General features: G+C 46.1%; 1 protein-coding gene across 1 annotated transcript; it reads right to left on the reverse strand.

The window, feature by feature from the left end:
* Positions 1–351: 351 nt before the first annotated feature.
* PXDC1 (PX domain containing 1) lies at positions 352–27,425 on the reverse strand. Its single transcript, XM_037045333.1, has 5 exons — positions 26,711–27,425; positions 15,423–15,514; positions 14,541–14,658; positions 5,750–5,861; positions 352–1,582 (listed from the first exon to the last, which is right to left on the reverse strand). Exons 1-5 carry the CDS (start codon positions 26,964–26,966, stop codon positions 1,465–1,467), a joined length of 696 nt encoding a protein of 231 aa, XP_036901228.1. The 5' UTR covers positions 26,967–27,425; the 3' UTR covers positions 352–1,464.
* Positions 27,426–72,089: the final 44,664 nt, after the last annotated feature.

The following is a 72,089-nucleotide window of genomic DNA, read 5'->3' on the forward strand; positions in this document are numbered from 1 at the left end:
TCACCCCTATCAGCCACCCAATAGCTGACTGGAAAGCAGGACACATTAAACTGAACACAGCTGGAAGGTAGACGGGAAACGCAAAATACATGGATATCCTGTACGTGCAGCTGGGTCACAGAAGGGTTGCCAAAGAGCAACGTGGAGAAGGGGGAAACTCTTAAAAAACACCGTTCATTCACTTTTCATTTTGGGTGGATTATTCCCTATGCTAAGAATAAAACATACTCCTCAATAATAATGAGAGGAGCATGCTCAGGGCCAGCCTGAGGGGTAGGGTTTGGTTTCTGCCCCCTCCTGGCAGGGAATAAAAAGAGGCACACCTTTATACACAAACACCTTACATCTATAAAAGGAGAGTAATAAATTTTATTTAATTAAAATAGATTAAAAACAGCCTGTGTAAAAGAATTAGGATTCTCAATAATTTATATTATTTACATTAGCAAATGTTGGTCCTTAGTAGATACGGTGAGGACTTAAAGGAGAGAAGCCCACAGAGCCCAGCCCCTCCCTGAGGGCAAAGGGTGACAGGTAAACTGAGTGAGTGGCTTTCCTCTCACCACCATCCTTTCACGTTAATATGGCAATTCCATCACTGAGAGCTGGGGAACCGGCGGGAGAGGGGAACCTCTGAAGCCCAGAGCAGCTAAAGCACTGCTACCCTGAAGAGATGCTGGCAGGCCGGGTGGGGGTTCTTTTCCTCCATGGGGGAACTGTGACTCTGCGTCGGCTTACAGAAGCACCTGACGGTCAGCGATTTCTCCTGTCCCTGTTCCCATTCACAATTCATACCCCCTCTGGCTGACACAAAACCATCACCAGATAAAAGATGAAAAATAGAAACAAAAGTCACACATTCTAGTTCCCAGGAAAACGCTGATTACTTAACATTCCCTGTGTATGTCATCAAGAACTTGGTGACTCAACAAAATCTCACATGGGTTGTTTTGTGCACTTGTAAAGTCCCATATGGTGGGGAGTGAGGGGGGTCCGGCTGGCCCTGAGCCACTGTACCTAGAAGAAGGCTCCTTTCCAGGAAGCCGTCAGAGGAGAGTAATAACCCAGCAAGACCCTGTGTGTTCTGCCTTTGCACTGTGACATCCTGCAGGCACTTGTGGCTCCTCAAAACACTGTGGGGAGTGAGTCCCAGGAAGGCAGAAACAGGCCAGCAGTGTGCAGTGGAAAGAGAAGACCTGTCCACAGCAGCTGGCTTCGTGGACTCCTGAGAACTGACACCTGTTGTGGGAAACTTGAGGTTGGCCCTAGCCCCAGAAAAATCCCACTGATCCACTCTCAGAACACCAGGCCCCACGGAGGCAGGCTGCTGAGTGGAGCATGGCAGCAGAGCCACGCTCAGTCAACACTGGCACCACAGAGACCAGGCCGGGAGCCGGAGCCGGAGCAGTGAACAGCAGCAGAACCAGCAGTTGAGGGCTGGAGATGAAGGGACCCCCTGGAGGCTCAGTCCAAAATGTCCGTCTCAAAGGGAACCAGGTGGTAATAGGACAGATTGGTGTCATACGCTGCTGGGTCATCACCATCCTCCACCTCTGAGGTAAACTCACTGCCGTTCTCAAACCTGAAATGGGAAGGACATAGGTGAGGGCTGAGGCTGGCATACTCACCCCAACCTCCACTGAAATGTAGAAAGAACAGAGGGTCGTTGGAATGAGGGCACTTAGGGATTGACTCAAACAGTACGGAGGGCTTTCCATGATGCTCTATGACTGGTGGGGGTGGCCTTTTCAATGTTTGCTGAGCAAGTGTGGAAAGAACCACGGTTACTAATGAGGTGAAATGGACCCTAATGTAAAGACTGTCACAGCTTTAGTTCATACTGCCTTAGAGACTGCTGTCTACATTCTTTACCCAGTAGTTATTAAGCCATTCATTCATTCATTCATTCATTCATGGAGTGATGGTTTTTCTCTGTCTAGGGACTGCTCTGTGTCAAGCTCTGAGGACACAGCAGTGAACAGGGCAGGCAGGGCCTGTCTTTGGGAATAGGAGCTTGCCGTGGGTTGAGCCATGTGGACCACAGCAAATTTGAGAAATGCCACCGTGGTCACAGACTCACCACCTAACAATATCCTTGGGTCAGGTCACACGGGAGGCAAGAGGAACCCAGGGAGGTGCTGGGTGAGGGCACGGAGGTCAGTGGGTGGGTGGGGTTCCCGTGTCTGGGTTAGCTGCCCATCTCACCCAGATGTGGCCCCCAAACTAGAAAGAAAACAGACTCCAAATTTTAAAGGATGAGTAACAGAGAAAGAAGGGCATGAAGCACATGCTCCCCAGGAAGGGGGATGAGATGCTCCTTATGCTTTTCCATCTTCCTCAGCTAAGGATCCAGGGCCCAGTGGACGTGTACAGGCAGCTCCTTCCGCTTGGCTCTCACTGAAAGCAGGAAGAGGCCTTTGGGTGCAGCGCACAGCGTGTTGTGTGTCATTTCCCGCTGCTTGACGGCCTCACTACTAGCAGACTCTTATATGAGCTCAGCTACACCTGAAGAGACCAGGAAGGGCATGAACCGACCAAATGGCACTGTGAGGAGTTTCTGACTTGGCGACACTGGCTGGGGCACTTGCATGGGGGTGCAGAGATGTGGGCTTGCCTCGCATCAAGAGGACACAGTGCAGAATCCCACTAGCTTCAAACACAGGCCCCGAAAGAGGCATGCTTCCTCCAAGTCCAAGCTGATAAAAGTAGGGTACAGAAGTGGCTGCGGGTCTGGGTTTTCCTTTAACTGCACAGTGAGGGGTGTGGAGAGATTCCAGGACAGACTGGAGCCCATCTGGGTCTCCCCGAGTCTTGCCCTGGGAGCACAGGCTGCGGAAAAGGAGGTGGAGCTGTGACAGGAAACACCATGCAGCCCATGGGGCAGCGTGTCTCAGGGTGACAAGGCTGTCTCTCCAGCTTTATTATAGGATGGTACATTTCTTCCCTCAAAACAGCACTGGACTGAAACCAAAAGGAGACTCTTGGATGCAGGAAAAGGCTCAAGCCAGGAAACTGAGAGGGCCACAGTGATGGCCAAGATTCAGCCCTGCCCAGACAGCTTCCTATCCCATGGTTACACCTCCTGCTCTCAGGTCAGATGGACCTGAGGATCGAGAATGAAAGGGGAAGCTGGGATGCTCAGGAAAATGAGGGACCTTGGTCCTCACCAGGCCTGGCAAATGCCTCTGCTCCTAACCTGTGCTAACAGAGTGAGGGTCTCCTCAGCGGTGAATTTCCTGGGAGCCTGGAAACCCCTCCAGCCAACCAGGATGGTCACCAGGTAGAGGATGACTCACATCCCCATGAGACACACCCACTCATCCTCTGACTGCAGGGGGTCTCCGGTCCTGGATGCTAGTACCTGCGCTCTCCAGGGACACGGGGGGAAGACTACTTGGCTCCAGGGCACACTCCTAGCAAGCAGGTCAGACACCACTGAATTCACAGCCTCGGGGCAAAACAGCCACCCCACCCCCCAAGTCCCACCTCACATACTACTGAGGACAGTGGCAGCAGCCAGGTGGAAAAGCCTCTAGTCACTGAAATGTCACCTCTGTGTCCTCCTGACCTTGCAGAATCACCACACATCACCTGCCTGACAGCCCCGTGAAGTGTGAAAACAGACTGCTCCCAAGAGAGAGACAGCAGCAGATCATGAGCTCGACTAGACTGCCCTAGGTCAGGCACCTAGAGAAACACCTGGCAAGCCTGAGGCAGGAAGCCCTTCTAACTGGAGGCAGACATTTTCTCATTAGGCTGTAAGCTTTCCTGGGATCACAAAGGATTTCCTTTGCTTTCTCTCCCTGCCAGCCAGATGTCCTGAGCAGGTGGCCACATATGATGGCCGAGTCAACACCATCCATGCAAAGCTCTGGGCTAGCTGGGAGAATCATGAACTATCCCTGCTTTCTGTGTATTTCTCCTTTGCGAAACTCTTTACAGTTGGACCTAACTTCTGACATTTGGCCTCATGCCAGGGGGCAGGACTCCCAAGGCCTCTTGAGATGGAAAAGGTTACCCAAGGAATGTTGTGGAGCCAGAGCAAGGACCCTGCAGCAACTAGTGATGAGAGAGGGCCACCCCCACCACAAGCCCTCGCCAGACACTCCTCCCATGAAGTTAGAGGACCTCTCCTTTCCAACACTCATTTAGTACACATCAGTCTTGTACCCCAGGGTGCCAGCCCTGCATTATGACCCACAGGCCATGAACTAATATGCTATCCATATACACACACAGCAGGTGCAATGCCCTGTGTGTGCCATGGCAGAGCATGCAAAGGGACAATGGTATTTCAGAGGAAGGCCAACGCCTTGGCCTCGCCAGCCAACCCTCTTACACTAGCGCTTCANCAAGCCCTCGCCAGACACTCCTCCCATGAAGTTAGAGGACCTCTCCTTTCCAACACTCATTTAGTACACATCAGTCTTGTACCCCAGGGTGCCAGCCCTGCATTATGACCCACAGGCCATGAACTAATATGCTATCCATATACACACACAGCAGGTGCAATGCCCTGTGTGTGCCACGGCAGAGCATGCAAAGGGACAATGGTATTTCAGAGGAAGGCCAACCCTCTTACACTAGCGCTTCATGACATCACTGTGAATGGTTCTTGTGCCATCTACCCAAGAGATATGTGAGTAACTAAGAAAGTCGGAGCTGCTGGCTAGACTGCGTTCCATGGGGCTCGGTCACAGAGCCGGGGGCCTGCAGAGGTGACACATGCTGGGGTCACACTTTGTCCTGCAGTCCACTGGCCCAGATGTGTGTCTCGACATGTGGGCCTGCCCTGGCCCATATTTATTTTCAGTTGAGGGGATGAGCGGGGACCTGGGATGCTGAGACATCCCTCCACCCCGGGATGTGCTTCTCATGTGCCTTAGGGAGTCTGCACACCCAGAGTCACTAAGTCTGGCATCCGTGGGCTCCGAAGCCAGGCATCTCATACTCATTACTTGAGGTCTTCTCAACGGACACTGTGAGACCATAATTCAATGGTCCAAATTCAAAGATTAACAGAAGCCAGGAGAGGATAAGTGACTTCCTGACATTCGCACACCAGAAGAGCCCTGGGGTTGGCCTTGACAGCCAACAGAAGCCGAAGTAGGATGTGCCCTCAAGCCCCTGCCCAGTAATTCCCAAAAAGATGGCCGGCATCACAGCAAAGATGAAGGCAGCTGTGCTTTGAGGGGACCCCAGGTGTGGGGCTTCCTACAGCACGAGTGGTCAACATTCTGTTAGAAGAGAACGGAAGGATGGAGAAGTGGTGTTTCTGGCTGTCCCACCTTCACTCAGATATCAGACACATCCTCTCCCCCTTCAGAGCAGGCCTCCTGGGAGTCTAGAGAATTTCTAACCCTGCAATGTGAGGCCCACATGGAGGTGACACTTCTCCCCACCCTAGGAGACCAGGCCTTATGATCAAGGAGGCTTGTGGCCCCTGGACCTACTGAGGGCCCGGCACAGTCCATCCCTGAAGCCTGGCCACTTCTCCTTGACGGCCTATTACAGCCAGCCACCAGGGCAAAGGAATTTGTTCCCACAAGCCTTATGAACCAAGGTCTCACTGCCCTCTAGAAAAGGCAAACTCTTTAAATAAATGTCTAACTACAAGAAGAAGGGCTGCTATTTCTGGCCACACAGAGTTACGGCCCACAGAGCTCTGGATGGCAATGAGCCCCGCCCCTGGTTCGGGCCAGCAGCCCCAGGATCCCACGTGCAAACTACACTCAGTCGGCATACTCACAGATGCTCTGCGGGGTCCACACCCAGGTGCTGCTCTTTTCCGTTTGGTACACTGTGGTCAATAACGATAGTTTCCGTATTGGCTAAACAAAACCCATTTGACCTCATGATTTCTGAAAATGAAAACAGTAAAAGAAACATTCAGGAGGGGTAAGGTTTTGAAGTTCTGGAGTCTGGGGCTTACACCAATCTCTAGACCTCTCCCTCCACCCACTGCCCCATCTCCTCCACACTACAAGAAGGTGCGTTCTAGAGTCCATTCTAGAGTTCTGCCACACAGATTTGGGGGCTGACACCAGGCTTCACAGGAGCCACACTGGCTGAGTTGATCTATGCAAGCCGAGAGGCCCCCTCTCCCCAGGAAGAGGCTCTGGTTGTCTGAGCTCTCTCCCCACACACCCTTCCCCAACCATTGAAAGCTGGAGAGGAAAGAGCACTGGGCTCCCATCTGTCAGTCTGGGTCTGAGTCCAGGCCCATGGCACGCCACCACGGGTGCAGGTTTCTAAGCTCTCACCTGTGTCTGAGGCAGGATAACACCATCACTGACTGCCCTGGGCTGCCCTGACCATTGAAGGAGACAGGCATGCATTATAAACCAAATGGGCAACTTCACTTTTTACTTTACCTAATTCTGTATAAAAATTGACTTTTTTCTTATCAACAAGCACGAAAGTGCGATAATTTAAAGAGGCCACCAAAAAGAAACATCTTCATGTCTATGCTGGCAATGGTGTTAGCACTTTGAGGACATGATTCTGGCTGTCCAGTGCTGGAAGGTGTGGGAATGGGATGTCTGAGGGTGCAGCACCTAAACGGGCACAAGCTAGGAGCTTGGACCCTGCAGCTCAGCCCAGCAACAAGCTCTGTGGTCTTTTTAAAAATATATATGCTATTGATGATGCTATTAATAGTTGTCCCATTCCCCTCCCCTCACTCCCCTCCACCCTGCACAACCCCTCCCACCCACATTCCCCCCACTTTAGTTCATGTACATGTGTCATACTTATAAGTTCTTGGCTTCTACATTTCCCGTACTATTCTTGCCCTCCCTCTGTTTTCTACCTACCATCTATGCTACTTATTCTCTGTACCTTTTCCCCACTTCTCTTCCTCCCACTCCGATTCATAACCTTCCATGTGATCTCCATTTCTGTGGTTCTGTTCCTGTCCTAGTGGTTGGCTTAGTTTGCTTTTGTTTTTCTTTTAGGTGTACTTGTTAATGATTGTGTTTGCTGTCCTTTCACTGTTCATATTTTTCATCTTTTTTATATAAGTCCCTTTAGCATTTCATATAATAAGAGCTTGATGATGATGAACTCCTTGAACTTGACCTTATCTGAGAAGCACTTGATCTGTCCTTCCATTCTAAATGAAAGCTTTGCTGGGTAAAACAATCTTGGATGTAGGTCTTTGGATTTCATGACTTGGAATACTTCTTTCCAGCCCCTTCTTGCCTGTAAGGTCTCTTTTGAGAAATCAGCTGACAGTCTGATGGGGACTCCTTTGTAGGTGACTGTGCCCTTATCTCTTGCTGCTTCTAGGATTCTCTCCTTATCTTTAATCTTGAGTAATGTAATTATGATGTGCCTTGGTGTGTTCCTTCTTCGGTCCAACTTCTTTGGGACTCTCTGAGCTTCCTGGACTTCCTGGAAGTCTATTTCCTTTGCCAGATTGGGGAAGTTCTCCTTTATTATTTGTTCAAATAAGTTTTCCACTTGCTGCTCTTCCTCTTCTCCTTCTAGTACCCCTATAATTTGGAATGTTTAAAGATGTCCTGGATGTTCCTAATCCTCTCTTTCATTTTTTTGAATTGTTTCTTCATTCTTTTCTGGTTGGATGTTTCTTCCTTCTGGTCCAAACCATTGATTTGAGATCCAGTTTCCTTCCTATCACTATTGGTTCCCTGTACATTTTCCTTCATTTCACTTAGCGTAGCCTTCATTTGTTCATCTAATTTGTAAGCAAATTCAACCAATTCTGTGAGCATCCTGATTAGCAGTGTTTTGAACTGTGCATCTGATAGGTTGGCTATCTCTTCATCACTTGGTTGTATTTTTCCTGGAGCTTTGATCTGTTCCTTTGTTTGGGCAATTTTTTTGTTTTGACATGCCTGTTATGTAGTGACGGGGGGAGCCTCAGGTATTCACCTAGGCGGGGTAACCCACGTTGCTGTATGTAGGGAAGGGGTCTGAGAGGGAAGAATGCTGCTTGCTCTGCTCTCTGCTAGATTTCAGTCACTTCCCCCACTTCTTACAAGCAAAATGGGCCCTTCTGGTGCTGATTCCTACATGGGTGGGTTTGTGTACATTCTAGGACCCTGTTGGTCTCTCCAATGAACTCTCCTGTGAGGCTGGGGGTTTCTCCCGCTGCCTCAGCCCCTACAGGTGTTTTCAATCAGTGGTTTGAGGCTTTATTTATCCATGCTGGAGCCCTGGGTTGCGCAGTCCATCCTGCTCCCCAGTTGTTTCTCCCGGTTTATCTGTGTGTGAATATGGGACCACCCAGTCTGCAATCCGCTGCCTTGCTGGGTCTGCCTGCTGCTGCCTTGCCAGCCAGCTACAGCCTTGTGCGCCCCACTCCACAATCTGCTGCCTCACTGGGTCCAACAGCCGCCACCTTGCCAGCCTCGGCCCTCCAGCCACCTCCTTGCCATGAGTCCTCTCTGCCTGGATGCCCATCTCCGCCCCTCCTACCGGTCTGGATGACTGTGTCTTCTTTAACTCCTTGGTTGTCAGACTTCCATACAGTTTGATTTTCTGTCAATTCTGGTTGTTTTTTGTTTATAAGTTGCTGTTGTCCTTCTTTTGGTTGTGCAAGAAGGCACAGTGTGTCTACCTAGGCCTCCATCTTGGCCAGGAGTCCCTGAGCTCTATGATCTTAAATGACTATTTATCAATAAGATTTTCAAAGTAATTCACTGCTAAAATTTCCACTGGGCTTTCTGGAGAAGTGGCAGATCAAGTTTCACTGATTTTCTGCAGCACCAACGTAGTCAGTCCTGCCCTCAGTGACATCCACACAGCATGCCCTTCCCAGCCCTGCCTTCCAGGCGGAGCCCACCAGGGCTCCAGTGTGCTCAAGAATAAACACCCAAAGGCTGCAAGTCCTGAGAAGGAGCACCAAAAACCAACAGAAAGTCAGTGCATGGGACTTCTAGGGTCAATTATATTTCCAGGTGCAAAAAGGTGCAAAAAGATGTTTACCAAAGCCTCAATGATTCTGAAGATGGCTAAACCTTAACAAGAAAGATTCTCTCACCTTTTAATTTTAAATGTATGGGAGCACTAATGTAAGCAATAAAATACACACACACACACACACACACACACACACTTTCTTTAACTGCTTTAAGTCTGACTCAAATCCATCCATCTTGGGGACTATACAAAACCTCAGAGTCACATCAGTACAGCTGGCAGACAGCCCTGGCACCTTTCTCCCATCCCCTTGTCAAGGGGATTTCTGGGGGAGAACCTTACAAGTGAAAATAAATGGCAGTGCTTCAAAACATCGCTAAACGTTATGAAGAGATGCCTTGTATGGGAACTTTCTAATCTTTCTTAAATGTGAAATTTAAAGCTCTAGAAAATGGAGTCTTTACCAGCTCCTGAGAGCAGGTGTGTAGTCAATATTCCTTAGTTGTCTAAGCTAGTCCTTTGTGCAAAGAAATGTGGTTTAATGGCTTGCAAGGCCATCTGGGCCCTTGAGAAAAATCCAGTTCTGCTACTTATCCCTGGGGAGCAGGCTCTTTCTTCCTCAGTTTCTCCATCTATAAAATGGGAACGAGAGTTCCATCTCTAAAGGCATCAGATGCAGATTAAAGAAGATGGGATTTGTAAAGAACCTAGTAAGTGCAGTGCCCAAGGCTTGATAAATTGTAGTTATTACTGCCATTGTTGCTAATGTCTTCATATCTGTTGTGTCATGCAAATAAAAAGAACCAAAACACCCTGACTGGTGTGGCTCAGTGGACTGAGTGCTGCCCTAGCAACCAAAGGGTTGCTGGTTCAATTCCCCGTCAAGGCACATGCCTGGATTGTGGGCCCTATCCCCAGTAAGAGGTGTGTGAGAGGCAATCACACATTGTTGTTTTTCTCCTTCTCTTCCCCCCTTCCTTCCCCTCTCTCTAAAAATAATCTTTTTTTAAAAAGAAGCAAAGCAATGTTATAATTGCAAAAAATGTTATAGCATTTGACTCTATCTTCAAACATACTTAAAATGTAAATTTCTTAGAAATCAGTACCTACAGTAAAAAAAAAAGGAGAGAATTACTAGCCAATTTACTTTAATCACATACATGACTGATTCCTCATTTTCAAGCTACATTCCTGTATTCATATTTCCACATGAAATAGCTCATTTTCAAGCTACATTTCTGCATTCATATTTTTTCATATTAAGTAGAGTCCTGCTTTGCTATTTCTTTTTTTTTCTTTACATTTTGAGCTAATTTTAGAACTACAAAAACATTGTAAAAATAGTGCAGAGTTCTCACTTATCTCTCACCAAGTCCTAATGTTAACATTTTAGGTAACTATGGCACAATTATCAAATGCAGAAAATTAACACTGCNTCCTCATTTTCAAGCTACATTCCTGTATTCATATTTCCACATGAAATAGCTCATTTTCAAGCTACATTTCTGCATTCATATTTTTTCATATTAAGTAGAGTCCTGCTTTGCTATTTCTTTTTTTCTTTACATTTTGAGCTAATTTTAGAACTACAAAAACATTGTAAAAATAGTGCAGAGTTCTCACTTATTTCTCACCAAGTCCTAATGTTAACATTTTAGGTAACTATGGCACAATTATCAAATGCAGAAAATTAACACTGCACAATACTGTTAACTAAACATCTCCCTCACCAGCTTTTTCACTAATATCCCCCCTTTTTTTGTTCCAGACCCCACCTAGGACCCCTTGGTGCATTACGTTGTTGTGCCACAGTATCCTAAGAATTCTGACAGTTCATCAGTCTATTCTCCTCTCTCACGACTGGGACACTTTTGAAGAGGACTTTCCCTCAACTTGTGAGATATTTTGATGAGCTCAACTGACGTGGCGCGTCCTGGGCAGCCATCCTGCAGAAGGACAGAGCATTCTCCCCAGGGCATCGCATCAGGGGTTACGTGATGTCAGCTGGTCTTACCCCTGGGATGTGGGTCTGGATCGCCTGGGTAAGGAGGTGTCTGCCAGTTTCTACAAAGTAAGGTTACCATCTTTCTCTTGGTAGTTAAGAAATATCTTTTGGGGAGATCCATTGAGACTCTGCAACTTCTATTTCTCCTGAAACTTTTGTCCACTAATCTTAGCATCTACCAATGGACCTTTCCTGCAATAATTACTGTTTCAGTGTTTGCCTAGTAGTGATTTTTCTTCTTTTTCAACTGCAGCAATGTTTTCATAGGCTCTATATGCCATCAGTCCTTCAGCTCATTAATTCGTATATATCTTTTATTCCTAGATTTGATAAGCACTTAGATTAACATGGGATGAAGAATGTTTAAGACTGCATTAACCCAAAGCATCACCAGATAGTCCACAGTATTTCCTGACTGTCCTTGCCAAGGACCCAGGATGAGGATCATTTCTCACACCATGAGCGCCTGGCGCCACCTAGTGGAGTCCCTAGCCACTGCAGTCTGAACATTAGGGGGCTGTGTATGCAGAAGTTAGATACTCCCAAGTCAGAGTGTGAAGAGTAGTCCCTGACAGCCAGGGAGGCCAGTACCCATCCCCATGCACTTCCTCCCTAAAAGTCTATGAGAAGAGCAAGAGGAAGTATTAAGATGTCTGTGCTGAGTGGAGGAGGAGGAGTTGAGTGAGTGGCAGCAAGCCAGGGTGTTTTCACAAATGAAGGCAATTTCACAGCATAGGGGTGACGGTGGAGGGGAAGCCACAGCACAAAGCCCAGCCCAGAAGAGGCTGGGGGTCTGCAGTGCAGGATTCTGTGACAAAATCAAAAAGGTAGAGTCAGCCAGACTCTGACATGTCTAGAATGACTAGGAGACTTGGGTTTTATTTGTGAGAGTAAGGTTTTGGGAAAATTAATGAGCCCAGGAATCAAGAGTTCTGTGATGACCACGTCAGGACCTTTCTGGGTCTATACTAGGGAAAGGGTGAGGCTGACAGAGACATGTGGATGTTCTCAGGGGGTGCCAGGTCTGAGGCTCAGGGCCTGGGGATCCCCAAATTCAGCAACACCTGAAACATGGGACCCAGGCCGAAGGGCACAGGTTGCCCGTGTACATACTAGTTCTTCAAAGGGATGTCAGTGTTACTGCAAATACCAGTTTCACTGAAAAGTGTTTTTGAATTTACCACAGTTCATTGTCTTAGTATACCGATTACTTCATGCAATGAGTAATGAGAGTGCATCTTCCATCCGCGGGAGCACCCTCTCACACCTGCACACCCACGTGCTAACTTGTCGGGAAGACTTGCTCAGAAAGAGGGCTGGCTAGTCCAGGAGCAAAGAAGTGAGGGCTGGGTAGCTTCAAAGGGGCAATCCCCAGACTTGGTGCCCAATAGACTCGGACAGAGGAAGAGGAGGAAACCCCTTGCAGTCAGAGCCTCTTAGCTCTGGAACCCTTGAGAGGTACACCCCCAGCCTGCCACCTCGTGCACAGATTCCTTGGACAGGCCCCCCAGCTTGAGGCTTTGGGGGATATTTCAAACTCCATTGTTAGGCAGCTCCATCCGCTACAGAGTGTTCTGTGCAGAGCCTAAACACAGTGGTTACTTCCGCCCACTGCTATGTCCCCTGGGCAAACCATGCTGCCCCAGATGACCGGGGTTCCTGGATGGCACACGGAGGTCACCACCCCTGCCTTCCTGGACCCCGACACTGTGTCCCTAGTCATGTATGCAAGGCCTCACTGAGGCTCATGTATGGTACAAGCTAAAACTGCTATCTTCAGTCCTCACACAAAGACACGGAGAATAGCTCAGCACGGAACTCCACAGCTATCCCTGTTAAACTTCTTCTCAGCACGCTCAGGTCTGTAGGGTAAACGTAGCTGTGCATTTACCCACGTCACCAGTGAGACAGGACGCTAAGGCAGAGGACCGGGAATGTTCCAGGAGTTGCACTCCAGGAACCCTTGATTGGGTCGCCTAAGCAGACGCACTCCGAACAGCCCCAGCCTGCCCTCCTCACACTCCGGGGGCCAACCTGAAGCCACAGTCTGGCTCCTGCCACCCCCACGGGCCCTGAAAAAATTGTGCTGCCCTATGCTCTCCTGTTTGCTCAAAACAGAAAGAAAGCAAGCAAAACAGAGATACCAGTGCCAGGACTCTTCCACTGGGTACTGAGGAGAGACAGAAGCTTGCCCCCGCTCCTGGTGACAGCATGCAAAACCCCAAAGAGCTGATAACTGGGGTCCTGGAGCCTTCGCTGAGACCACAAGACTAGAGTCCACAGACACCCACTAGGATAAACAACTGTTTTCACTCCACTACAAAGAAGGGTCCAGACACTCATGGTGCCAGCTAAGGAGGGCTCCTGAGCTTCCTTGCTCTTCCAAGAAAACACAGGACGCTACCATAGGTAGATATCAAAAGTAGCAAAGATGCAAAGCCAGGCTTAAAACCCATCCTGCTCACACACAGTCATATCTAGAAATGCCTTTTCCAGTCTGGGTTCCCAGAATTGCCTAACCTGTCCACCTCACCCAGCACACAAGTAGGACTCTCCTTCCTGCTGTGGCATTGAGCTCAAAAGGACACTCTTCCACGACATCATCCCACCTTGTCCTCCTCTTCCTCCCCATCACCATGACCACCAATTTCTTCTCAGGATCCAGCTCTGGGCTCTTCTCCACTCTCATATGCTGACTCTTCCTCAGGCAACTCCATTCCGAGTCCTGCCTCCATTCCTGCTCTTCTCTCCTTCCTCCTCCATTCACTGATGGAATGCAGGACGAAGAATCCCTCCTCTCTCCTTCCTACAGATCAAGATATCCCATAGGCTCTCATGTTTAGCTGAGCTGCATTTCCTCCTACAACTGACTGCCTTCCCTTCCTCTCTACCTGGCAAACTCCTCCAAGGCAGCTCTCAAATGCTACCTCTTAATCCAAAACAAGCTGACTGCCTACTGCCTGGGGAAGCCCAGTATCTGAGACCCCCCAGGATAGAGCTCTTTTCCCTACAGAATGCCCCTCAGCAGCCTTCACCAAAACAGTGCTGCAAAAAAATAACAGTGTTCTAGTGACCTGTGCTACCCAGACCTTAGAAAACTACCAAAAGGGTGAAGTTGAGGCTTTCCCTTCCCTTCTACCCGACCTCGTACATGACCTGGCCAGCCGTGACAATTTGCTCTTACTGCTGCTAACCTTGCCTCTTTAGTTAATTTTTTAGTTAATTTATCAATGCTAATGATACTTAAACTGTGTGCCCCCCTTTGGCTATGGCCGCTGTAAAACTAAGAGCAAATTCAATGCTACATTATTTGAACCATCTTACTTAAGCAGGCTAGATGACCAATTCCAGAAGTTTGCTTCAAAAATGCCTTGGTAATGTTTTCATCACTGCACTACTTCTTAGGTCAGTTCCAGTTTATACACCAAGCACCTCCCTTAGGAAGTAGGAAGAGTGTGAACTCCAGGTCAGGGAGCACACTGTTTCACAAAGGCCGGGTCACAGCTGCCCACTGCTGCCACCAGCATCCTGTCAGATGCCTTTCCGGGGTCCAGGTGTGGGAGGCGTGCCCCACCACACAGGCCACGCCCGGAAAACACTTCCAGAAAGCCACAACAGCATTTCCCCAGGCCTTCCCTGTAGCTCTTACCTGATATTTTCACTGGACTTTGAAAGCTGGGTTGAATTTTATGTATATTGTCATTTTTTAACACCTGATCCAGAGGAGATCTTTCAAAGAAGGTGAGCACAACTTCTGACCTAGAATACTGGGCAGAAATAGGTTAATCACTAAAAATTAATCCTCTGCAAGGTGGCCCAGCCCGACGCTAATGCTGCTGAGTTGTTCAGATAGCCCACAGGACTGACCACACGGAGGAGGCGGCAGTCACTGGACTTTTCACTTCCTCGTGGCTCCTCGTGGTGGGCCCCAGGGCCAGGTAGCACCGGGCAATGGAAACAACGGCTGGTTCCCTCAGCTCTCCACACAGGCCCCAGTCACACTGTATCTCCCTCCCCTTTGTAAAAAACGATGAGCATGAGTGTGGCCTCTCCCCAGAGGAGACAAAAGCTTACAAGAGTTAGGTGGTCTGCCTGACTCCAGTCCGGGGGCCTCACTCTAGTCCAGGTTCTTCATCGCCGCCTCATGCAAAGCCCGCAAACTTCACTTAAGGCTACCTGCCGCTGTTGATGCTAACACCCCCTTGGGCTCCCACACTCCCTCTTCTCAAATATACCCAGCCAAAACCCGTGGGCTTCTGCACAGAGGCAAGAAAGCAAAGCCACCGTAGTGGAGGGGCCACATCCCCTCCTACTCAACACCCCCTTGGCCCATCTCCCACTTTCCCAGGGAGAAAAACAATAAAGCCACTGGAGCTTATAGGAGTCTCTCTTTCCCCTGGTTATATCCACCCATCTCCCTACAGCCAGATACTTCAGGAAGGGGCACGCAGCCTAGGAAGCAAGCAGGCCAGGTGTTTGAGAGCTGGCCGATGTGCCCACCTCCCGCCCAGCACGGACCTGCTGCACTTACTTTACACGGCATGCTTATGATGGCCTTCAGCAACTTCTCCACCTCATTGAGCCTGGTCTCGATATCGTGGGCATCCTTTATGGCAACCAGTCCTACAATTGAGACAAACACGCCTAAAATCAGAAAAACAGACCAGGAAATGTGCTCCTAAATTAAATACAGACAACAGGCATCCCCTGATGAGGATGCTACCCCGGTATTACTGTGCGTGGAAGGCCTCTGGGTGTATCTGCTCAGCCTCATTCGTGTATATACAGCCACCCCGAAAGCCCTGTTCTAAACCTCAGGCTAAGTTTCAGAGACTAGTGAACGATGTATGTGTGCGGGTGACACTGCCCGCCTGAAAGGAGAAGTCCGGCAGGCCGGGGACGGTAAAGGAGTGGGGTAGGCAGGAACAAGCCACAGACCAACCATCCAAGACCCCTCTGAGCAGGACAGCCTGGGCCAGCCCCATAAATCGCCTGGACTCTGCCAGAGCTCAGCCTGGGACCACTCAGCGGCCACCAGTGCGGTGGCTGCAGCCAGAGGAGCTTGTCCAGGACACACCCACTCCCAAGGACACTGTGGAAGAAGGGACTCGCTCTGCTGGCCACAGGCCCATCTAATTAGAGCCCATATTTAGACAAGTCATTTAAATGCTGGGTTTGGAAGGAAAAAAATCAGATGTCTACCCAGAGGAAGCCAGCAGGGCATGACTCACAGCACTTTCCAGGAACCCGAGTCTTTACCCTCATTACAGTTACCGAAGTCCTGCGTGGCTGTCAGAAAGGGTGGCACACTGTTCTCGAGATGCTGTGGCTGCAGCACGGGGTTGAGGGCATGTTCCCGACTCCCCGTGAGCCGTGAGGAACACAAACCTTCCCGTCACTGGTCTGCCCATCGGCTTCCTTTCCTAAGGAAACCTGCCTCTTTCGCGTACTTCCTTTGATCTGGGACAACCACCCATGTGAGCCCTGACCAAACCACACAGGTGGAAATCTCAGAATTGCTGTCACTTACTGAATCAGAGCCCTTTAGAAGAAGTTCTGGTTTATTGTTTTTAATAGAAGAAAGGGTTGTTTGCTTTTTAGGCAACTCACTGACTGAGTCTACACAAGTAATAAAGTTAATTTCCTAAACCACATACTGAAATTAAGAGGCCCACAATATATGGTCCCTGGAAACCAGAAGCAACCCCAGACATAGGGTGAGGGCATTTCTGATAACCCGGGCTACCCTAGGGGATCCTTCACAACGCCAGCTCCGATCAAGGCCAGGAATCACTCTCTCGACTTCCTAAAGCCAGGCCACCCTGGGTTCAGATGTCCCTGCTTGACCCACCCACACTCTTCAGCCACAGGGGCCCAGGGGGCCAGCTGGCAGATGTCCAGGGAGCAGAGGTCCCAGGGGTGGGAGGGTGGGTCACAGCTCGACCACTGGGAAGCTTCAGGCCTCAATCCAAACAGCCGTGCACACACCCCAGCACGATGCCCTGCTGTGGCCAGAGAAAAGGACTGGGCCATCTAGCACCCCTCCTCCCCAGGTTGCCTGATTCCACCACACCACCCTGCACGCTGAGGGAGACAGGGAGAAGGAAGAAAATGCCAGATTCTCAGGACGCTTGCTCTCCAGGCCCTGAATTCCTCAGAACAGAATTTCAAATACACACACACAGACACACACACACACGTGCACACACGCTTTGCACCAATTGAGCTTTGATCTTCTGCTTGCTACAGAGAAGTGCACAGAGGGAAAGAGGGCCAAAGTCCTCTACAAAGTTGTTTTTAAACAGGACAGTTATGTAAATCATCCCCACAAAGTGCTTCATTATTCTCAGATGAGCCAAACTCTTACTGCACTTCAACTTCTACTACAGCTGGACCACCCGTCTCAAGTCCCTCACGTGTAGTACGGCACGTGTTCTTGTTCTGTAGCTACCCCTGTGGGGAGATCGGCCCCTTGTCTGGTGCGTGCACACGGCATATTTACATCCATCTTCTATGCTGTAAAGCGTAACTTAACAATCTCACATCAATACAGAGGTTTACAATTCTTGTATCTTTGCTTGAACAGTATAATTTTGACACCTTTAATTAACATTCAACCTATGCTAGGTTAAGCGTAAGATTCTGCCAGATAAATACATTCTGCTTTATTCTGATCTTCTTTGGCCAGATTTAGTGAATAAAACACAGGGCACCTATTTAAATATGAATTGCTCATAAAAATGAATAATGCAATAGTTTGGATAGACATCTACTAAAAAATTATTCATTGTTTATTTGAAGTTCAACCTTAACTGTATTTTATCTGGCAACCCTATCTTCTTGGTGACCCACTGTCCAGAATGAACTGGTGAAAGGCAAGGAGTACATGGTCAGGCCCCTGGAGACAGTATCAGTGCTTTAACTCCGTGCACAGGCCCTCCCTGATCTGACCCCAGACCACCTTAGGGGTCCTGTGCCCCACGTGTCCCCCACACCCTCACACCACCCCCAAAGAACAGGCCTATGCTACCCAAACACAACGCCTCCCCACCTGCAGCACTGCCTGGTGCTAGGAGAACAGTTCCTGCCAACCTTCCCCACTTCCAGGCTCATGAATGAGAAAATCTCACCAGTCTCTTACAAGATGGGCACATGCCCTCTGCTCTGTAAAGCCTTCCCCACATCAGAGGCTGGCGACTTGGTCTACCTCTGTGCTCCCAGGGAACTCTCTTCTGACCTCTGCAGAGTTCACCACTCTGCACTGTACCTGCTTCTTCACCTATGGGTCCCCCCAAGTCCCTCGTGAGAACCTGAGGGCAGGTAGGAGATGCCTTTGGTTCATCTCACTTTTATCAGCAATCAGCTCAGAGTTGGACACATGCAGGGGATTCAATGTTTGCTGGCTGGCTGCTGACTGAATAAAGTTGCTTAAGAGAACACAGAAGTCAAGTATTATCTCCCGGTGTGTGCTCCTTCCTGCTTGCAAGGTAGTAACATAGCTCACACTTATCCACATCACATTCAGCCGGACTCCAGCCAGAACCAACCAGCCAGCAGGTCCCAGGTCCGTGGTCTCACAAGACAGCAGCCCGAGGAGGGCAAGATGGCACTAAGTGAACACAGTCACCGGCCACCCTGGTTTGATCTTGTATGTGGCAGCCTGCAGAACCACACTGCTTCCTTTCACCTGTCCTTCTGTTTCCGAAGGAAGCCAAATGGCCCTCCTTGGGAACAGAAACACGCTTCAAAACAAAGGAAGCTGAGGCAGTATAAACGGGGAGAGGAAGTCACTGGACTCCCTCTCTGCAAGAACACAAATGACAGTTGGTCATTTTTTAAAATCCTGGGCTTTTGGTTGGAGCACTGATTTTTATCCTTTACTGCCCTGTCCTGGCTTCCCAAGTGACAGTCAAGCTGGAGATGTAGACTGGTTTTCTGAAGGTGCTGCCCCCTTTCTCCAAGGAGTCCCGCCCACATGACTGACAGGGGCCCTGGACTCTCCCCTGGAGGGGCCTCAGCTGATGGAGACGATTCATGAAGTGATGGATTCAACTGAACTCACTGGAACCCACCTAACAGCAGCAGGCCAGGGGCGAGGGACGCTACACCGGCATCACCACCACAGCCAGGACAGCGTCACTGAGAGGCAGGGACCAGGGACCGCAGGGCTGCCCCGCAGAGGCTGCCTTGCCCCAGCACAGCCCCCAACCCAGACAGGGGCCATGAAGGACTCCCCACTTCTCTAGCAGCTTCTAACAGCCTCACCCTCTTAAAACTCCAACACACCCTGGCCAGGGGGCTCAACTGGTTAGAGCGTCACCAGGTGAACCAAAAGGCTGCAGGCTGGATCCCGGGACAGGGACAAGCAAGCGGCAATCAATGGATGTTTCTCCCCTAGCCTCGCCCCCACACCTTCCCCTCTCTCTAGAACCAATACGCATGTCCTATGGTGAGGATTAAGAAAACAAAAACACCTCCAACATCCACTCTCCCTCCCTCTGGGCCCTGAAAATCACCCTACTTCGATTGTTTTAAGTGTTTCCTGTCAAATGGTGGGTATGTTAAATGTGTGAGGAAATATTTTTTTTAAATATAAACAAACGCCAAACTGCTCTCTGGAACCACGGTTTAGAAACAATATGTATCTTCACTTTTAAATTCCTAATTGTTCCCTACTCACGGGGGTTCCTTCCTTCAGGTTCCTCAACGTCACAGCTGGGGAAACCATAGAGACTTGCTGGTGATACCCCAAAACCATGACAAATTCTAAAATGACAGAGCACTGCGAGGTGAGGCTGTGAGCACAACCCACAGGTGGGATACTGCATCATTTTTCAGGGACCGATGACAGAAACTGAGTCCCTGAGGTACTGCTGCCCCAGACAAACTGATTATACGTATGGGAGTGGGTTGCTTTCTAGCTGAGCTACCAGTCCTCGGTGACCCGAAAGCTTTGATTTTTTAGCCGCTGACACAGCTTTTTCAAATACCAATTGTTTACAATAAAAGTTTTAAACCTTATTTTAAAATATGTGCTTAAGCCTAGCTGGTGTGGCTCAGTGGACTGAGTACCAGCCTATGAACCAAAGGGTCAACTGTTGAATTCCCAGTCAGGGCACATGCCTGGGTTTCGGACCAGGTTCCCCAATGTGGGACGTGCAAGAGGCAACCACACATTGATGTTTCTCTCCCTCTTTTTCCTTCCCATCCCACCTGTCTAAAAGTAAATAAATGTTTTTTTTTAATGTACTTAAACACAATAATTTAGGATTATCTAAAATTTTGGGTTTTACACTCCAAACATTAGGGATAAAATGAGAATTTTATGGGGATCTTGCCTGACTCAGTTTTACTATCCGAGATCATAATAATAAACGCTGCAGGCAGCAAATTTGTTGCGAATTTGCAGTTGAACAGAAAAACTGGAACACCACTTGGTGAGGAGGCTGCCACTGCAGAACTGGCCAGCAGGGGGTGATAGCACTCTGTGAAAGCCATGAGATTTAATCCAGTGAGGAGGGTAGGAAGGGACCATCCACTATCAGCCACATCAAAATTCTTCTATTAGGAAGTTGACTCAGTAGATTTCACAGCCCCCAGATATTTTTCTGATTTCTGATAAAAACATAATCATTAATATAACCTCAATGTTTAAGATTTCACTCTACACAATTTGTGATGTGAAAATTTTATCCAGACTTAGCCCCAATTAAAAATTTGAAACCAAAAGATCGATAACACAATTATACATCCATTTCAGTGTGCCCATTTCACATTCATTTGAGGACTAAAATCAGCCCACAGCACCCAGGGTAGGGTGCCTTTTCCCTCTAAACTAGCGTAGCCTTGGAAATGGAGAACACAGATGTGCTTCTATCAGTTTCTCAATTAGCTACTTTATGCAAACACATACACCTGATTTATTCTGGGAGGAACTGGAACTGAACATGCTGACTTCAGCACAAAAACCTATCAGTGACAGCAAACATAAATAAATCAGTTTCCTAATCTTAGAAACCTGGTCCGAGGTCCCATTTTTTCAGGAAGTGGAGGCACTGAACACCTCAGGGAACTGTCCCCAGGCTTCCTCCGAGGGCAGACTTGGGAGACCCGAACCTAACCTGGGTACCTCTGCTGCTGTGATTCTGGGAGAAAAGACGGGAGGCTTCTTGGCTTAGTTGGGGAGGAAGACGGTCCTTTCCAAGTCAAATGAAGAAGTGTCCATTACCCAAAGAACAGAAGTCTCTTAAGAGGAGACCCTCACAACAGAGCCCTAGGACAATTTTCCATGAACTTTCAAGTGAACTTTCAAGTCAGGTCAGGTAATAAATTACATTTACAGATTTCCTTTTCCATGTCACATATGTGTCCATCAACACACTGTACGGAGAAGCAGATCGTGTGGAAGAGACAAGGGACACGGGGTCTTCTTGAGAGCTTACGGGATGCACTCATATATTCTTTACAGGCTGAGCATAATACAAATGTTAGGGGAAAATACTTTAGATTTTCTAGGAGAACTTTCTAGGCTTACTTCCTAAGTGTACCTGCTCTTTAAATAGGTAACATTCAAGAATCGGAGACTAAGAAATGACGAGCTTGAGGACATAAAGAGTAGCCGTATGCCTCGCACACTTAAGCATCCCTGGAACCTGCGGCCACTGCACTCGACCTCTACCCCTCACGCTCCCACCTGCTACGCACAGGTGGTGCCCAGCTGGTTCACCCTCCGCTGCCGGGCCGCCCTTGCTCAGTGATGCTCGCACCTGACCGTGGGAGTTGGGAATGCGGCTCCAGGTTAAGTTCTCTGCACCTTTCCAAGAATGAGAAGCAGGGGCAGAGACAGAGGCAGGAGGAGACAGAAGAGGTAGAGACAAAAATAACACTTTCTCAGGACCCAGGAAGGGGGTGAGATGAGACAGTCTGCCTTCCTCTGCTCCTTGCAATAGCTACGGGATGCTCCCCCGTGTGAATGTTATTTTATCATGTGAGGAAATGTGTTTGACTTAGAAGTGCTGATCTGTACTGTGTGTCCCCCTTAAGCCTCCCTTCTCCAGGCCTCTTCATTATCCTCCCACTATAAGCAGAACTCCCTCACTAAACATGTTTAAGAAGCCACTCACTGAGCCAGTCTGCCTTAAAATATCAAAGGTGTTTAGGGAATACCACCCTAAACCATCCAGGATCTCACAGCAGGAAGCACCGATCATTCACTCACCCCAAAGTACTGCCTGCCCTCCTGCTTTTTGCCAGGCAACTTAACTTAGCAAGTGTGGGAGCTGACGTGGCCAACAAGCCGGGCAAGGGCCTTGCCTCCCCAGTGCTTTCATGCTAGCCAGGAGGAGGGATATGAGGTGAACACTGGCCACAGGGAGTGGGGTGTCCCCTGGGAGGCCAGGAAGACTCAGAGTAAGGAAGCCACCCTCTCAGGTTAAGAGGTGTGAAGGAAGGAGCTGAGGAAGGGAAAGGAGAAGAGGCTGTGGGATCTGGAAGTGCAAACGCCCTGAGGAGGCCTGGGTGGCTAGGGCAGGGGTAGGGAGGCTGAGACCAGCAAGACACCACATGACAGGGTTTGCCCGTGGTAACAAAGGGCAGCCATGGCCTCTCACGCAGGCTCTGGCCACCAGAACACTGTCCACCCGGCAAGTCTGTTTCTGGTGGTAATACACACACCAGCCCCCAGTTTTCCACAGTAATCTGCCCCTCACAAAACTACCCCCTGGAGCACAGTCCCTGGGTCTGACCCACAAGAAGCACCAAATTCTAGTCTCTGCCCCAGTAAAGCCACAGGCCTGGTCTGTAGGGGCCCCGCTAAGATGATGGAGGGGAACCCTTTGTGGGCACTCTCTTCAGCCTGGGCAGGGGCTACCACCATCCCTGCCTCCCCAGGACAGGAGGATGGAGGGCCACACCTGGCGAGGGCACTGCCAGGAGCAGTGCTCTGGCACCTGCTCTCCCTGCTGTTGACTGTCTCCGATGCAAAAACATCTTCCACCTTTTAACAAAGTGTTTTTAAAAAGAGACAGCAGAGAAATGGGAGGCCTAGCCTTCTTTCAAAAAGGGAAGGGGAGCTGTGTCCCTTTGGCCCATCCTGAGGGCAGCCAGGATGCTACAGTGGGTTCAGGGTGCTGCCTGATCCAGAGGCGGAACCAAGTTTCCCCTTTGAAATTTGGTGGGAAGCACCACAACCGAAAGCACCAGCTACTGAACCACCTACTTGTGTTCCTGGCCGGCTCCTCCTCTAGCTGAAAGGCTAGCTCCGGTCACCTGGTGCCCACAGCACAAGGAGATCTGATGGGATGAGATTCCTGGACCCTGAACCCAACTCAGGCATGTGGCCACTTACAAAGAAAGGAATGGAAATCAGAACGAAGTCTGGGTGGCAGCAGGGTGCAGGTCTGGGAAAGATGAAACAGGAGGAGAAGAAAGAACAGGCTCCAAGGAGGCGGGCAGTCCCAGCACCGGATTGGGGTGGCAGAGCAAGCTGGGGGCCTGGGAGAGCACTACACATGAAGAGATTCAGAACTGGCCTGTGATTCAGAAACGATGCCTCAAATCCCCCTGAGAAGTGAAAACTGTCCATTAGGAAGGGCAGGATACCCTGAGGTGAAGCTATGCCTGGGGTGGGGGTTGTATCACAGGTGAGGGGCTGGCTCACCCAAGCACCCACCAGGCTGGGCAGAGATGGCCTTTGTGGACCTGACCTGCTGTCCAGACCCATGTGGACTGTGCACTTTCTTCAGCCACACAGCAGGTCAACTCAGTGACTCTGCAGTTGGTCCCCTCCACCCACCCACCGCCACCCCGCCATCAGATGGTGTTTCCTAGCTGGTTCTGGGATAGCACAGAGCTCCTCTCCTCTCTGCCCACATGAGAATAAGGGGCCAGGCTCAGGCCCTGGGAGCAGAACACACAGCTCCCTCCACTGTCAGGGTTGTTTGAGGCTGGTGGGTGTGTCTGTGTCCACACCTTCCTGATGATACCCTGGATGCCAGTTCCGGCACCCCTTGGGTCTCAAATCTAATAATAGACAGTCTACAATGCGCAGGTAGATTAATATATTCAGTGATAAAGGTGAACACAGATGTGCACTAGTACCACACAGGTTCTCAATGAGGGGCCTTATCTGGAGAAAATGCTGAAATGCGGCACTCAAAGCCAGGCCCTTCACCAGCTCCTCCTGCGGGCTTCCTGTCTCAGTGAATGGCAACTCCACTTCTCCAGCTGAAAGCTTTGCTCTTGGCCCAACACTCCCTTCCACCCCACATTCGGTCTCTCAGTAAATGCTGTGCATCTCCCTTCAGACACGTGTATCAGTGCTTGACCACTTCTCACACCTGCTCTGTGACACCTGGCACAGTGTCCCCGAAACTCTTGCTGGGCTTCCTTCTGGAGTCTTCCCCAGCACGACAGCTGGAGTGCGGTGACAGATCAAGCCACTCCTCTGCTCCAAGCCCTAGAGTCCAAATCTGAGTGCGATTTGCCCACTCTGTGCCTCCCTAATCAACTCCTACTACACTCTCCACTCCGGCCACAATGGCCTCCTCACCACTCAGAGTCACCAGGCAACTGCAGACCTCAGGTCCTTTGTACTCGCTCTTGCCTCTGTCTGGAATGCTTTCTTCCCCAGGCAGCGATGTGGTCTGGCTCGCTCCCTTCCTTCAGGTCTCCAAAGATCACTTCCTTTGGGACCTTCCAGACCACTCTACCCTCAATGCTCCCACTACGGGTAGTTCCTTTCCTTGCTTACTTTATTTTTCCTGAACATTTATCACTATCTAACATACTTTTTACTTATTTTGCTTGTTACTAGATTTCTCCCAACCCCATAAGAATCATGAGGGCAGGGAGTGAGTGTGTGTGTGTGTGTGTGTGTGTCTGTTGTTCACTATTGTGTCCCTAGCACCTAGGATGACACCTGGCACATGGAAATGAGGTGGACTCTTTTTTTACATTATTGTGATGCGTTTCACTTTAAAAATCACTTATCTGGACTTAAAAAGATCTGACAAAGGAGAAGGACTTTGCTTAGGATTATACAGTAAAACTTAGGTGGTGCTTGGTGAACGAGCAACTTGCAGAGAATCAAGGACTAAATGGAGAATTAAGGTCACCTGTACCCTGGTCCCAAGGAGTGTTGAGCCAGCTCCTACAGGAATCCAACCAGTTCTCTCTTGGGCTGTTATAAAGTCCTTTAGCCCTGGCTGGGTTGCTCAGTTAGTTGGATGGTCATCCCTGTACACCAAAAGATCACAAGTTCAATCCACAGTAAGGGTACCTACCTAGGTTGTAGGTTCGATCCCAGGTTGAGTGTGTATGAGAGGCAACCAATCAATGTTTCTCACATCCATGTCTCTCTCCCTTTTTCTCTCAAAGAGCAATGTAAACATGTTCTCCAGAAAAGATTTTTAAAAATTAAAAGAGCAAAAACCAAATAGCAAATCCAAGGAAAACTGCTGCCATGTTTAAAATAACACTGAACTATCTCTAGAATGGCTATAAATGTGAGAATCCGGACAGCAGAGAAAACTGAACAGCGAGCTGTCTCACTCAGGGCCTCCAAACTTGCTGGCTCTGGGAGCCTTCCAAAAACGATGTGTCTGCCAGAGGATGTGTCATGGGAGCTGAGCTAATGGTCCGTGTAATTCACACTCTGGGGTGGGGGGCCATCACCAGGGGTAAGCAGAGGTTATCTTAAGGCGTCGGGCTGACCAGCAGCTAAGGAGACTTCTCCAAGGCCACGCTCAGCTTCAGTAAATGCCTCCAAAGTGACATCAGGTCTCCCCTTAGAGGACGGCAGAAAGGAAGGCTCCTGGGTGTCACCCAGATGCAGGTGGTCACCCAGTGTGGGTAAAAGATGCGGCTGCTCAGAAGCCCTACAGACTTTTCTGGCCCTTTATTCCGCCCTCTGCAATCCTTCCCGTATCAACTGGAGTCTCTTCGGCCCTTCCTCCCCTCTTTCAACCTCCTCTGCCTGGCTTCCAAAAGGCAGCCTGTGGGATGGGCGTCAGCCAGGCAGTAGGAAATGGGAAGCCACAGCAGTTTTCTGAAAGCTCGAGTCCCCAAGAGCCAAGACCAGTCACAAGGCGAGGGAGGAGGCCCTTGCAGTTAACCAAATCCGAATGTGGACCCACCCTCGGGGTGGGGACCCGAGCTTTCCTCTGCAGCTGCCCGTAGAGCTGCCCCTCCCAAGCAGTGACAGAAGGCTGCGTGGCAATTCGCACTCAAGCTCCTCTGTCAGCGAAAACGTCGAGGCGCAGCCCCTCCCAAAGGACGACTCAGAGGGGCAGCTGCCAGACACGACGCGACCCCCAGCTAGCCACTGTCCTTAACTCTTCCCAAACGTTTCCCCAGCCCCCTCCGGCCGCCGTCAGGACGCCGCAGGGGTCGAATCCCGTCCTTCTGAAAGTGCGGAGGGAGGCGATTACTAGTCCGGAGCAGGGCGCTTAGACTGAGAAGAGTGCGGGCCACCCCTACACTGGCCGCCGCACTGGTGCTAGTCAATGACTCGTCCTAAGTGACTGTCAGAGCACATGCCCTGGGGACCTCGGCCGGGAAAGCCTCGGGGTTCCATGGGCTGGCTCCTTATCCTCTTACCACTGAAGCCCTGGACGCCCTTCAACTGGGAGCGGAGGGTCCAAGTGTCCCCTACCCCGTGCCGGGGATCAAGGGGAGAGCCGCAATCTCGGTTTAAGTAACTCCCCTTTTGCCTTCCCCTCTCCGTTTCATGCACTTTAAAACAATCTAGCAACCGAGTCTCTCCCTAGGACCCCATCCGAGGCGTACCCGGCCCCACCCCGGAACCCGCGGCCCCCGCACCTTGGCGCAGCGGCGCGCGCGCCAGCTCCGGCCGGTCCTCCGGGAAGGCGTCCCGGAGCCGCTGCCACAAGCGGCCCAGGTCGGCGAAGCTGCGGTGCAGGTAGAGCACGCTTCGGTCCGACCACTCCGTGCGAATCTCGAAGAACTCCTCCTCGTCGCCGCGCCGACTGACGATGAGCCTGCGAATGCCGTTCACCCAGCAGCCGCGCACGAACATGTTCACGAGCGAGGTGCCCTCAAACACCGCCGAGGCCATAACGCGGGCCACGCATGCCCCGGCCGCCGGGGCGCCCTCGGCCCCTGCTGCCCGCCAGCAGGGGGCGCGTCCGGGCCGGTGTGTGCCAGCAGTCGGCAGGGGTCTGTCCGGGATCCGGGTCCGTCGGAAGTCGGTCTCAGGGCCGCCCCGGCCCGGCGCTCAAGACCCAGACGGCGCGGCTGGAGTCGCTCGGGGCGGGGGAGCGGCAGCTTTATAAGGCTGCGGGCGGCGCGGTCGTCGACGTCGGGGCCGCGGCAGGTCCGCTTTCCTCCGCCTCCGGGTGAGAGGGCGTGCCGCGGGACTCCCGGGGAGGAGGCGGCCGGGCCCGCGGCCACAGTCCCGCGCCGCCTACGCCGGAGCCCGCACGGTTGGGGCCGCGTGTGCCCCGGCGGGCGGGATCGGGGCCGAAACCAGAGCGCTGGGCCCCGCCTCTGCGCCCCAGGCCCAGACCCGGACCGCCCCCTCCGCTTCCTCCCCCCCAAGGCCAGTGACTGGACGGGAAACAGGGAAGGGAGGGCTTGGCGGGCCGACGCTCCAGGGTTCCCGGAGACTTTTTTTCTTGCCTCTTCTGGGTCCTCGGGCGCGCTCTGGGCCGGGGTCAGCGCGCCTCACCTCGCCCAGGTCAAGGCTGGGGCTTCACTGTGGTCGGGCAGGGGCCGAAGTCTGGGTGGGGCGCACGAGGAGGCTTTGGGGCACACTCCGAACTCGCGACTAGATTTGACTCGATTTGCCCGGCGTGGAGACTTTGCCTCGTCCTCTTCTTCGCGCCACAACCCACCCAGAGAGCCGGCGCCCCCGCTCCGCTTTCGCCCTGCGTTTCCCCGCCCCGTGCGTCCGTCCCGCGTCAGTCCCGCGTCCCCCCCGCGTCCGCCTCGCGCATTCCAGTCGTGCCACAGCCTTGTCCTGGCCGGGACGTTGGCTGCAGACTGACGGGGACGCGGCCGGAAAGACAGACACGGGGGCAGGCCCCAACCAGGGAAGGGGCGTCCCCTAGGACCTGGGCCCGCAGCCGAGGATCGTCCTCTAAAAGTGGAAGGCGGGGCGGGGGCGCCTCTGCTAAGATGTACGACAAACTGAAGATAGGGAAGAGCGTCCCCGAGTGAGCAGGTATCCTGTTGTGAAACAGAGGGATTTCGAGAGTCCAAATAGGGAAATCACCCACATTGAAAGAAAACTGGGGTTCCCAGTAACTGGGATTCATTCACAGCCTCAAACCCCTTAGGCTGCTCCCAACTAGAAGATGATGTCAAGAATTGTTTAAGAATTGAATTTGATTCCAGAAGTATCACATTGCTTGCTGCAGGCAGGGGTGAGAGAGCCAGGGCCAGGCCGAACAGCGCTTTGCAGTTATACAAAGTCTCCAAAGCCCTCCTAGGGCGGAGGCCTTACTGCGGATCACTTAACTCAATCCAGAGAGATGGCCCCTCCCCCACCCCCCCACCCACCCCCCCCACCCTCCGCCCCGGGCACACATCGTCACCGCCAGATTTTATTCAGATCTGTGGATATATCTTTAAAGCTCACCATCTAGGTCAATCTTCACCTCTTTGTGTTGGTCGTGACCCCCATTGGCCCTGTGAAAAATCTGCCAGGAGCCTGCCTTTGGAGGGGCTCAGTAAGTGTTGAGAGATTGGTAGGCTGACCAAGGGAATCAGCCAAGTAAGCGACCTAAGAGAACTGAGCAGAGCTGAGTTCCGCCTGCAACAACAAAAACCCGCTGAACCTAATCCTCCACCCCCGCGCCACCCTCCCCCCCACACACACACACACAGACACACACACACTCATCCTCCCTGGACACACCCCTTTTCTGCCACTGGCGTCCGCAGCATCTCTAGGATTTTGAAGGCCAGAATTAAGGCGCTTTTGTGCATGCAGTTTTAGGGACACACTTTGCTGTGTCAAATCTTTACCAGGAAAAATCAAGCCTCCATTCCCCTGTTGCGGAGAAGGCCTAACTTTGTGAAGCTGCCCTTCAGTTTGTGCCAGGCATTCCTGGTCACTGAAGGAAAAAAAAAAGTATTTTCACTAATGTTTGTTTGAGGAGACCTGGAACTAGAGAAAACTGGATGACCTAGTAAAAATAACAATGCCCCATAGTCAGTAATAAGCCCCAACATTCAGATTAAAACACAATAAACGTATTTCTAAATCCATTGCATTGATACAAATTTTAAAAATCTGTTAAGAAAAATTATCCAAAACCTGAATCTAAAGCCAAAAGTGTAGTCATCCTTGCAGTGCATGTCCTTTCAGTGTCATATTAGAGCGTCATCGAAAGGCCGGAGGTCTACTTTGTTTTCTAGGGAAGTGTGCCATTGTATGATGTTGCTGCTTCTGATTCATGAATGGCTAAGACTCCGTAAGGTTATATATTAACTTTTGATATATATAACTTTATATATATATAAAGTTATAAAGATTATTAAGTTATAAAGATTTGTGCCTGGTGGAGATGCAAATAATATTTGTCCCAGAGAAAATATAACCTCAGGTTATCATTTATTGCCCTGTAGGACAGTAACCATTTTTGTATGTAGCCTAGCCATCTTTGAGTATTTTGTTAAGGACTATAGGAACACACTTCCCCAAATGGTCCTTGAAATAGCTTTTTTACCTTACAGATTTTCTCATTCATTAGTGAACTGAATAAATTTTTGATACATGTGCACTCCTTATTTGTAGAAACATATTCAAAAGTCATATTTAACTTTTGAAAAGTATACATGGACAAGTCTAACAGGAACAACGATTTTTGCAGGGTTATGGAGAGACATATGCATTGATTTGGGGTGTATCAGTTGGAAAGGCTCTTTAGAAAGTAGTTCAGCTGCAGTTGTTAAAACTGAAAAAGTACATTTATGACCCAATAATTTGTCTCTGAGGATTCAAGAAACATTTCCACATAGGTGTTAAGAGAAATATACAAAGGCATTCGTTGTTGCAGTGCCTGCCAAAGCAAGAAATTGGAAATGACTTAACTGTTCATCCAAAGTGGAATGAATAAATTCGTGACATTGGTTTGAGGGAATAGCATTTAGCCACAAACATGAATCCATTATGAAAGTGTAGCTAGATACCAGAAACAAAATGCCAATGGAAAAAAAAGTCACTGGGAATGACCGATGGGTATACATGACAATGTAGGTATATATGACAGAACAACACTAAGTTTGGAAAGATACCTGCCAAACCCATAAAGTTACCTTGGGGGTGATGAACAAGTAAAGATGGGAAGATGTCAGGAAAGACTTTTGTTTTTTTATATAATGCGCTTATACAAATTTCAGAAGTAAATGAATGCATCTATTGTGAAACTTTTGAAATATTTTCTGATGATAATGATATTGCAAGATTCTCTAAAGCAAGTACTGGAACTCCTGGCCCCTGTTCCGGCCTACCTCTAAGTCCAGTTGATAATCTCAAACTGCTCTCCTGAAAGTGCTTTGCCAGGATCTGCCTTTCCACGAATTAGGAATTTAAAACCAAATTTTTTAAAGCCCACACTGTTGTGAGGGCAAATAACCTGGTAGATGGCAGAAAGCGTGCTGTGAACACCTTTGAGGGCCTATGTTACACAAATGTTAAGAATGGATACCCAGGAGCTGGAATGGTTTCAGGCTGTAAATCAAGCTGATTAGCTGGTTCAGTGCCTCAGGCTACGGGGTAGGATGTGAAAATGGAGAATAAAGAGGAGGCTCTGGGTCAGGGTCCATCTTCCAAGCCTGGTGTAGGATTACGCGGGTGGATCAGAAAAGGAGGCCTGGTTGTAGGTAAGAACTTTGGAAACCAGATACTTCAATCCGATTAATAAGAGTAAATAATGGGAATAAAAGACTTCATGAAATTTAAGGCCTTGACTTTCAAAAGGATGTTCTTTTTTTTTATTATTTATTTTCTTCTGCAGTTGTTTGGTTTTGGCTGAGTTGTTTTTTTTTTTTTAAGTTTTATCCCTTCTCTTCAGCCTTCAAAGTTAAGAGAAAGGTGGTGCAAAGGTTGGTAATCAGTCTCCCAGGTCACCCTCTTTGTCCTGCTCCTCTGGACCTGACAACACAGTGGGAAGGGGGAGCTGCAACAGTGTGAAAAATAAGACTGACTACTCAGCCTAAACCAGGAAGTGAGACTTGGAAGAAAGAGGTGATGCTGGACCCAGGGTGGCTCAAACCCCACAGGTTCCACAATTTGTAACCACTCCCTCCTCTCTACCGCCCCCAGTATACAAAGTAAGAGCTAAAGAGTCTTTTTTCATTACTTCCTGTGCTTCGGTTGAGTTTGATAAACTATTCACGTGGGCCCCATGATGGACTGACTTGAGTTCCACCTCACCAGTTGTTCTGGACATGGTAAGGTAATCGGTGAGCGTCCTGAATACCACATCTCTGCTCTGTTTCTCTTTGTAAGGGTAGCAGTGATGGGGTCCCATAGCTGTGAACATTTCAGACACATTAACTGATCTGATCCTCACAACAGCCCTCAGGGATGGGAGGTGAAGGATAAGTTGTCCCAAACCCTTGGCTAGCCCCAAACCGAGAGCCACCCTGCTGTTTCCACCAGCCTTGCTCTGCCCCGGGTCCCAGCTCAGGGTGCTGAGTACCTTCCCACTGGGAGCCTGCTCCAGAGCCTGGCAGGTCTTGCCCCTCCCTCCACTCTTGATTTCCACCATCCTTTAGGCCAGTGCTCCTCAAACCCTAATGTGCCCCGTGAATCCCCTGGGATATTGCTAAATAGCAGATCCTGATTTTAGAAGGTCTGGTTCAGGCCTGAGAATGCTTTTCTGACACATTCCCAGACCTCATCACATGCGGGCTGTTCTGAGTAGCAAGGCTGATTCTAGCATAAACCAGACAAAGAGAGTCTGCAAAGTCTCAGGAGACACTGTGGTACTACTTCATAGTGCCTGCATTGCTTCGCAGTTGTAACTGAGCATGAATTATGTTTTCCTGACTGGAATGTAATCTCTATGAGGACAGGGACTAGAACAGTCTCATTCCCATTTGTATCCCCGATGCCCGACACAGTGCCTGCCACACGGTAAGTGCTCACTAAATATCTGTTCCATTTACAAGTGAGGGAAGGAAATTAATGTCTGAGTGAGCCACCACTGTTCTGCCCACCAAAATGATGCCAGCACCCAATTTCCAATAACTGAACATTTGGGAAGATTCATGATTTATCATTAAATTCAGACTTTCCTGGAAACCCAAATCTCAGGCATTGAGCCATCTTAAAAAAGGACAAACCAAAATGTTCCTGGAGGTGATCTCCCAGGGATGACAGACTTCTTTTGTGCAGTTTTCTGTTCTCCAAATTTCATGCAATAAGCAAGCATTGCTACAGTAATTCAGGTAGCATTAAAAGTTTATCTAGCCCTGGCTGGTGTAGCTCAGTGGATTGAGCGTGGGCCTGTGAACCAGAGGATCGCGGTTCGATTTCCAGTCAGGGCACATGCCTGGGTTGCAGGCCAGTTCCTTGTAGGCCAACTACCAGCAGGGGATGCACAAAAGGCAACCATACATTGATATTTCTCTCCCTCTCTCCTTCCCCTCTAAATATAAATAAATAAATAAAATATATTTTTAAAAAGTTTATCTAGTAGATCCTTGTACTGTCCGCGTGGTCATCTCTTTGTCGCTGCAGATGCTGAGCTAGCTCTGGAGTCGATCACGTAAGCTCTTAGTGTCTCAGTTTCCTGACTGCAAAGTCAGGTGGGGCTCCACGTGACCACTTGGGCATGAATTCTCTCTGTATCTCTATTTTTATCTAAGTGTTCCTTCTCAGCCTTGTTACTCTCAAGGAATCCTAACCCCATTCCTCTCGACCTCATCCCTGTATGTTCCCACCACCTGAATATTGTTTCAAGTTGCCCCTTTTCTGAAAAGGGAATTTTTAAACTTAAGGGCCAGTAACAACTTACTTCACTCAGAGCTGCAACTGAGGTATTTGCATAAATTTAAATCACCACTTTTGAACCTGACACTGAAAAATCAATAGAAATCCAAGACTGTTTAAGGCTATCAGTATTAGTCACAGTACTAAATAATCCCACTTTGAAGGGCCACTGGAGTTTTACACTTTTCAGTTACTGGCATTAAGAAAATATTCTAAAAATAAATATAGGGTGGGACAAAAGAAGGTTTTCAGTTATTCATATGGAAAATAATACACTGATTCACAAATAATAATGCATGAATAAACTTGTTTCCTATACTCAGAACTGTAAGCCTACTTTTGCCCCACCCTGGAGGTAGCCCGTGTGAGGCTGTTCAGCAAACGGCCTATGGACAGACAAGCATTTGTACCTCTTTCCACATCCACTCCAGTGGTGTGAATGCATGAATATATGAGATGACTTAATATGCTTTTTTTGTTTGGACCTAAACATTGTTCTCCTGCTCATTAGCTGCTTGAAACATTCACTTACGCTAACTGCTTTCTAGTGGCTGCTATGAGCAGAGTTAGCTAGCTTGTTTGTGGAAACACATATAGAGAAGAAAAATCAAGAATGTTTAAAGATCAAAAGTGAAATAGTTAGGAATCGACACTAGCTTGAGACATGGTGCCTGCCCATAATAGTTTATATGAGGACTGCCTATGAGGATAGACATCAGGCCTCTTTGCATGGTTAGATTGAATAGAGCATCGTTGTTACTACTAGGATTCCGCACTTCCTTAGGTTACGAACAGAAATAAAATTTCCATGCCTGAACTTGATTATTGCCTGTGTTGAGCTAACATAGCTGCTCATATTAACCAGCAATAACAAGTTATAATTACAATTATAACTCAAAACAAGTAATAAGAATTTCTAAATTTTGCTGCATAGATAGGTATAGAGACATAAGTGTCTTCTTTGATTCCACAAAAGATCTAAGATGACTTGACAAAATATACAATAAGAAATGTATAGTTAAAATCAAAGCCCTAAGGAAATACAACGGGAGAGGAAAAGGAGCAGAGGAAAATTAGCATAACCTTATGCAGTTCCTAAGTATGGATTGCGAATGGCTTCCCACCACAGAGTTAAACTCCAAAACCTCTGCCTGGCCTCCAAGATTTCTACGAGACTGGCACACCACCCCATCTCACCCCTTACCGCTCTGCCCCTGCCCCTAGTTTATCCTCCTCAGATATGTCAGGCAGCTCCCACCCCCAGACTTCTTAGGCTGAAGTGGCCTGGTGTCTTCCAAATGGCTCCCTCCCTCCCAGGTCTGTGCTCAGTTCACTACCTTATCAAAGAGACCCTCTCCTCCACCCTTCCTAAAAGAGCATGCTCCCACCCATCACTACCGTCTTCCTGTGTTTTATTTGTCCTCACAGAACACAGCATTGCGTATACTCTTCAGTGGTTTGTCTCATCACTAGCAGCAAAGCCCTGTGAGAGCAGCAGATGGCCAGGGGCATAGTGAAGGTATTTTTGCATGAAAGAACATTCATCCTACAGTCTGAGTGCTCAGTTGTTTTGTTTTGTTTTGTTTTGTTTTGTTTTTAAAGCACATAGGTATGCCTCCAATGAACAAAACAGAATTTTTGTCTGAATCTGATGCATCCTCACCACAGTGATGTCTGAGGAGCATTAAGCTCTTCATGGTGATGGGGCAGGAGAATCTGTAACTAAGGTTTTCATAGCCCAGGGATGGCTCTACTGCATTAGCGAAAGAACAGTCAGGACCCCGGCGTGGTACACCCAAAATCGGTCCATGGTGATGTGAGTCAGGGAAAATGTCCTAATAATGTTTACTCATTGTCCGCTGCGTGTCTTTAGACAACCAACCAACAGAGATTCCTGGTGATCCCACCAGACTGGCTTTGTTATCAAATAAAACATTCTTCAAGTCACTGAGTTTGGGAGTACACTTACCAAAAATGAGAATTTTGGTATTACAACAGTCTCTTAAGCCATGCTTTCTGACAACAGAGTGGCACAAAGTGTTGATAAGGTCACCACTAGTACATAAAAACAAAACCATATAATAAGCATGAAGAACTTAGACTACTGGGAAAAACTATAAACAGGATAATAAATGGTATTTCAGATTTTTTAATTATCTTAAATGTAATAATGGTATTTTTTAATGAAAATGGCCTTGTTTTTAGGCTTTGCATGCCAAAGTCCAAAGTGAATGAAGTGTCATAATGTTGAAATTTTTCTTTCAATTGGTTCCATAATAAATAGATAAAGTAAGTATTGCAAAATGTTAATATTTTATTTTTATTCCCTTAATGTAGTTTTATGGTATTTTTATTTCTACTTCTTTAGCATATCCATATAATCTAAATATTATTTCAAATTAATAAGCTATAAATTAATAATAAGGGAGAGAAAAGTACTATTTTCTGCTTTGCAAAACCATTGTTTCTGCTGATATTGTCACATTCTATATAAGCATCAGTGGCAAAGGACTTTTACTAAATACATTAAAATTAGCCCCAAATTAGTTACCATTCACTGAATTGCAGGTTAAGGAAAAACCAATGTCAATCAGTACCGCGCCTTGTGGGTAACTCGTGAAGTTATGTACAAGGCGATAAAGAAGGTGACTGTGGCCATTTTTTAAAGGCATCTTAGTCCTGAGACCACTTTCACCATAGGACGTGAGACCTGACAAATGAAGTTCAGAATATTGCATTTTATGCCCAATTGCCTACGTTAGATGTTCAGTTAAGCCACAATAGAATCAACTTACATGCTAGCTGAAAAAGACTTTAATGATCGTTTTAACTTGACTGGGTGTTGGTGGTAAAATTATCCATGCTCCTCAGAATAGAGATACTGTTTTGAACGTACTTACGCTACTTGCACCACCTCACATAGAAACTCTAGGTTGGTCTCCAGAGAACATTTTATTCTATGACTGAAGAGCCTGAGGTACTTCAGGACCGTTGAAGAAATTGTGGGGAGAGGTTTGGGTCGGTGTTTACTTTATTTGATATCTGTTCGCATCCGGATGCCCGACGTCCTGTCCATTCAGTGCCATCTGCATCTGGTCACACTGTCAGCTGCTTAGCGTGAGGTGCGCCAGAACTCTTAAAGGCCAAGGTTGAACTCCATTCCTTTCATTTTATGGGGTAGATATATTTCTGAAAAGATATGGATTGACTGTCTGTAAATTTGATTAGAATGAGCAGGAATTTGAAATGCAGGATGTATTTTGCCACTCAACTTCACTCACATACGGGGGCTTGAATTTGTTCCCAACAGCACTGCTGAATAGCGAGGAGCCACTCTGCGTTGGGGAGAATTACATAGCTTGGGCCACTCAGGGGAGGGAATATGAGGCAATTCCGGGGCTCAGCAGGTATTTGGAGAGATGGGCACCTCGTTCACAGGCAGTGGGCAGGCAGGGGCCAATGAGAGTGCTGCCCAAAGAGAGCAGAAAGAGCAGTTCCCGCCCCCTGCAATGCCGTCCCGCAGGCATGGCTCTGCTGCCATGCAGCAGTGTGTGCTGGCTGCCGGCTGGTCCTCTCCATTCCCAGTCTCCTTCCCACTCACCTGCCACCATGTTCCCCACCGTAAGCCCCAGGTGACTTAGGTTCTTCCTTTCCTCTCCTTCCAAGGCATAAACTCATTTCTTGCCTCCAATAGGGCCTTCTTCTCAGAATTTGAAGAATGTCATTTTAGGGGGAGAAGTCATTGTTTATTTCTCTTTGCCTTCTTGACACAATTTTATTTCTTCTTGAGGGAAGAAGGCAATGAGGGAAATTTTACATCAAAATAATGTTTGAAGATATCTTACTGGCTCTGTTATCTTACAAGTCAAGAGAATTTCAAAGAGTCCCACGTGACTCTCCTTTCTAAGCAAGTAATCACGTCCTGGTTTCCTTTTTGGCTTTTTCATCCCCAGATTTGCTCAGTGCAGGTATGGTCGTATTAATGAATGAAGCCTCTAATTTTATTCACTTCTCTCTTTCTCTCTAGTTGTTTTGAGTATTTATTTCCAAGTAACAGCCCAAATTACTTAACTTACTTGTCTGCACATCCCAAATATTTCAGCTAATTATCAAATTTCTGCTATATGTTGTTACGTGACTGTGACTCCTTCATCAATGGGGTTTAAATTCTGTATAGATACAAAGGGTTCAGTGAACTGAAAGCAGAAAAAAAGCTCAAGGCAATAGCACAAATGCCAGTATCTTCGTTCAAGGAGTTGATGTTTATAGAAGTAAGTATATTTGTATTAGTTGTTATGATGAATTGCTCTGTCACTTACCCAGACAGAAAAATAATTGAATTTTCTTTTCCTAAGGGCTCTTTAACTCAAACATTCAAAATGACCTGGCCTCAGTTAGCCCAGAGCAGAAGTCATAAGACTGAAAAATAAGTACTGTAAGTACATTTTTAAAGGGATAGAGAAAGCACTGCTTTTCAAAACATCCAGTTTGGTTCAATAATTGAAGTGGAGCTAATAATAAGTGGAACGTTTGCCTCCTCTTTACTTAGATTTCTTTTTTAAAAATATTTTTAAAATTTATTTTTAGAGAGAGGGGAAGGGAAGGAGAAATAGTGGAAGAGAAACATCAATGTGTGGTTGCCTCTCATATGTCCCCTACTGGGGACCTGGCCTGCAACCCAGGCATGTGCCCTGACTGGGAATCGAACCAGTGACCCTTTGCTTCACAGACCCATGCTCAATCCACTGAGCTACACCAGCCAGAGCATAGATTTCTTTTCTAAATCACTTATAATGTGTGTTTTTTTTTGAGCCTCTGAGTGAGGAGAGTGTATATGTATGGGAAGTTTATGCTTGAGGGACTTTCTTTCCACCACCACCTATATGTACATTCTAGAAAACCAGTGCCACTTGTGATGACTGATTTTGGGCTATAGTTCAGAAGCTGGGCAATTGCAGACTGTGCTGGCAGATTTTGCTTTTTTGTTAACAACCAATTTTTAAGTTCAGTAGACTGGTGTCTCCTGTGATTCTGATTATACTCCTAAAACTCCACTCCACATTCAGTGCCAACAGATTGCAGTCTGACTGTGAGACCATCTGCTTGGTGTGCTGGAACACTGCATTTGAGAGACACACTCAACACAAAAGTAGCTGCCGTAACGGGCACATGCAGCTCCTTCTCAGACCACGTTGTTATATGTTTTACCTATAGGCAGTGTCTCAGACACCTGTGTACTTGGCGTGGCTGTATGGGCATCTTTGGGCAGAGAGGCTAGGCTCCAGTAATATCCATGTATTTCACACCCACAACTGCACCTTCCTGTAGTTTGAGCACTATCTAGTTATCGGAGGCCTTTATGTAATTTTGTATTCAATGATAACGGCTCTTGGTGATTAATTTTGATGCTTTTGGTCACTTTCAAGGAAACAGGTTTTGACACATTGTTAGTAATTTTGAAATTGAGAGACAATGGAGGTGAGTGTTTTCAATTAAGTCCAATGAATTTAAGTCTTTTGTTAGGAGAAATGCAATTTCTCCCAGAATGCAACCACACACACACATACTGCTTAGCTATTAATTACAACTATTTCATTCCACAGGGTTCAAAGTGACTCCCAAAACAATGAATAAAAATTTTAATTAATAGCTGAGGATATTGGACATATTGGAATGATTCCATTTCCCTATTGCTCTAGCTGTTCATTTTATCTCATGAGCTATGAGAAATGAGGAAGGGTAATTGCCAGGGGAACATGCCATTGAGTCTGGGAATACCCTATTCAACTCATAGACTTCCAGGAAAACAAATAGGTCTGAGCATGCCATTTTCCACACATTTAACTGTTACATATAAATGTAGAATTAAAAGGCACTTTGATAAGATGGGTAAAAATATTTACACACATCTCAAATTACAGTCACCCCCCCATTCTCCAGGGAGGATCTGATCAACGCCCCCCCCACCAGTGAATGCCTGAAACTGCAGACAGTACTGAACCCTGTGTGTACAGCAAGCCCTCACCAGTGTTGTCCAGAGATTCTTAGAAACTTCACCTTTAAGCAAAACAATGTGTAATGAAACCAGCCTTATCATAGGTTAACTGGTATCAACAAGAATTAAACTCTTACAACATATTTGTGGTCCCAAAAACATCACCAGACTTTTAAATAAAGACTCAAAACCCTTCTAATATTAAACATTGAAATACATGTGAGCTACACATACATTTAAGAGAGATTAATAATACAAACAAACATGATCATTACTTTCCACCCCAGTCCATGGCTGGGGGCAGCCAGCACCTACCCCAGTAGCTCAAGGCGCAGGCGGGACCCATTCTGGACAGGATGCCCTTCCACCACAGGACATATCGCACACCCCACACTCACTCAGACTGGGGCAGTGTAGACACATCACTTCACCCACATGTACATCTCTGGCACGTGGGAGGAAGCTGGAGTCCCCGGAGAAAACCCATGCAGATGTGCTGAGATAGTGCACATTCCACAGACAGTGGCCCTGGCCAGGAATTGAGTTTTTTTCCTCACCAATGTTATAACAAAACAATGTTATATCAAAAGTGATCTTATTCAAGTAATTGCTGTACCATGTTCTCACCTATACATGCATATCTACAACAAAATGTAACTTATAAATTAGGCACATAAGACATTGATGACAATAACATTAAAATAGAACAATTATAACAACATACTGTAATAAAAGTCTTGTAAATGTGATATTGCTCGCTCACTCTCAGAATGTCTTATTGTACTGTACTCACTTTTTCATTTAAAGGAAGCATTGTGGAGCTTCTCTTTGGCACATCCTGATTGCCAGCATCACTACTCTTGTGTTTTGGAGCCATTATTAAGTGAAATAAAAGTTACTTGAACACAAGCACTGTGGTACCTCAACAGTGGGTCTGATGACCCAGCCAGCTACGAAGAGGTAATGACCAGGGTGTGCATACAGTGTGGAGATGTTGAGCAAAGGGATGATTCGTGTCCCTTTGACAGGAGACAGCAGGAGAATATGAGATTTCACCACACTATACAGGATGGTGCGCAATTTAAAACTTACGAATTGTTCATTTCTGAATTTTTAAATGTTGTTGGACTGAGGTTGACCTCAGGTAAGAGAAACTGTGGACAAGGGTAAAGGGAAAGTCTTCTGTACACTGTCTTCCTGAGTCTTCTGCCTACAAGGTTATTCCCTAATAGCTGGACTTTTCCTCCCAATTGGTTCCTCGCTGGTGGGGAGCGGGAGGAATAGTCATTGTTTTCCAACAAAAGGCATTTCCAGGAACTCTTATATCAAAGAGAAGGCTGACAGAGTTCTTTGAGTTGGGGGAACTGGACAGGAGGAAGGTAAAAGTGGGTGGGGACTTTCATATCTCCTTTTACTCCAGTATTTGGTGGTCTCCCAGGTTCTTCAGTGGAACAGCAAAATGGCCGGAAAACACTTTTTAAAAGTCTCTATGACAACATGGTGTCAATGAGCACACTTCCTAAGGAAATGAAACTCTCAAATGCTTTTTTGTGATCTCAAGAGGGTTTTCTTTTTTTTCTTTTCCAATTCACTGATTATGAATCCAGGTGCAAAGCCTGTGATTATTTACCCAATCGACCGGTTACTCTTTTTAGATGTGTAAATTTTTTCACCTCTCCAATTTAAATTTTTTAAATATATTTGTTAAACACTATTCTTCTCTCCCTGTAAAAGTTCCTCTTGGCCCATGTTTCCACCCTTCCACCATTCACTCATGCAACATGCTTTTATTGCCAGGTGGTAAATCAAGTGAGAACAGTACCAATATGAGCAGAGAATTCTTCTGTACTTTTGGCTGCTTTTTTATAAATGATAAACTATCCCTCTGGACCTGGAGAAGTAACCAGGTAGTCAGGGTTTTCATTTATCTTTTTAAAATTTAGATTTGTTGGCCTAAGAGATCATGAATAACTGGCTCTTTGGGACTGCAATAAAGGAAAGATGATATTCTAGAAGTTGATCCTCTGGTACCTCTGATAAGCCCATAGATCAATTTTTAATTGCACCAAGGTTCAATTTTCAAAGTAGAAGAAATTCGTAGCATAAAGTTAAGCACTAGTTGCCATATCTCTGACTGTAAGCTGTGTGAGCTCTTTAGCACATTGCTTCACAGTTACTAGGTGGCCGTGCTGTTGATACCTCGCATAGAATGCTACCTGGAAAATATGGTTTGGGTTTTTCCTACACACCCAGACATCAGGCCATTTATTTCTATACCAATTTTCTCCCCACTCTAAGAAACACTTTCTCCATGGTAATAAACTCCAAAGACTGAGTTTACATCTTGAGAGGCCCGTGTTGTGGGCCTTTCTAGTAAATTTAAAACAGCACATTAAATTCATCATAGCAAATACCCTCTGTTCTCTTTATAAAATTCACGTACTTGTCCTGGATTTTGTTAGCCTATGAACAAAGCAGAAAATCAGGAAGGAGAGAAGTATGGGTATGTAATTTTATCAATAGAAATGGCCCAAACTTTCAATTTCATTCTTCTGATGTAAAGAATTATCACCATGTGGCATACTTCTGCTGTAAGAATTTTTGCTGAAATATGCTAATAATTTCCAGCAGTAAGAGCCTTATGTGTGAAAGGAGACTGGAGATATGAAAACACAATCAGCTCTAACAACAGATTGAGACTAGCCATGCCTAACTACAACGGATAAAGATGAAAATAATCATTTCATTCTCTTCCCTCCTTTTCACTGCAGTTCTGATTTTATCCCGGGCAGCCAGGGGGAAGTGATTTGCATGTCCCCTCCCACTGCTACGGTCTACATTCTGCAGAGCCAGCCAGGGGCCCAGGGGGAGGCATCCTTTCCAGGGGGCACTTCTGAACCCTCCACATCTTTTCTTTGAGAAAAAAAAAAGTTCTCAAGATTGCTTTCTTTCTATTTTTTCTTCCCTGAATAATACAGACACATTGTATTTGCATAACATATTTCTGGTCTGCATTGGGAGCCCATCTCTAGCTTCCTGAATATGTATTTTTTCTGTGTCATGCCTGAGAGTTGAGCCTCTAATCTTGTTACAAGCCTTTATGCTTCCAGTGAGTTATTCTACAATCTTTAGAAATGCACCTCCAATTTGTAAACCTAGCTAACAATTACATTTTCACCATTGAAAGATGATAGAAAAAACAATACTTTGTGCTGAGAATTAAATCAAAGATCTCAGCATATGTATCCCCAGCAACACCATCTGGATTTTTAGCTTGCTCAGTAGAGATTAGTGGTATAAAACTCCCCTTTTCTAGAGCACTTGTCTTCATCCAGAGAACCTTGAAGAACTACCAGTTCGATCCAGAAAGTATCCAGCCACGTAATATGAAAACTAGGGACATTTATTGAAGTACCTACAAGACAAAAGACACACTGTACATAGGACAATGAAGCCTCAGTCCCCTTCAAAGTAGGGACCTTGGGACCTCACACAGTTCTTCCAATTGCCATCAGCTGCCCCATCGTATTTTCCTGACTCTCATCAATGGTTTGAAATCTCTTCCCTCTCCAAAGTGATTTTAGTTTTGAGAAAAGCCAGAATTAGCAGGGCACCAAATCTGGCCTGCAGTGGGGCTGAGGCACCTAGGCGATTTGGCATTTCACCAAAAATCTCTTCACTAGATGTGATGCATGAGTGGACACATTATTGTGATGAAGCTGCCAATCACCAGTTGCCCATAGCTGCAGCCTTCTGAATCATTCAAATAGTTTTCATGGAAGAATGTTCATGCTTAATGCAAAATTTCATGCAAATCTGTTGCTCTACTCACTCAATTATTTTGAATGTGATGGCCATGCAGTACACATGCTCACTCAATGGCATCTACCACCCCCACTGACTAGTACAGTGAAGTCATCATTGTTCATGCATGTGCATTCCAGTCCACTCTCCTTGGTGGCCAGGTTACATCCATGTCAAGCAAACCATTCTCGTTGTTATTACAATGTTTGGACTTTTTCCAGACAAACCTTGTATGTTGCACACGCAGTATTGTTTAATACCTTTCACCAAGACACTGTAACTCGAGCAGCCCAAAGAATAATAATGTCCAGTCTTGGAGGGAATGCTTACTTGTTAAAGTTCTAGTGAGAGACAAGGCATGGATCCCAGACAGGTGGGGCTTATGAACAAACTGTTCATCCCCAAAAGACTAGGACAACAGACAAGTTATAGTTTCAAAAAATATAATAATAGTTTTACTGAGACAGGTCAAAAGCAGAGTCAAAATTCCTCTTCACAATTGTTCCCAGCTTTTCTTTGAGTTCTCTATTTACAATTAGCTGCTTTGAGACAAAATGCTTTGCCTAGATGATTTCTTTTAATTCTTGCCACAATCCTACAAGGTTGATTTTTAAAAATTATTATTACACAGATGAGAAACCTGAGTCAAGTGACTTTTTCCAGGTCACAAGAAAAAAAAGGCAGATCTGAAATAAGTGATTGGGCCCCTGGCCTGCAATGACCTGCAGCTTTAATCCTTGCCTGCTCCTCAACCCACCATTCCTTCAGTGTCTTCCCTGACTTTCCTTGGGCTAAGATCTCCGAGGGCAGGACCATGCTCAGATCTGGCCTTTTTCTGCCTGGCATGTTCTTTTGCCAGCTGACAAAAAGCATGTTGTTTTGCTTTCCTGGCATCTTTTTGCCCCGGGAAAACTGCTTTCTGACAAGATAGGTCAGAAATCACCTGGGGTGCTTGCTGAAAACAGAGATGCCCTGGGATCTCTGGGACACTCTGATTCATGGGTCTGGGGGAACCAGAAGTCTCTTTGTTTAACAAGCTCCCTCTGTGATTCTGATAATCAAGTTAGGGAAAGGATGCCGTTTCTCCCAAGTTTCTGACACAGGCACCCCTTCCATAGTCTGAAAAGATCCTTCAGAATTAAAAAAATAATTTTGTTAGTTTTACATGAGGTTGACCAAAATTTAGTTTTAGTATTTTATTTCAGATCAATGTGATCTCAAGCATATGAGAAAGTATTTCTGATGTAAAATTGTAATTGATCATAATTTGAAAGATGCGTTTTTACTTTTTCTCAATGAGTGGTTTGTGCTATTTAACACACTTTAAATTTATATGAAAAAACACAATCTGTGGACAAACCATTTTAAAAATAATCTATTGCATTATGTTTGGTTTGGACAAAAACAATCCTAAAATACAGCTTAACGTATTGCTGTATGCGGTTTGCCAATATTTTACTGTCCATGTTCATCAGCGATATTGGCCTGTAGGTCTTCTTTCTTTGTGTCTTTATCTGGTTTGGGGATGAGGATGATGCTAGCTTCGTAAAAAGAGTTTGGGAGTCTTCCACCTTCTTGGATTTTTTAGGATATTTTGTGAAGAATAGGGGCTAGCTCTTCCTTGAATGTTTTGTAAAAGTCTCCTGTGAAACCATCCAGTCCAGGGATTTTGTGTGTTGGGAGTTTTTGATTACCCCTTCGATTTCGTCAGCTGTTATTGGTCTATTCAGGCTTTCTGCTTCTTCTTCATTCAGTTTTGGAAAATTATATTTTTCTAAAAATTTGTCCATTTCACCTGTGTTTTCAAATTTCTCGGCATATTTCCTTCGTAGTAATTTCTTACAATCCTTTGTATTTCTGTGGTGTCAGTTGTAATCTCTGCTCTTTCATTTCTGACTGTGTTTATTTGGGTCCTCTCTCTTTTTTCTTCATGAGTCCACTTAAAGGCTTGGTAACCTGTAAGCAGCAGGAAGAAAGAAGGAGCTCAATACCCTTCACAACAGCATGACTGGATCTGGAGAGCATTATGCTAAGTGAAATAAGTCTGGTGGTGGAAGACAGATACCATATGATCTCACCTATAAGTGGAACCTAATCAACAAAACAAATAAGAAAAATATAATCAGAGACCTTGAAATTAAGAACAAACTGATAGTAACCAGAGGGGAGGGGATAATGTGGGGAAAGGAAAAGGTTTTTCAGGAACATGTATAACCAAAGGGTGGTAGGATCAAGGGTGGGAAGTGGGGATGGCTGGGTTGCGGGGGGACTGGTTGGGGGGAAATGGAGACAACTGTATTTGAACAACAATATAACTGAATGAATGAATGAATGAATGAATGAATAAATTAAAAAGAAAATTCCAGACAAAGGGGCTGGAAGAAATTTCCAAAAGAAAATTGCCATCACTCTCCATAGTAGAGAAGACTATTCTGTGAGAAAAAACATAGGCATTGCCCTGACGGGCGTGTCCCAGTTGGTTAGCAGTGTCCCACAAATGGAGAGGTTGCGGGTTGATGCCCTGTCAGGGCACATGCCTAGGTAGTAGGTTTGGTCCACATTGGGTGCGTGCAAGAGGCAACCTACCATTTTTTCTTTTTCTTTCTCTCTCCCTTCCCCTCTCTGTAAAGGTAAGTAAGTAACTAAACAAGTAAGTAAATAAACAAGTTAAGTAAGTAAGTAACTAAACAAGTTAAGTAAATAAATAACAATTTCCCCTTCCTTTAAAAATGCACATTGACAAGTCTGAATCAAGAAAGTGTTTCAAAAGAATGAAATTATGAACATGATCAAGTCTTAGAAATAATGAATTTACTTGAATTCATTTATGTGTCACAAAAGTGATGTGAAAAAAATTGATATGATGAAATGAATCTTAAAAAGCAGTTTTGGTAAACACAAAATGAAATTGTAAGTGATAAGGTATAGTGTCATAGTTAAATTGGCAGTATTTTTTCTGTGTGGTATGTAATAATATGTCTTAAGTTCAGAGTCTAAACTCTCTGAAGTTTTTAGAGTCAATGAAATACCTTACATTGAGTTTTAAAATGTACCATCTTCTTTTTGGCTTTCTATTCATCCTGCCTCTTTTGTATTTACTTCCTCTCCTTTCTTGCCATTTTTTGTTTCATTTTTAGATTGATGAAGAATTTGTAAAACATGTTTCCCCTCTACTTGTTTCTAATTTTTTATTGTTTGTTCTAGGACAATTAACTTTCTTAAGTCTAAAGTTAAGTAAAACATTTACTTTACTCCTTAATAGGCCTCAATAAAAGTTAATTGTTACAAAAGGAAAAAAATACAGCTTGAAATTTAGTCATGTTTAGGGCATCAAAATGAACTGTGGACTTAATGTTTTTATCATTTTCTTTTTTTGTTTTAAAATGATAAGGACAGAATGTTTCTTTGTTAAATTTAAAAAAAATTAAGTCTTTACCTGAGGATGTGTCTATTGATTCTAAAGAGAGAGGACTGGGGAGACAGAGAGAGAGAAACATTGATGTTGGAAACATCAATTGGTTGCTTCCCATATGCGCCCCAACTGGGGACTGGACCCACAACCTAGATATGTGCCCTGACTGGGGACTGAACCCACAGCCTTTCGTGTGTGGGACCACACTCCAACCAACTGAGCAACCTGGCCAGGGCTCTTTTGTTAAGTTTTATTTTCAATGAATGGAAAAGAACTTGGATAAACTATCCACTATATTTTCTCTTCAGACAATGGTTTTGAAATACTGCAGACTCTGGTGTCCTTTAAAATTTTCAGTTTAATGAATGTAACTGAAAATGTAACCTAAAATTTTTGAGGCTCTTTTGATGGATGATTATGTTATTTCCTTCACAAACTTGTATTTGAATGTCAGTATTCCAACTGCCTTGTTTATTAACTAATGGCCCATTATGGGCATGAATTGGATAATGCTAAGATGAAGTATGATGCAGAGTCAGATGGCTGTCAGAGGCACCAGCATGAGCTCCTGCAGTCAGCACACAGAGCGACAAAATCGGAACACCCCTACCCCTCCACACACCACCATGTGGGCTCACTCCCTGAATACTTAGGTTGTGAATGGGTAGGGGATTTCAGAATAGTTATTTTATTCATTTATGATTTCAAAATGGAAATCGAAGCAAGTGCAGTTAGCAAATTGAACAATGTGAACCCTCTTGAAAGACTTTGACTAGCATTGGCTGGGAACTGAGAAGCTAAGCTCTGTGGCTCTTGGTGTGTTAGTGAGGGATCTCAGTCCTGACTGCCCATTGGAATGACCCTGACAGCTTTTCTGATGCCCAGGCCCACCCCAGCCATTAAACCAGAACCTTTGCTGGAGCGTTGATTGCCAGGACTGAGCTCCCCAGGGACTCTAATGTGCAGCTTGGACTGAAAACCATACCTGGAACCCAAAGGGATAAATCAGAGACTGTGGCAAGCTTAGTAAGGGAAGATAGTTAGGACATGTGTCTTCAAGGAATCCACACTGATGTGGATTGGTTGAAGGAAGCCATGTATACCCCCAAAAAATTTGCTTCAGGGTTTTTGGGAACTTACCTGCAAGCTGCTTTTAAAAGCTCCTTGGAAGTCCTGGCTGACCGAATCTCATCCCATGTCACTGAGCCTTACTATTCCTGTGCCTCTCCGTCCCCAGGTACAGAAGGGCTCCCCAGATCCTGTTTTAACACAGCAGATTATCGAGGAACCAAGCTCTACTCACACCTAATCTGAGAGCTGGTTCTGTGCTGACTACTGAGAACAGATGAAGAAGATGTGCCCCCAAGCTCTGGGGAATCTCCATCCATTCAGGGACAGATAAGCAAATCAGGGATTACAGCCCCGAGGTGCTAGGAGCTGTGATCTGGACCCCAAAGGTGAGTTGGTGGATCAGCTCCCAAATTCTACAGAACCTCGCCCCTGACTCCACTCCAAAGGTTACAGGGTGAAAAGCCAGCATTTGGACAATTTTTCTTTCCATAGATATAGATATAGATTAGATATAGATTAGATATAGACATAGATAATATTTATCATATATGTCTATACATGTGTATAAATGTGATATGTCTTTTGTTGTGGTCTACAGAACAGATAAATAACCACAAAGTATTTGATGGAAAGTTTCTTTCCGCTACAAGTGATGAGCCTGGTTTAAATAGCCCCGAAGTATGTCATCTCTGGAGCAGGGGTGTTCCCAGGACAGGCTGGAGAAGTGGATTGGAGTTCACCGTGGGAGGCTCTGTGTGCAGGATGAGCATTGTTTAGAGGGCTCTTCTGCATATCACGAAGAGCTCCCGGGAGTTTGTAAACTGGTATGTGGGGGTGGCATGGGTGTATATGTTTGGTGTGTGTTGTATACTTGGTGGATGTGCTGTGTGCATGTGTGTTGGGTGTGTGTGTGTGTGTGCACATGCACGTGTGGGTTCAGAGTGTATGTGACAGATGTGTCCTGATGGATACCTGGTAGTGGCATGTAGGAGGTGTTCTTGGGGAAAGTTTTGTGTGTGTTGGAGGCATTGTGGGGACAGTCTCTGGCTGGGGGCAGGGAAAGCAGGCTGGAGGCTGTTGACTCAGACAGTACCAGTGGAAATGGAAGGAAAGGGGCCAAGGAAGAGAACACGATAGAAAAGAGACTGATGTCAGCACTTAACACTAGCTAGGTGCAGGAACCTGGGACAGGGTAGCAGTGGCAGTGAGCTTTGCTCCCTACTCGGGTGGTACCGGTGACAGTGACCGGAGCACAGGAGGGGACTGGAGAGAGGCTCGTCTGTGGTCCAGCTGTGGCCCAGCTGAGTTTGAGGTGCTCAACTTTTTTACTCACAGGAACTCGAAATTCAAGACACTAGTTAAAATATGGTCAAAGAGAGAACCCTGGGAGGAAGAAATGTCTGGGTGGCGGCAGGAGGTGGTGTTCGGAGAGCTGACAGAGCTTGGGGTATGCGTGGTCCATACATGTGCCCCCAATACACACATGCATCTGCACACACACACACACACACACCCAGCACAACTCCCCAGAGCAGTGTGTCCCCAGGCTCTTGGGCCTGTTATTCTGGCCAGCTCTGCATCCCAGGCAAGCACACTGTCTTTTGCATATAGACCAAAACTGTAGCGAGGAAGGACTCAGAACCAGCCAAGGAATTCTAAGGAGAAAATGAAGTTGCCAAAGTGCCTGGAACACAGTATAGAGCTCGTGTTAAACAGCCTCCCTCACTCACTGTGGGTCTCTGTTGGAGGAGTTTTCTCCGGGGTCTGTGCCAGCCACCTGGGACCTGAGCCAAACCCACGGAATTGAACTCGTGCCAGGGTCTCTCCTCCCAGGTGTGATGCTGCTGGGCAGTGAAGTGGGTGGTGGCTGAAGCTTCTTTTGGGAGACTTGCAGGGTGGTGAGTGTGACAACAGCGAGGGTCCAGGCCTGTCTTCTTAATGGCATTCTGCTTCTCTCCACACACTGTTCTATTCAACAGCACAGAATTTAGGAGAAAGCCTTTTTTTGTCAGCTCTTTCCTCCCCCAGATAAATAGATCAATAAGTGACCATTGCCAGCAAAGCAGGAAGAAACGCTTTTCAGACTCCCACGGGACCTTTCTCCACTACTGCAAGCTAATCAGGAAAGCTGCTTTTTCTGCTTGTTTCTTTTCCCCACCACTAACATGTGATGTTCATGCAGCAACTTGAAGTTCCTTCCAAGAAAACAAAATTAGATGAAATCAGCAAGGATATGTAACTACACGCATGGCTAAGTGCTGATAGACTGCAGGCGTGCTGACACATAAGCTCACCTCAGCGGAGGCTACCTGCTTGGGTAGGAAAACACAGCCCCTTGTTTACCAGAGGAGGAGGAGGAGGTGTTTAGGTTAACTGAGTTCAACCTGGTGAGGTAATTTCGACTTTCATTCCCTTACTCAAATCCATGTCTACTTTTGAAAATGCTTTTGCATGAATCTATTACTTTTATGCCACATCAAGGCAGGAACCTCCCATAGCCTGCGTGTGCATGCATGGTGGCACATTGTCATATTCCTCATTCTTCCAAACGTACTTCATCTCTGGTGTCCCACAGCCATGGCACCATCTGCCTGGTCCTGTGAAATGAGCTGAGATGTGGATGACTGACAGAAGGACTCCTGCGGGCTGAGGCCCTGATCACTGGCTATGATGTCCTTCCTCAAACCCCAGCAGTGGTTCCCAGACCCCAATCGCCTCTGCTGTGTAAAAATTAGCATGAAAAGCAATATCACAATATCTGACAAATTGCACTGGTTCTTTCCTAATTAATCTGTAAACCAGCTTACCTTTCTCTGCTTGAAATCCTGCATGTCCAAACCAGCTTGAAGAAGTTACTCACGGTGTCTGCGTTTGAGGGTGATCTTTAACAATAATCTCAGAATGCTAAGTATGCATCATTTTTATGCTGCTGGGGGGAAATGCTCCCACTTTGGTACAATAGTATATGAAAAAGCACTGCAGGTGATACAGCTTGCCTGTCTGCTGGGTCAGCTCAGACAGGACCACAGTCTGCCCTTGGGCTCATGAGCTCCTTCCAGTGCTTGGTTGCTCCGATTCCAGACAGCCCTTGTCCAAGCTGTCCCAGCTGGGTCAGGCAGAAAGTTTTCTAAAGTGTGTGATTCGTTCCTCCTTGTCAGAGAGCCAGGAGCACTTTTGCGCCCGGGAGGCTGCTGCCCACCACTTGCTTCTTGCCAGGGCTGTCTTACCATTGTCCTAGGAGTGTCTGAGCATCTGAAACTCATCTGCCAGGGCCTCAGGGCTGACTGATGGCAAAAGGCCCCTGAGAGGCTTCAGCCAGCACATTCGGAACCTGTGGATCTCCTGGCAGTAATCATTTTCTCTTCTTCTGTTTGTTCTTACCTGAAAATAGCCACACAAATGGAACTCTTACCACAAAATGCATGACAATATGCAAAGCAAGGGCATCAAAGGATGGGACTGGGTGTTTGATGGGGTCCTAGTGGCTCTCTGCTGTGCAAGAGGTTAGCCTTTAGATGTTGGTACATGGGAGAGGGGCCAGGTGAGCCAGGGCATAGAGGGGGCAGTGGGGAGGGGCCCGTGACTAATTGCCTACCAGTCTGAAAGCATTGTTATCTATGTGGCCTCATGGCCTTACTGGAACATGGTGGAAAATTTCAGCCCTGACTGTTAATCAGGCCTCATTCTCTAACCTATTTCCATTCGAAAGATGTTTACTGAGCAAGTGAAATGATGTAGGAGCTCTGCACAAGGATAGAAGTTGCAACGACAAATGAGCATGCCCTTACCTGCAAGCTGGAGGGGGCATTTCTCACTCATACAGCAGGCACCAGTGCTGGCCACAGGCCAGGGTCACCAGGTTGTGGCCACACCCTGAAGTGATGGGAGTGTGGTGGGAAAAGAAACTACAAGTTCCGAGTGGCTGAAGCCCAGGTGTGGGTGGCAGGATCAGAAGTTTCCTCGAGTAGATCATCTGAATGGGCCTTAAGGTGCAAATGAGACCAGCAGGCGAGACATAAGAAGAAAAGTCTTTCAGAGAGGCTCTTCTGAGTTTTCCCAGAACAGGAAAAGTAAAGGACACCTTACAGAATGGCTTATAAACCTGTATACTTGGCACATGAGGTGAGTGAGAGAGTGGGAATGAGACTGGGTAATTGGATTGGGGACAGCTCAAGACGGGTTTGTTTTGACTAGGATATAAGGAACTGTATTTCTAATTTTTTGAAAGATTCTATTTATTTATTTTGAGAGAAGGGGGAAGGGAGGGAGAAAGAGAGGGAGAGAAACTTCAGTATGCGTTTGCCTCTCGCGTGCCCCCTACTGGGGACCTGGCCTGCAACCCAGGCATGTGCCCTGACTGGGAATTGACCCTTTGGTTCACAGGCTGCTGTTCAATCCACTGAGCCACACCAGCCAGGGCTCTCTTTCCAATTTTTTGTTGTGATAAAATACACATGAAATGCATTATCTTAACTATTTTTAAATGTACAGTTCAGTAGTATTAAATATATTCATATTCTTATCCAGCCATCACAATATTCATCTCCAGAACTTTCATCTTGTAAAGCTGAAACTCTTTCCCCATTAAACACTAACTCCTCATCCTTGTCCCCTCAGCTCCTGGCACCCACCATCTACTTTGTATCTCTACGAATCTGCTTATTCTAGGTACCACATATCAATGCAATTATACAGTATTTACCCATTGTGACTGGTTTATTTCACTGAGAATAATGTCCTCAAGGCTAACCCAAGTTATAGCATGTGTCAGAACTTCCTTCTTTTTTAGGCTGAATCATATTCCATTGTGTGCATATACTATGCATTGTTTATTCATCCATCAGTGGATATACGGGTTGCCCCCATGTTTTAGCTATTGTGAATATGCTGCTATGAGCATGGGTGTGCAACTGTCTACTCAAGACTTTGCTCTCAATTCTGGGATGCGTACCCAGACCTGGAATTGCTGTGGTGATATGGTAATTCCATTATGCTTAATTTTTTGAGGAATTGGCAAAATGTTTTTCACAGCAACTGTACCACTTTATATTCCCACCAGCAGTGCACAGGATTCTGATTTCTCCAAATCCTAGCCAACACTAATGATTCTCTGTCTTTTTGATAATGGCCATCCTAATGGATACAAGCTGGTATTTCATTGCGGTTTTAGTTGGCATTTCCCTAATGATGGGTGTAGAGACTTTTTAGCCACCTTCTTCATTTACAAATACACAGGAGAGTTAAAAGAGTAGCCCGAAGAGCACCTAGACCAACAATTACTGGGTAGACTGAGCGTAAGTCACAGCCACCGTGACTCCTCAACCCTGAAACCTTCAGCCTGCGTCATTCTAGAGAATTGAACCTTGGCTTGCTTGTAATGGGGGAAGCATCAGATGTCTTCACTGCCGTGGACAGTAGGTAAAAGGATGGCAGTGGAGAAATAGTTGCAGCTGGGAGAGTCGCAAAGAGGCTGCTGAGATAGGCGGGGCCAGCAGTCCTGAGGACTGCCTCAGGCAGGGGACCCCAGGAGCAGACCCTGAGACAAGGATTCAAAAGGAAGATGTCTAGTAAGGAAGTGATCTCACCAGGGAGGCCTGTGAGAGAGTGGGAGGAGGAGGCAGGCCACCCAAGGCTGTGATCTCAGACAAAGGTTCCATAAAAGGCAGATTCAGCCCAAATCCTACAGGGGAAATTGGGGTGTAGATGCCACTTAGTCTCAAATTCAGACAAGGGAGCTGGTTTTTCACACTCTGGCACCAATGATCGGTGCTAAAGGCCCTCGAGTGGGATGCAAAGCACCCACATCACCTGCTCCTGGGGGCTGTGGGAGGAAGCCGGGCAGGGGACTACATGGTGAGACCTGGGAGACCGGGTGACTACTGGTGAGGGCAAGGGCAAGGGAAGAGGTGACGCACCCTTTAGGTTTCCTGCCAGGGTGATGGAAGCCAGGGGTACCATTCTCTGGTGGAGAAGCAGGCTGGAAACAAAAAACAATGCCTTCAATTTGTAATATGTTGAATTTGAGGTATCTGAGGACATTCAGGGGAAGGCTGGATGCAAGGAGCTGAATGCCTGTCTGTAACTTAGACGGGACTTAGAGCCCTAAGTACAGCAGGACCAGATGTGGAGGCCTATCAGATAGGATTCCTGTGGGTTCTCGGTCCTCCTGGCATGCAGGGGCTGGGTCCTTGGAGAACAGTCTGCAGCCGCAGGAAAGCATGAGGCAGGTCACATGCATTTGGAGGGATTTGTCAAGGGGAAGTAATTACACGACACAGTAATAATAGCTGTCAGTTATCAATGTGCTAACATTGTGCACATTGTGCTAACAGAGCACAATGTGCTAACATTGTCCTTACAATGTGCTAACAGAGCCCTGTGTGTACTATCTTATTTTCTCTTAAAGAGATGCGTATACTATTATTATTCTAACTTCACAGAAAGTGGAGTCTTAGTGGGATCTGCCATCGCAATCAAGATCATAAAGCAAATAAGTGGATTAAACTTATAATTTAATTTCCCATTTTTATTTATGATCCCCCAAAATATTTCTCTGAGGAAGCATTCCCACAGTGGGACTATCTCGTGAACATTTCCTGGTAGTTTAGCAGTACACCCCTACTCTTTAACCTGGTAAACATTTCCCTGCCTGCAAAGGGTTCATATCTTCGGGTGTCCTGAGGCTAAGCTATTTCATCCCCTACAGCAAAGCACACAGTCTATGAAAACTCATTCATAAAGGGCACTTACTTAGCATTTTTCATGACATGAAGCAATCTGAGCCACAGTATTTTGTAAAAAGTAACAAAAAGCATTTCGCACATGGAAGTGGCTGCAAAGGGCATCTGCCTCAGCACAGGCACACCCGGTGAGGTCTGCGCAGGGGTCTTATGTGGTGGAAGCCTGTCCTGAGTTGCACATGCGAAGTGCTCCCTCACTCTCCAGGAGACAGCAGTTTTACTTGGTCGTAAGCTCTTTCCACAGGTTTACAGAAGAAAGGTGGAGTAATCTTTGTATGGCCCAGTAGACATGTCAAAATCGGACTGCAGTGGCCTGGAAAAGAAATGTACATATTCTGAAGGTCTCACAGATGCTGTGCACACTTTGTCCTGACCTAACGAAGGCACATTCGCGTCTCATGTGAGATGCCAAAGGACAGAATGCAATGCAGCTGTAGGAAGGGACGGGATGTCTGCTTTACCCAGAGCAGTCCCAGCACAGGCCTGTTGCCCCAATGTGGACGATGTAGTCTGTTTTTTTTTTCCTCTCTTTTTGCTCTGATTAGGTTTCTCATGCTAATTGATCTCAGAGGAGAGACAGACTTCCTTCCTGTTCGTCTCCAGCCCATCCTCTTCCCAGACCTGGAAAATAATGGGTCAGTCTCCCAGGATAAGAACACCCATAGTCCTCATTCTAGGTTGATTGCGAGACTGCAGCAACACATTGTAAGTACCGTTGACCCTTGAACAAAACAGCAGTAAGTGACATCAACCCCCCCATGCAGTCAAAAATCCGGGCATAAGTTTTGACTCCCCCAAAACTTAACTACCAACAACCTGCTATTGACCAGAAGCCTTACTGGTAATATAAACAGTTGATTAACAAATATTTTATGTTATATGTATTATATGCTATATTCTTATACTAAAGTAGGCTAGAAAAAAGAAAATAATTTTAAGAAAGACATTCATAACTTAAAAAAAAACAAAAAATGTGTATAACCCTGGCTGGTGTGGTTCAGTTGCAATGTCATCCAGTAGCCAAAAGGTTGCAGGTTGATTCCTGGTTGGGGCACATACCTAGGTTTTGGGTTCAGTCCCCAGACTGGATGTGTATGGGAGGCAACCAATCAATGTTTCTCTCTCCCTTCTCCTTTCCTCCCCTGTCTCTCTAAAAGCAATGGAAACATGTCTTGGGTGAAGATATAAATAAATAAATAAATACTCCATGTATCGACGAATCCACACAGTTCAAATCCAGGTCGTTCGAGGGTCACCCATATTCTGTCTATGGACATGTGAAAAAACGAAGCCCTCTCCCCAAGTAAATATGGGTCAAGTTTGTGAATGTGACTTTGTGGTTGAGGAAGCATAGCAGAGAATTAACCATCTGATTTAAATGTTCCAAAGGCATGTCTTAGCTGATTTGAAGACCTCGTGAAGACCTCAGAGATGGGAACATTTTTAAATGAAGGAGGAGTGGGCCACGAGGAAGCTGTCTGTTGTCACCAGGCATGTGGGTGACAGAGCAGGTCTTCTGCCTCTTCTTAGTCCCGAGTTTTCCTGCCGCTGCCTAAGAGAAGTGCTCTCCTGCAGTGCGCTGGTTGCCTATCTGCTCACAGGGGCCTCCACAGATCTCTGGAGGAAAGGGCAAGAGTATAGCTGTCCCACCAGAAATGCTAGGGTGTGTGCCTGCCAGCCACCTTGCCTCCCACCCTCCTTGGCAAACCCTGCCCCCTGAGGTGGACCACACATTTCATCTGCACCCTTCATGGTACTTTTTGGGGAGCAGGGTGCAGATGTTCAGTTTGTGGGAAGGAACAGAGATTCCTGACTCCAACTTCCCCTGAGTGTCCCAGGAGTTCATTCTCAGGTTTCATAGGAGCAGGTTTGAATGTCACTACCTTGTAGCATTGCTGCCCTCAGATCCGGTCAGAGCTTCTACACGATTTGCATCCTGTTTTCTAATAAATGAACTTTTCACAATGCCTCTGCTCCCCTGTCCCCCCAGGAAATTTAAAAAGGCTCCATTTGGCATTCTGCATCTTCATGTTTGTTCTTTTTATAAACAGTGTTAGGCTTTCTGATCCTGGCATTCTTCTGGATTTGTACAAGACCTTTGTGGGATTAATGACATCTAAGTACTTCCATGTTTTCCGAAGCTAAATCTCAGTGCTTGGACTCTCACCGTGTGTGTGGCTGGCCTCAGATCCCAGGGCTCAGTATATTTAGTGGCCAGGTCTGTGAAAGCCACCTGGGAACTGGTCCAAGATAACATAAATCAGCCTGCCTTTTTAGTAGGGGTCCTCACAGGTGTCTTCCCCAGGGTAAGGGATGGAGGCTGCCTCCCTACCAAGGTAAAAATAAACAAGAATTTCTCTTAAAATATCTGATCCTGGCTGCTGGATGTTTGATTTGTCTTCTGATGTGCACTGTTCTGTGTTACTGAGTCATGATCAGGAATGCTCAAGTGACCATTCACAATTCTGACTTCACATTAGAATTACCTGGGAGCTTGTAGATATCCCCAAGTCTGGACTCTATTCTCTATCAAATGAATCAGAACATCTGAGATCAGTACTTAAAAACCTACCTGGATGATATCAGTGAGCAGCCATGCTTGAGAATCAGATCCTATCACAGAGCTTCTCAAACTTGAATGTGGTGCAGATCACCAGGGTACTTACCAAATTGCAGATTCCCAGTCTGTAGGTTTGGGGAAGAGCCTAAGACTCTGCATTTCTGACATGCTTTCAAGTGATGAGGGTGCTTCTGGTCCAGAGACCACACTTATAACATCAAGGGTCTGTAACAGGGCTTGGCCAGTCAGGGTTCGTAGGCCAAGAGCCTGCTTTTGTAAACAGAGTTTTATTGGGGCCACAGCCATGTCTAGCTGGGTAGTTATAACAGACTATATGACCCAAAAGTCTAAAATGTTTATTATCTGGCTTTTTACAGGAAAGGGGTGCATACCCCTGGTTTATAACATTCTGATGCTGGCATGAAGTCAATGACCCAGGTCAGTAGGCCATGCTCATTATAAGATGAGGGGAACCTGAGGGCCTAACAGGGGTCAGAAAGTCCCAGCAATGAGTAGCACTTCTGAACTTCGGTTGAAGATTTCAGAATTGGTTTACAATGTTGGTGGTGCAAATTGTTTAGTTTGTGTGTGTGTGTATGAACAGAGTATGCTGAGAAAAAAAGAAAAATAATTTATAAACTCCTCCAAAAGTTCTTTGGCTAATGTCTTAAGCTGTGCAAAAAAATTAAAATGATTACTGTCATTTAAAAGGTTTTTTATTTAAAAATTATACAAGTGACACACAATTGCTGAGAAAATATATACGCACACAGTATTTATAATCTCAACATTCAGAAATAACCACTATCATATTTTAGTGTATAACTTTTCAGGCTATTTCTGTGCGTACATATACTACATGCTGGATAAGCAGTATGTCCTCTTCAGAGTCATATTTAGATGCACAGTTAGTCAAGTTACAGTTTTCGCAGGTTACAGTGTGTTTCTCACCTTGATAACTAATATTGATACTTCCTGTGATCATGGCATAAGGCTGTTGGACACGGGCATAACGGCCATATTGAAACACTGGACCCAGGTCAGAAGTGCCAAGAGTGGTGAAATTTTATTAAATGCAAAGCAGCTCCAAGGCACCATAATTCCTTTTGCACTTGGCCTTCCTCGGTGGAAAGCACATTACCAACAAATCCTCCAAGGGACATGAGTTGATGATGGAGATGAGATGGGTCCACCCGATGTGCCCAGTCACAGAGAGAGCACCCCACTCCAGAAACATTGTGCTCGACTGGAACAAGGTTGACACACTCGTGCCATGGCGGGAAGCCCTTTATCTCAACATGTGTCTGGTTAGGGCAATAGGGCAGTGAGGGATGCCACTGAGGGACAACCCTGGAGACATTGGGGAATCCCTATTTGGACACTGTTTGTATATATTTTCCAATATTCCAAGCCCCTGTGATAATAGCAATCTTACTCCCTCCATAGGCAGTTTGGTTTTCTTGTTGTAGTAACAAACACCCAGTCTTCTCAGTAGAGGAAAGACATATAGGTGGGGTGTCACTGAGGCCGGTATAATTAAATCCTCCACGTGAGGGAAGGAAAAATATGACTTGCTGAGCATCCCCCTACTACATGGGTGTCATTGGTGAACACAGGGATGGAGGGTCTTGTCCAAGAGGCTGGGTTGGCTACTGGTGGGTCAGGGAGATAAGCCCAGTAGGATTCTCCTCAAACCAATCTGGTTTCCACATCAGATAATCTCCACCACTCAAGCAAGCCTTAGCAAGGATTGTCCAGTCCTTCGGGGTCAAGGCCCCTGTTCCAGCAGTTTCTAACAACGCCAAAGCAAGTGGAGATGTTTTCAACTTTTGAGAGTCTTAAAAGACAAAGGGCCATGAACTCTTTGAATTTGATTGGGGTCATTTGGATCAGGTCTCTCGATCACTGGGTAGAAGGCAAAATCTGTCACATCGTCACCTTCCTCACAAGCTTTCCGCGGTGTCCTTTGTAAGGCAGATGCCTCTCTGGAAACAGCAATCTCAGACCTAGTCTTTTTTCTCGGCCCCTTAGGCTGGGCGCCAAGCCCTGTGGTGAGTGGCCTGTTGACAGCCTCGAGGAGGCCACTGTCCTCTGCGGAGAGCACCGAACGTTGGCGCAGCAGTCCCTGCACATGAGAATTTCCAGGGTCTGGAAAATCATATTCCTCCTTCTCAGAACCATCCTCCTCTTTCTCCCTCTCTGTCCTCCCAGCCTCCTCCCCTAGCTTCCTAACGTTACCTGGCAGAAGAGGCTCATCATCACGCTCAGCCAGAGGTGCCGACAGAGACCTCGGCAGTTTTGGCAGGAGAGACGTGTATCCCTCCACCGTCGACCGTCGATGCTGAAGTATCTACTACAGATTCTTCACTTTCGGTTCCTCCTTTTGCGAGTCGAGCACATCACAAATGAGAGCCCACGAAGTGAACGTAAAAATGGGCATTTTCGCTGGCCCTTCTGCAGTATACTGACCCCGCAGTGTTCCACCTACTTTTGCCCGGGTGGCTTCATTAATGGTTCCCTCATCTGGAAACCAAGGACAAGTCTGCTGGACAAAGTCCAATAACTGCTTTAACTGAGAACTATGCACTTTAGTTCCCCTTACTGGAAGCATAGATTTAAGCATTTGCTCAAAAGCCACCTCTCTGCGGTTCCCGCCTTCCCCCTGCTTTACACCTGGTTGAACACTGAATTCGCTCCTTACCGCACGTCAAGACTCACGGCCACATTCAGGAGTCTCTCCTCATCTCTGGGTAATGAGTTCCCCCGTATTCAGTTCCTCGTTCCTGAGCCACCTGCGCGACCTGCGCGGGGAGGAGGTCCCTGAGGAGGGGCGACGGGAGATTAAGAAAGACACAGATACAGACAGTTTAAGGAAAAGCGGAGACCAGGTGGGACATCATCCTCTGATGGAGAGACAATGACCCTGAACGTGATCTCTGCGTTTATTTCCTAAGAGTTAGTTGGATAAAGCTCAAAGATGTTTCACAGGCTCAGGGGAAAACTGCAGGCATAATTGCTCCATTCCCAAACTATCTAAATGATAAATATTTCTTCCGCAAAAGTTATAGCCGCATTCAGCTGAAGCTTGTGGTTAACTTTAACTATCTTCTACTTAACCCGTGCGGGTTCCGGCTGTAAGGAGCCAGCCTTCACTGTCCTCCACAACACGCCGCAGGGTAAACCGTGTCTCTAGCTTCAGTTTCTCATCTCTGAAGTTGGGAGAATAATGATAATACCTGTGTGAGGTCATTGAAAATATTTATTGGTCTGTGCCCCCTGCTCCTTACCCAAAACTCCTGAAAACCCTCTTAAACTCTGGGGGTAACTGACTAGGAGCACCCCTTGTTCTAATGTTTGGTCTTTGACCCCAATTCCTGACAAAGGCTCCTTGAAACCCTTGTGATTTCCTAGGTGATAGGAGTGTCTTTTGTTGTAATGAGGAAGCTCTGAGTTCCTGGATGAGAGCTGGTCACCAGACAGACCAAGGCATGGTTAGAGGCTTGGAATTTTCAGACCTCTGCCCCCATTCTCTTGAGAAGGGACAAGGGCTGAAAATGCAGTTTGTAGTCAGTCATGCCTACATGATGAAGTCTTCATAAAAACCCAAAGTACAGGGTTCTGAGAGCGTCCAGGGTGGCAAGCACGTGGAGGTGCTGGGAGAGTGGTGCACCTGGACAAGTCATGGAAGCTCCACGCCCCTTCCCACATACCTTGCCCTTCACATCTCTTCCATCTGGACGTTTATCTGTATCCTTTGTCACATTCTCTAATACACTGGTAAACATAAGTAGTTCCCTGAGTTCTGTGAGCAGCTCTAGCAAATGAATTAAACCCAAGGAAGAAGTCACAGGAACCTATGATTTATAGTCAGTTGGCCGTATGTACAGGTAACAACCTGGACTTGTGATGTGTATCCTCAGTTGGAAAGTGTCATTGGAACCTCTAGTTTTTAGTGAATCAGTCAGAAGTTTGCAACTGGTGTCTGAAGTGCGGTGGGGGTCTGTCCCATAGGACCGAACCCTTAACCTGTGGCATCTGATACTACCTCCAGGTAGATAGTTCCAGAACTGAGTTAAATTGTCAGACCCCAGCTGGTATCACAGAACATTGCTTGGTGTGGGGAAACCTCCTACACATACTCAGTGGCCAGAAGTGTCAGAAGTGTGAATTTCTCTCTGTGATTGCACAGCTGGTTCCTGAGCTTCCATTTTTCAAATTCATGATGGTGTGGAAGCAATATGACTCCAGTAGAAACCATACTTCAAATTGTGAATTGTGATCTTTGGGCTAGCAGTATGTATGTGATACTCTCTGATGATGCCATGGAACAATGCCACTTGCTAGTTTACTTGGCTCTCTCCCCACTTTCTTCCTCATTTCCCACAAGTGGATTGTGCCCTTTCAAGTGCTAATTTGTGGGTGGGTGGGCTGTGTGTGTTCTAGGATCCCGTGGGCCTTTCCAATGGACTCTCCTGTGAGCTGAGAGTTTCTCCGTGGCCACAACACCCATAGATTTTTACAGCCAGAGGTTTAGAGGCTTTAGTTTCCCACGCTGAAACTCTGGGTTATGTGGTCTGTCTCACTCCCCAGTTGTTCCCCCCAGCTTATCTGCTCTGGTAAGCCAGCCACTGCCTCGCCCACCCCAGACCTCCATCTGCCGCCTTGGCATGCGTCCTTCCCACTCTGGCTGCCTCTTCTCCCGCCTCCTATCAGTCTGGATGAACATTTTATTCTTTAACTCTTTGGCTGTCAGACTTTCATGCAGTTTGATTCTCTGGTGGTTCTGGTTGTTTGTTATTTTCAAACTGGTTGTTATCCTTCTTTTGGTTATGCAAGAAAGCGAAGCATTATCTACCTAAGCCTCCATCTTAATTGGAACTCCTGATTATTGATTTTAGAGAAGGAGAGAGAGGGAAAAAGAAACATTGATATGGAAGAGAAACATCAATCGGTTGCCTCCCATATGTGCCCTGACCAAAGATAGAACCCAAAACCTAGGTATGTGCCCTGACCAGGGATGGAACACACAACCTTTTACTATATGGGATGACACTCCAACCAAGCCACTGGCCAGGGCCACCCTGCTTTTATTTTTAGCATGAGTTCCTACAAGTGGAATTACTTGTGTCAAAGACACAGGGAGAGAAGCCAAGGCCAAAGGAGTAACTGAGCCTCATGAAGGGAGAAACACTGGAGAGGTACCTGCCAGCTCCTGCTACTGCAGGGCTCAGAGGACCATTTCCCTAGGGCTGCACGGGCTCTGGACTAGCTTTTGCTGGCGAGCCCCACTCTGGTGTTCAGTGGCCTGCTTGTGCTGCAGGCCGTCCTCCCGCTAAGGTTCGAGTCAAACTTCCTTTAGTGGATACATATTAATGAAGCCATATACACGCGATTCTTTAGAGATAGTGGACTTTAGTGTCCCACATGATGTAGTTCAGGAATTTGACACAGTGGTTGATGTGATGAGAATTTAAATGACTGTACTAGTCAGTTGTGCCTGTGACATTTGTGGGGCCTCAAGCAGAAGCACAATAGAGGCCCACATACCATAGGTCTAAATAATTAAAAGTTACTCATCAAACTGTTAAACAAAACATGTTCTTATGCTCTTGTTTTTGCAAATGTACTTTCATAATGACCTTAAGGCAAGGCTCAAATTTAAGATCTCTGAGCACTTTGAGGTTAATGACATGCATACACAGCAGCGCTTATAAGCCTGCTCTGGGCCCTTGTCCTGTGCCCTCTCCTTTCCCCCACAACATACAAGAGGCCTCTGAGCTCCAGCAACACTCCACCAGCTGCCTCTCTTTGCCCCTTGGACCTGGGGTTGTGATCCCCCCAGTAGAATAGACCGTGGGCACTAGTTCCATGTAGGCCATGAATGTAGGAACAGGCATGGTGGGAAGGAAATTTGGGCTCCAAATTACCTAGAACATGGTCTGGAAAAAGAGACAAGGGCTTCAGGTAGGCACATCCTTACCTCAGTGGGTGGGGGTTACATTGGGGCCTTATAAAGCCTGGGGCCAGGGCAGGGACCACTCTTGCCTGGGTCTAAGGTGTGCACCTAGTAGCTAGTTTATTAGCTGTACCATGAGCCAGATTCTGTCCTCCATGCTTTTCATGCCTCGTTATTTCTAAATCTCAGATGTTCAAGGTGCCTGCTCAAACCACAGGTAGTAATGGCCCAACCAAGATTCCGCCTTGCAGTCTGACTCCAGAGTCCACACTCTTAACTGCAGTGCTCCACGACTTCTCATGAAAAGATCAGAAGCTCTAGATTAGATTACCCTTAAACCCATTTCCTTCCCAGGGATGACACCCAGCTGTGTAAGCAGGGCAGCTCCCCGTCTGGCCCACTCTGTAATGAGGACGCTCCAGAGGTCACTAAGGAGCTAAGTCTAGTATCCCATGACTCCATGATTTCATACCAGCTCACTTACTTCAGACACTCCCTAGAGATAAGTCCTGTTACTTCATTTTCTGAATCTGGACTTGGTTGATCATTCACAAACACAGGTTATAATTTCTTCATCTGAGTTTTCTCAGGGTTATCTTCCTGAGTGAGTAGAAATGTTGAAATATCTCTTCCAAGATGGACTTCTCTCTTGTCATCATGGAAATTATGTGGTTCCCTCCTGCTCCTGGCAAATCACAATGTAGCATAAATACATTCCCTTGCGAACACTCCTAATTCTAGATTTTTTTCAGAATAAAAGTATTTTATCAAAGCAACCAACTACAGAAGACTTTTTTCCTGAGTTCAGCATCTTGGCTATATGGATAATGTTTTGGCCTGCTGTGAAATCCCATTCCTGCAGCACTGGGTATAAAATCAATACCTGGGTCATTAAACAGTCTTTCACCTCCTCTCTATGCAGTCTGGTTTGGGATCTTTCATCAAGAATCTTGGGAAAAGGTGACTCCTCTGTGTCCCACTGTCCCTCAGCAGTGGTCTCAATAGTTCTCTAACTGTGCCTTCAGCCTGCAAACGCACATGGAATGAATATTTTCCCTAAATTAAATTTATAAAACATTTTGTATCTCCCTTATTACTCCCCTTGGACAAAGGCTTATAAAGAGTAATTGATGTAGAATTTTGGTCGGTCAGATAAGCCCCTGGCACAGTTCCAAAAAGTACAACTACAGAGGAGAGTTCTGTATAATTGCCCAAGTAGGAATAATTTCAATGTGCATATGTTTTTTTCATGGGCTCTGGCAGGATGGTTCTGTTTTACTGTTCTCACTTATCCAGTGGGGAAAGAATTTGTTTCATTTTTTTTTACAAGATGTTAACATCTTCAGCCCTTGCAACTACCCTCTAGATCTATTCGGAGAGTCTTGTGAGGTGAGAGGGGTTGTGTGTTCCTCCTACATGAATACTTTGTGTTTGTGTTCATTTAGTTACAGACCCATTTGGTTGTTTTCTAAGTCTGTCTCAAATTCTTTTTCTCTCTAGAATATCATTCAGTAACAGTTTAGAGCCCTTCACCAGCATGCGTTTGGGAGAATGACCCCAAGTCCTGAGTTCTGACCCTGGCTGTGACCCTTCCTAACTTAGAGATGCAGCTTTGTGTAGTTGATTCATTAATGGTCAGAATGAGACAGAAGAACCTGCTTTGACTACCTGGAGAGTTGGGAAGCCATCTAACTAGGAATAATTTCAGCAGACATGAGTGAGTTAATGATGGAGATAGGAAGGTGAACAAGACATGGTTCTTGCTCTCAATAAAAAATCAACAAGTAAATGGTTAGCTATGGCATGGTGTGTGGGTAAAAGAAAGTTAAAATTTCCAAAGTGCTTTGTAGGAAAACTTACTATTGTTGAACATTTGTGAAGTGACTATAGTAGGAAGTAGTTGCAGTCTGGGAATCTCAGAGGCTGGGTCAGTTTAGAACATCATTAGCAGTGGAAAACATTTGCAGTGGGCACTGAGAACCAGCTCCCGGTTCATCTAATGGCAGCTTCTGGAATTGTAGACAAGGTGCCTTGGCAGAAATGGCTTCTAGAGACTGATCTTGCCAAAACAAATCCATTCTGTCACAGTTTCTCCTGTGTTCCATACTCTTTCTGGCAATGTGAATAGTGAAAAAAAGATTGTGGGCTCAAATAAGTTTGGGATATGTTATACACTACATGCCCCTTGAAAATTCATAATATGTTTAGCAGATAAAAGACTCCACAAATGAAAAACTTTTGTGTTAAGCAAATCTGTTTAATTCTATTTAATTTAAATTTGTGCAAAGAAGACATTTTGGGATCCCACTTTATATTAGGTGGCTGGCAAGTAGTCTTCAAGGCATCCATTTGGGAAATGCTGAATGGTAGAGATCAGGACAAACATCATGGGTGATTATAAGAGGATCCAAAAGAAAGACTGTAGATACCTTGGTACAAATTTATTTTTAGTAGTAGAAAAGAAAAACACCCCCAAACCCATGATCTATAGACAGCAGATCAGTACATGAAAACAAATGCATGTACTCATTGTATTACGGATGCAAATATGCTAATCCGTTCAGCATTTTACTTCATATTTCTTCTTAGCTCATTTAAATATTTCTTATTTAAACCTAATATTTTACTGTAAATTTAGATTTGAATTTCATCTCTGTTACTTTTACAAACTCACATGAGTTATGTCAGAGGTCCCCAACCCCAGGGCTGTGAGCAAAGCTCACCTGAGCTCCTCCTCCCGTGTCATTGTTGGTTCCTCACCTCCCAATTGTCTTCCACAAAGTGGGTCCCTGGTGCCAAAAAGGTTGGGGACCACTGAGACTTTCCTAAAGTCTTAATGTCATGAGGGTAAGGGGAAAATGCAAAATCATTGCATTATGCTGTGGCACAGTAGGTCCTTTGTAAATAGTTACTTTCATTTGCTTGCCCTACAAACTGTCATTAAACATGCCTATGGCATCTGTATATGAAGTCTTTTGGATTTTGAAATGAAGTTATTACTCATTGCCCAAGGCTACTGTAGATGGTGGGGGTGGGGGAGGGGAGGTTTTGTTTCATGCTTATTCATCTTGTATAGTCAAAAAAGAAAACCTAAAATAGGTTTTTTGACTTCTGGTGCCACTTCCTTCTTAACCCCAGGACAAGAGACTGTGGGTGCGAAGCTGAAGTGTCATTGTTGTCATTGTGGCTGTGGCTGGCCCTGGAGCCTGTGGATAGTCCCTTCTCCGGCAGTGGGTGGCCCGGACTGATGTCATCCAAGAAGCTCACTTCCTTTATCCAATTTTCCTTTTTACGTGTGTGCTAAATAATGCAAAGGGAAATTGTTTGCCAAAAACCCAGAGGAAGCAGTATGTATGTATTTTTGCAAACGTGGGCCTTAAGGTCTGAGAGTCTCCTTCCCATGTAATCTTCATTTTGAGGAAGTTGGGACTATCTATCCATCTGTCTGAAACATCCAACATCAACATTTCCTGTACACTTGTGTGTACCAGGATATAAGGTCCCTGCCCTCATGGACCTCAGTGTCTAGATGGGAATGACCCTGGCATCTAAGTCACTCAATGGAAGGCCTTCCGTATACATATAACAATTTGCATGTGACTATCAGGGACACTTTCCTAAGTCACCAGCAGTCTGGCATAAAGCAAGACTAAATTGAGCTGTCATTTGAAAGTTTCAGAGTCCACTTTCAAGAAAAATGAATAAATATTGACAACCTGTTAACCATTAATGGACACTTAGCCTTTTTGTCTTTACCCACCATGCAAAATCCTGGGTTTGAGATTCTCTGACACGTAAGAAGCCATTTTGCTGTGGGCCTGAGAACCACAGTGTCACCGGTTGGATCCCCAGTCAGGGCTCATGCCTGGGTTGTAGGCCAGGTCCCCCAGTAGGGAGAGTGTGAGAGGCAACCACACATTGGTATTTCTCTCCCTCTCTCCCTCCCTTCCTCTCTCTCTAAAAATAAATAAATAAATAAATAAATAAATAAATAAATGTCTTTTTTAAAAAAGAAGTCATCTTGTCATCTTGCTTCCAAAAACAGGGGAAGTTGTTGGCTCAGACTTGGTATTTACTGTCTGACAAGAAGAGTCAGGCGTCTAATTTAATTGTCTTTGTTTTACAAGGTCGAAGCCTTTATGAATGCATCTGGTGCAAAACCGTGAAAGGGCCAAAGCTTTTGGTCAATGCCTGTGGAAAAACCCATGACTAGGGCACCTCTTTCTTCTGCAATTTCCCTGATTGGGATGTAGGAAGTACAGTCCTTCTGAAAACCAGAAAAAGAAGGAAGCACGTGTAGATGACAAGGGACGGTTGGCACAGTTAAATGTCAGGCATGATGTAGGTAGTTCATGAGATTACCTCATTTAATCCTCCCCCAAATTCTATAAACAATGGTAGCATGTATTTCCCAAATAGAGAGCCTGAGGCTCGGAGAGGCTATGTAATTGACCAAGACTTTAATTAAGGCAGCTCTGCCTTCCAGCCTGTTGCCTTTCAGCTGTGCTTTGTGGAATTCTGTTCAGATAACATCTAATGAATTAGGCAATTAAACAATGATATCACAATCTTTAACTTTTCCAAAAGCTAAAACTGTACCTTTTAGTAGCAGTGATCATCTGTGTTTGGCCTTTGGAGTAATGGACTGAGAAACCTTGGGGACAAGAGGACTAAATGATAATGAAAAAAATACAATTAAAAAGTTAACTTAAAAAGATAAAAAAAAAATTTTTTTAAAAGCCTTTGTGGGGAGAGGTCTACACTTTACCAGCTGGGTAGCCCTGGGTGAACCACTCCCAGTCATCATCAGACATCAGTTTCCTCAGCCCCCAGAAGGGAATGATGGTAACAATGCAGAGAACTAGAAAAGGAAGAGTAAAAGTTTAGATCGTACAGGTGTTTGAATCCAGGGTCTGTCACATACAAGCTATGTGACCTTGGGGAAGTTAGTTAAACTCTTTAAGCTTCAATTTCCTCATCTGAAAAATAAGAACAACAATAGTACTTGCCTCAGAATATCGTGGCAAGGATTAAATTAATGAAAGACTACAGGCAGGTAAATATTTGGCACAATGATTAGAAGTTTGTAAGAACTTAATAAAAGTTAGCTACTGTTATTATCCACACTGATTTACAAGACTGTTGTCACTCTTGAAACTTAAAGTACGTTTCATAATATGTATGGAACATGTTTTGTAAACTGTAAAGTTTACTCTGTCGTGTTACTTATCCTTAATGATGGTAATGGTTGTGGTTGGAGTGGTGTTTACGATTAATGCTCTTCTTTGCGGTTACATGCTAAGGAAGGCCAAATGAGTCAGCTACTTTTCACCCTGGAACACAGAGACTTGAACAAAATATCCTTGGATATTAGGAGCAAAATTTACTCCAATTTCACTCAAAGTAGCCACCATAAGTGAAATAAACATTTAAAGAAGAGAACATCAGATTGTGCTCTCAACACAGTGATCTCCCCCAGGCAGTACTGGTACCACCCAGCAATTATTCCTCAGCCAAGTGTTCATTCTAATCATTTCAGCTGAAAAAGTGTAGCAAAAAACAGCCCGGACATCAGAAAGACAGAAGCCAGAGTGGTGGTGGTGTGTGTGAGATTCCACTGAAGCGCACTGCTGTCCCCACTGGAAAGATGGTGTGCCCATCTCTTCAAAAGTACATTGAAATGCTCCACAAGGAAATGAGGAGAGCTGATAAAATGGGCCAGACCCTTTCCAGACCAGGTTTGTCAAGTTGTGGCCCATGTGCCAACACTTCCTTCTCCCATCCCCAAGGCCGACATCACTAACCTAATAGCATCCTTTCCTGCTGAGCTGAACAGAACCTCAGAATCCTTCCCAACAAAGCACACCAGGAAAATGTTGCTGGAAGACTGAAGTTTTTGCAAAAGGTGAAATCCAACAGTAATCCCACATTATAGTACCACATTTCTTTTTTTAAAAGATTTTATTTATTTATCTTTAGAGGGGAAGGGAAGGAGAGAGAAGGAGAGAAATATCAGTGTACAGTTGCCTCTTGTGAGTCCCCTGCTGGGAACTGGCCTGCAACCCAGGCATGTGCCCTGATTGGGAATCGAACCGCAATCGTGTGGTTCGCAGGCCCGCGCTCAATCCACTGAGCTACACCAGCCAGGGCTATAGTACCACATTTCTAAGGAAGGTGGCAATGACATGTTGATTGTCTACCTAACAGCCATTCTCCTGTTTTTCCTCCATCTTGGTAGTCTACACTGCAGTATGGAGGCCAAAAATGTCAGGAAACCAGTTTCCCAGGCTCCTCTGCAGCAAGGACGTGGGCATATGTCCCAATCCTGGCCAATGGCCAAGAGGGGATGCTTCCTGTATATCTTCTCATGAAAGATTTTCTCCCCAGGAAAAAGAGATATGCAGAGAGAACACCACTTCTTATACACGGGACTTGCTTGTGTGAAGATGTGATGTGTAGGATTGTGGCCATCAGCTCATAACCCTAAGGGGCCAAGCCTAAAAATGAAAACCAGTGCTCTGTAGATGGTGGAGATGGAGAAGAAAGATGAAAAGTACCTGGAGCATTAATAGCCTTCTTTTGGCTGCATTTACCAAATTTGGAACTACTTAGTAATGGAATTCTCATGATACGGAAAAATAAGTCCTTCTAGTTTAAACCACCTTTAGTTGGAATACTATTACTGTAGCCAGAATTATTCTTCCTGATCTCATATAATCAGTACAAAAGCTGATTGTGCCAATCACTCACTTTCCCAGCTTCCTGCACAGTTCAGAATGGGCCTATCAGCTAGGCCCCACTGATCCCATGCACCCATGGCGACCCTTGAGTCAGAAGCCAGTGGTGTGAAGAAACAGAGATGGTGCAGAATCCATGCTAGTGAAGGAGGCAGCAGCATCTAGGGCCTTGTGATGTCCAATGTCAGGAGTGCCTCTGCTGCAGCCACAGTGGCAATATTTGAACTTGGTGGGGGTAGCAGGTCCCTGGCTGCATTGCTTCTAGGCCTGGTTCTCCATCCTTCCAAGAGTTCTTGAGCTTGTCAATTACTTTTTAATCAATTCTCATTTTGCTTAAAATGGCAAAATTGGTTTCTGTTGCTTAAAACCTAGAATACTGACTGATACAATAACCCACATTCATTGTTAGCAAGCTGCCATTCACCATCTATGAGCATAGAAAGTTACACCTCCAAATCCTACTGTGTGAAAAATCAAAAACATTTTTTCCTTTATATATTTGAATTTCCATGGTGAGGGAGGTATAAAATTCAATTACATCGTTAAAATAATATTTCAAAAACACATATGAAGTAATTTTTACTTCCTGGAAGGAAACAAGAGCTTAGCTCTAGTGTCCTTTGTGGTTGCTCAGAATGTGCAAAATGACCCACTTACCGTAGTGAGAGCTTCCTTTCCAAAGCACAGGGGAGAGGCAGCCAGCTCAGAACCCTCCCCTGCTCTCTCAGACACCACTTCCATCGTGAGCTCTGTGTGTTGTTGCCTCCTTCTTTTACACAAACTTTATGCTCCAGAGGCTCCTGAGACTTTGGTGTGGGGTGAACTGAGTAGGTTTTGGTAACAGTTATTTTTCTCCTGACACAATTGCACGTTCTGTGCCAGGTGCGGCTCTAAGTGAAGCTTCTCCTTTTTCAGGTTCTTATGCTACTTGTTTGGACCTTGACAGTAGACGAGATGCCTGATACTGATCCTTTAACTTTCTAGTGGTCTCTAGACTGAAACTACTGCCACGTGGTTACTTACCTCCAATCTTAGTTTTCTGCTACTCTCCTCATCTCCGACTTTCTTCTTCTTCAGTTAATCAATAGTAATGAAAATAAGAATAGTCAGTTTTATTAAGTACATATGTTTGCCCTTGCTACATACTAAACGCTTTATATACATTATTTAATTTAATCCTTTTATCTCTTCTGCAAAGTATTCTTACAGATGAGAAAACTGAGATGCAGGGCAGTTAAGGTCACTTTGATTAGTTATCTTTTCATAAGCCCATGCTTTATCTCCCAGACAGAGTCTTTGAAGGCAGAAACCAAGTAATATTGATCTTTCTAAAATGAACAGTATTAGAAATAATGTATTGGGTTGGTCAGTTGCTCTGTCTTTTTAATACATATCATGTAGAAGGATGAGAAAAGTTGACTTTCCAAGGGAGTTAGTGCTGCACTGCAACAGGTTAAACAATAGGCCCTTTCAGGGGCAAAGACCTGATCTGCACTGTGCTTGTATCCACTGTGTAGATGCTCCCACCGCCCTAATTTCAAGCTCCATTGTGAAGGCACTGCACAGAGAGGTCCACAGTCAGTCCTCCTGAGCCAGTGGGTGGAGGCTGGCTCCAGCAGCTCACTAGCTCTGGCGGTGGTGGGGGGGGGGGGGGGCGCGGGAGGAACGGGTGCGCAGGGTTCCAGCCCCAAACTTTCTTTGACTGTCTGTGTGCTATTTTGGATCTGCGATCTTCTCATAGTTTCTCAAAAGCACAATGCCTTGGAAAAGTTTGCTAAGGGGCTGTAGATAATTTACCTAAATCTTACTCTGACACAGAAGTTCATTCTGGTCATGGCTGTACCCACTCAGCATAGGACACCCCCTCATGCAGTTATGTTTAGGCAGAGGGAAGTAATGTGACCCATGGCAACCCCTGTTCATAAAAACAAACAGTTGAAGCAAAGCCTCTTTGCTATGACTTAGAGTAACAAGGTGAGGAATTTCTTCCAAGAATGACTAACACTAAAGACAAACAAATCATGTCTGACCAAACACAAACTTTAATGACAAAATATTCTTTCTGTCAGCTAGCAGATCTTTTCATCATTCATGTCTGAGATGCTCTTATTTAAATGTGAAAAAAAACAAAAACAAAAAACAGAACACTTCTTGTTTCAGCCTCAGTTCAACTTTCCACCAAGAGCAATGTATTTTAGGATGCTTATGAAGCCTTTGTTTCTGAAACAAGTGTACATAGAGCAATAAATAAACAAGTAGATTGTGTTGTTAGAAGGAGAATGAATTTTCTAATTTTTAGTAAATTTAAAAATAGCTCCAAATCTTTTATCTTAAGTTAATAAAATTGAAAATAATGTTTGGCAGCTCAGTGATAGCATGACATCATAGGTATGCATGCTTGGGCCAGGGAACTCATTCATTCTTTCAACAAACTTTTATTGAATGTTTCTTAGGTGTCAGACACTCTGTAAGGAACTGGGGATATAAAAAAAATACACTCAGGCCACTGACTTCAGGATGAAGTAAGTGGTTAGAGGATGTTTGGCCAGAACCAGCCCACAGCCTGGGGGTTTATGAGAACACAGCCACAGTGATTCCCTGACACATTGTCTATGGCTGTGTTTACCATGGCAGCACTGAATAGTTGGAACAGAGACTGTATGTCCACAAAGCCTGAAATATTTAATTTGGCCATTTTCAGAAAGAGTTTGCCAATCCCTGGTCTAGGAAGAGGTAATGCAGGCTTAGGTTAAGGTGCTGAGGATCATGCCTGACTAAAGATGCGGAGACAGAGCCTGATGAAATTTAGGAGATGGGGTCTGTGGGGCAGGATACGAGCAGAGTAGGGAGTGAGACCAAGGATAACAACCAAGTTATCGCTGGAGCCTGTGGGGAGGGACCTCTGCTTCCATGCTCTCTCTTTCCCACACCCCATAGGCCTTGAGTACATGCCATGTCT

This window comes from Sturnira hondurensis, unplaced genomic scaffold (genome assembly GCF_014824575.4).
Source record: "Sturnira hondurensis isolate 20B ecotype Veracruz unplaced genomic scaffold, ASM1482457v3 Scaffold0004271, whole genome shotgun sequence".
Lineage (NCBI taxonomy): Eukaryota > Metazoa > Chordata > Mammalia > Chiroptera > Phyllostomidae > Sturnira > Sturnira hondurensis.

Coding starts and splice junctions, on each gene's coding strand:
- PXDC1 (XM_037045333.1), bottom strand. CDS start 26,966: ATGGCCTCGGCGGTGTTTGAGGGCACCTCGCTCGTGAACATGTTCGTG. Junction 14,659..15,422: donor TCATAAGCATGCCGTGTAAA/GTAAGTGCAGCA, acceptor ATTTCTGCCCAG/TATTCTAGGTCAGAAGTTGT. Junction 5,862..14,540: donor AAGTCCAGTGAAAATATCAG/GTAAGAGCTACA, acceptor TTTCATTTTCAG/AAATCATGAGGTCAAATGGG.